Consider the following 70,939-nt stretch of genomic DNA (forward strand, 5'->3'; position numbering starts at 1 on the left):
GTAGTATTACTAGTTTTCAATAGTTTGACAGTGAAGGCTTCAGTATGCTTTAAAAGAAGCGATCAAGCAGCATTTACAGTACAGCCTTCATCAGAGTCTTTATAAAACACATTACAAGCAGTATTTAAATATAGTAGAAGTTTAACTAGACCTGGGCAATTAATTGAAAAATAATTGAAGCCGACATTTAGAAACTCTAATCGACTTAATCTTGCTCATGTCAGTTAATGGTGGTGTTCATTGTTGCCATGACAACAAAGTTTGCTTTGCCATCTTTAAGGAATATGAAAACTTGTCTCCAGTGATGATTTTAACCCCAAACCATGATCTTTACATAGTTCTAATCAAGTCAACTAGACATTAGCCACAGCGTCACACCTTAAATCATCTTTACTTTCACTCCCTAAAGATACTGATGTGTGAGGGCAGCAGAGTAAAATACTAAACTAAAGATACTGAAAATACATAATTGTTCATCAAGGGTGGAGATAATCGTTCATTAATCGTAACCCAGGTTAAAAGTTCAATTAATCAGCCAGCTCTAAGTTTAAGTAAAGTAGACACACATTTAAAAAGGTAAAAATATACAAAAAATAACCAATTCTACCAAAGTAGGTTGGGTCATATGGTCATGTGACTTCAGGCCAATCAAAGGGGCAAATGGACACAGTTTAGATTTTAGGCTTTAAGGACCAAATATAGTGTCTAATAATCTATTGGCTGATAAATATCTGATGCACATAATAGTTTTTAAATATTGCTTGTAATGTGTTTTTATGATGATACTAATGAAGGTTGCAAGCTGAAATGAGTTGGTCTAACAATATACTGCAAGTGTTGCTGCAGATTTGACTTTTTTTTTGGGGACTTTTGGACCTTGGATGTAGGTGAAGTTGAGCCAGAAACTCAAACAGCGCCTGAATCCTCTTTTTGGACATCGGAGGGGGCAACATCTGACACTTTCTGTAACTTTCTGAAACAGATAATCCCACATTTACACTCAGCGATTGGTCAGAAATGCAGATTTGATAAAGTAAGTTGACTTTTTTTCATTTTCCACACAACTACAAATGTCATTTTGCTCGTGTAAAACATTTTAAATGCCAAAAAAGACTTTGATTATTCCTGTTTGCTGTCTCTATAACAAAGATTTTCCACCTCGCTTTTATAAACTGATGAACTGTAAACATTTTTATCTTTTTACCCGTCATGAGAACTACTTTAAAAGCATACTGAAGCCTTTAAAAGGGGTTGATACACTGGAAGAAAGTTACTGGCAGTATCACTCGGATTGGTTTGTAGCTTTAACAGGAATGTAGAGTCGGACAAGATGCTTCATTTTTTTCCCTTCAGTTTCAAATGTGCTTTAAATAAGTTTGTTCGTTGTTGTGCTAATTATCTAATAAAGCCTCCTCCTGAAAAACAACGCGTGTGAAAACATCGCTTATTTTTAAAAGATACAAACAAATACGTTAAAAAAAATTTAAAAACGAGTGCAGAGAGGACGGATTTCCTGTTGGGGTTTTTTTTTTTTTTTTTTTTTTTCTTGTGTGTTATAAACATCGATATTGCACCAAAGCAGCATATTTGGACGAGCCGAGCATTCTGCATTTACAGAACAGTTTATCTTCAGAGGATTTTTTTTAGATCAGGACAGTTACCAGCTACCAGTGATATGCATAAATACAGTATAAAAATACATTATGGAAAAATCTGCAAGAGAGAAGAGGAAGGGGAGGGGGGAGGAGGGGGGAGGATTTTTAGTCAGGCATGGCGGAGCTGGACAGGAGGAGGAAATGTGAAATGTGGTAGAAGAAGAGAAAAAAAGGAGTGCAGCAGGAGGAAAAGAGGATTTTGGATTAGATTAGAAGGTCTGGTCGTCGTTGCAGGATTCGGTGGCGTGTCCGAAAGCCTCGCAGATGTCGCAGTACGGGCGCTCGTCGGCCGGGTTACCGTGGTAAGTGGTGTGAGGTACGGAGTCGGGGCTCTGGGCCTGAGTGGGACAATCCTCCGTGTCGTGGAGGTCGAAGCAGTCGCAGATGTCGCAGAAGAGACGAGGGGTCGCCTTCTTTTCCCGCTTCGAGGTGCTTTTGTTGAAACTGAAAAGATATGAGAAGAAGAGAAGAGAAGAATAATGAGTAATAGTTGATTTAAAACTCCTCCTCCACCCACTCTGAGATAAATTAAACTGTCATCATTTGGGTTTTTGTGTGTTTGTTCACTGGTTTTTAGCACAGGAGCAAATATCTGCTTATAAATGAATAAAATAGACTGTCAGAGTTTTCATTATAACCTTATTAAAATATTCATATCATCTTTTTTTAAATATTTTTTAGATACTGTAGGAGACTTTTTCTGACACTGTGAGTATTTTATTATCATTTATTACCTATATTTGTTTTATTAGTACAACCTTTGGAGTGTTTTTAGTCATTAATTTTCTGTTTTTACCATTGGATAGTTAGAGATGTGTTTTTATGTGACGTTATGTGTGGCTGTTTTAATGTGAATTGAGTTTAATTGAACTTTGTGATGTAAAAAGATAGAAAAACCTAAACTATATTGGCTTCTATATTAAGTTTAGGTGAGATTTAAAGGAATAATTCGCTTTTTTTCAAGTTTCAACCTTCACATTAGACAATTAAAAATGATGCATAATAACATAACACACTATAACATAAACTAAAAAAGCAATATTATATATATAGAGACATTTTTTAGGATGTAATGTATGTCTGAGTTTTGAATAAAATTACATTTGCTGCTTTTTAAAATCAGAACTTCTTTTTTTCTTTTTGGTGTTTTAGAAACTTTGGTCTTGACAGCCGAGTAATTGGTACATTTATTCAATCCGGCGTAGGATGAGAGAGAGAGAGAGAGAGAGGGAGAGAGAGAGAGGGAGAGAGAGAGAGAGAGAGAGAGAGAGAGAGAGAGAGAGAGAGAGAGAGAGAGAGAGCTGGAGAGACAGAGAGAGAGAGACATAGAGGGAGAGAGAGAAAGAGAGAGAGACGTCAATCATCTGTTGTTAAATCTTCTTGAAGTTGATGTGGAAAGTTAAATAATTTGAAAGTGTGGGCTGATGTTGTGAGGAGAGCTGTAAGTAACAATTATTATTATTGTTCATCATTTGGTGAATAATGTGTCAAAAATGTGAGAAAAATGCATCAAGATGACAAATTTAGTCCAAATCTTTTGCTTTAAATGATTAATAAATTATATAAAACAGCTGATGATGAATCTTCCTCTCATCAAGCTGCTTTATATATTCTTATTAGGGCTGTCAGCGTTAACGCGTTAATCGCGATTAGATTAATGCAATCCATAACGCGTTCATTTTTTTTAATCGCATTTTATTTTTGCAAGCCTTTTTGTCCCTTCTACTCCCCCGTAGACGGCTCCTCTAGCTGTAGCGCTATGCTTTGAAGTGGCCTCCTGCAGTAAACCTACCGCGCTGATGGAAAGTAAGAGAGCTACTGGACTTTTGAACGGCTTGTTTAACTTTAAAACACTTCCAGACGGTTCAGTTGACAAGTCAAAAGTAAAGTGCAACCTGTGTCAAACGGAGTTTAACTACCACCGGGGTACATCGAGTTTGAGTTAGCACCTCCACGCTAAACACCCAGGTGCAGCCAAGCGAGCCTCAGCTCCACCAAAGGACCATTTTGGAGTGTGGGAGTCGCAGCAGAGCCGTGATTGATTCCCAGTTAAGACACTCTGGTAAGAAATGCTTTACATTATGGGCTTAAAACTGCCTTCAAATGTAAAATAACAGGACTTTAAACATGCAATTCAAAACGCGATTAATCGTGATTAACTATGAAAATTCTGCGATTAATCTCGATTAAAAAATGTTATCGTTTGACAGCCCTAATATGTATATATTATTTATTTCTTACTCGTCTGTGCCGTCGTTGCCGTTGAACTCGGCCAGAGCGAGTTTCTTCAGTTTGATCTTCAGCTCCTCGTTCTTCCGCTGCAGGTCCACGATCACGCTGTTCAGGAAGTTGATCTGAGGAAGAGGATCAGACGACATCATCATCATCATCATCATCATCATCATCACCACTGACAGCTGCACACTTTAACCCTTTCATACTGTTTGGGTTCCTGTCGTCCTCTCGGGTCAAATTGACCCCGTCTGTTTTGACTGTTCCTTCCTTCCTTCCTCACTCCTTCTCTTTTTCCTCCCTTCCTTCTTTCCTTCCTCCAACCCCCTTTCTTCCTTCTTTCCTCCTTCCTTGTCTCTTTCTTTCCTCCCCATTACCTTTCTTCTTTCCTGTTCTTCTTTCCTTCCTTCCTCTTTTCCTTTCTCTCTCCCTCCCTCCTAGCTTCCTTCTGTCCTTTCCTCCCTTCCTTCCTTCCTCCCTCCCCCCTTTCCTTCCTTCCTCCCTCCTTTCCTTCCTTCCTCCCTTCCTCTTTTCCTTTCTCTCTCCCTCCCTCCTTCCTTCTTTCTTCCCTCCCTCCTAGCTTCCTCCTGTCCTTTCCTCCCTCCTTTCCTTCCTCCCTCCTCCATCCCTTGCTTCCTTGACTCGAGGACAACAGGAGGGTTAACAGCTGTAAAAAAAAAATTAAAAAACCCCATAAATGTTGTTTTCCTCGTTTATTTGTGCTAAAATATTAATAGTTTTAATAAGATAGTAGTGATGAGGATTTCTTTTTTAGACTGACGGCTCTAACGGTTATACAATAAACCTCACAGATGACTGAGCTCTTTTTAAAAGCACTTTAAATTTTAATCTTTCATTTGCACTCTACGTCGTTTTTAATGCACTCTCATATTTTATGCTCTATTTTTAGTTTCTGTTTTCTTTCTCTCTTCGATGATGGTGATGGTGATGATGATGTTTCTCTCTTTCTTTTTTTCTGTACTTTGTTTTTTTTTCAATTGTATGTTTCAATGTTTCCAATTTTTACTGTTAAATCATCTGATATTTTGTTTTTATGCCGTGGGCCAGAACCGACCCGTCGAGGAATCCAATCCGGCCCACTCTCCTTCCATCTTTCCTACCTTAGTTTCCTTTTTTCCTTCCCACATTCTATCTATCTGTCTTCCCCTTCTTTCCTCTTTCCTTCCTTCCTTTCTTTCTTCCTTCCTTCCCTCCTTCTTTCCTTACATCTTTCCTTCTCGTCTTCTTCTCCTCCATTCCATCTTTCCAACCTTCTTTTCCTTCCTTCCTTCCTCCCTTTCTTCCCTATTTCCTTCCCTCCATCTTTCCATCCTTCTGTCCTTCCCTCCTTTCCCCCCTTTCCTTACATATTTCCTTCCTGTCTTCTTCTCCTTGATTCCATCTGTCCTTCCTTCCTTCCTTCCTGTTTTCTTTTCCTTCCTTCCTTCCTTCCTTCCATCTTTTTAATGATCTAGCCCTCATCATATTTCCTTTGATTGAAGATGAGTTTGACTCTCCTGCAGTAGAATATAAACCGTATGTGAGAGTTAAAGATAATAAATCCTCCTCTCAGTCTCACCTGTCCTTCTGCGAACTCCTTCTCTTCCCTCAGCTGCTCCAGAGCTGCGTCGCCTGCAGGAGCCAAAGAACAAACAAACATCCAATCAGAAAACAGCTCGACAGGAAACTAAATAAGGAAGCTCGACTATCCGCCTCCGCCTCACCTGAGCGTGGAGCTTCCCTGTCTCCTCCCTCCGTCGTCTCTGTTCCCATGAGGCTTTGCTCCAGGCTGTGAACTCGACTCTGCAGCTGAGCTTTGTCTCTTTCCAGCGTCTCCACGGCCGTCTGCAGCGTCTTGGCCATGGCGTTCTCTCCTCGCAGCACCGCGATCTGCAGCCACGGGAGACAAAACAAATAAATCCCTCGCAGCGGCTCGCAGCAGCTCAGATTACTACTCCGATAAAAAAGGAAAAACAAAGACAGGATGACAGCCGAGTGTCGGTACCTCATTCCTCAGAGTCTCCAGTTCCCGATCTTTGTCTGAGATTAAGGCTGCAGTGGATTTCTGGAAGTCTGATTCCTGATTAGAGACGATTTCTCTGTGAGAGAAAAAGAGAAAAGTGAATATTAAACTCAAAGATGCTGTGAAGATGAAGAATTCATTTTATCTTTTATCTTTGACATAAAGATCTCAACATCTTCAATCATTCTCCTACTCAAAGGATCAAATTTCCATCGAGGGGGCTTCAGGAAGGAAGGAAGGAAGGGAGGAAGGGAGGAAGGAAGGAAGGAAAGAAAGAAAGAAGGGCTTATTCCTTCCTCCCTCCTTTCCTTCCTTCTTCCTTTCCTTCCTTCTTCCTTCCTCCCTCATTTCCTCCCTTCGTCCCTCCCTCCTTCCGTCCTCCCTCCTTTCCTCTCTTCCTTCCTTCCTCCCTTCCCCTCTCCCTCCTTTCCTTCCTTCCTCCTTTCCTTCCTTCCTCCCTCCCTCCCTCCCTCCCTTCCTTCCTTCCTTCCTCCCTCCCTCCCTCCTTCCCTCCCTTCCTTGCTATCTCTGAAATCCATCATGAATAAATGTCGGTAAATCCACTTAGAAATAATATAATAATAATAAGAAAACAGACGCCACATAACTCAAGAACTCAGGGTATTAAGGTAATTTACATTTTTAATCCTTTTTTTAAATAACCAGAATCTTTTAAGGTTTTTTTTTTAAAAAACATATAAACATATTATAAAACATAACAGGAAGTGGGAAGGTAAGTTACAATAATTCCCATAGTGTAGAATTGATATGTTTAAATATTTATGTTCAGTATAGTAAAGATGCAAAGGAGTGTAAACTATAATTTGTTATATGATTAAATTAAAGCTAAAGTTGATCATCAGATGTTAAAAAGAGAATCTAAAGAGTTTCTTACCTGGTCTTCATGTCCGTCTGTTGACTGTTCGAGTCGTCATGGTGCTGAGAGGCAAACACACACACAGATATAGAGGCATTTAAATAGAAGCTAAACCCGTCTGAGCTTTAAGACTTCACTCACAGCAGGAAGTCAATCCCCCAACGATGCCAAAACCCATTAATCAAATCTCCGTTTCTGGCCCCTCCGAACAAAACCCTCTGATCTATAACAGGATGAAAGCAATCAGTTTACATAATATGAAAAGTTTTTGGTCGGTACCTCCTCGAGATGCTGAGACTTCTGGGAGGCCAGTTTCAGCTCCTCACTGAAAGGCAAGAAAAAGAAGAGAGAGAGAAAGAAGAGAGAGAGAGAAAAGAAGAGAGAGAGATATCACGATCAGCTTCTACATACTTAAATCTGGTGTGATGCCAGATGTTAACTGTTCAGTAAAGTATCACGCACATTTCCAGCTCTATGTCTATATTCTGGAGCAGGATTTCACAGTTAACCTGGAGGGAGAGAGGAAAGGAGGGAGAGAGGAAGGAAGGAAGGAAGGAAGGAGGGAGGGTGGGAGGGAGGGAGGGAGGAAGGAAAAGAGGAAGGAAGGAAAGGAGGGAGAGAGAGAGGAAGGAAGGAAGGAAGGAAGGAAAGGAGGGAGGAAGGAAGAGAGGAAAGGAGGGAGGACGGAAGGAAGAAGGAAGGAAAGGAGGGAGGAAGGAATAAGGAAGGAATAAGGAAGGAAGGAAGGAAGGGAGGAAGGAAGGAAGGGAGGTAGGAAGGAGGGAAGAAAGGAAGGAAGGGAGGAAGGAAGAAGAAAAGGAGGGAGGAAGGAAGGAGGGAGGGAGGGAGGGGAAGGTGGGAGAGAGGGAGGGAGGGAGGGAGAAAGGACAAGAGGAAGGAAGGAAAGAAGGACAGAGGAAAGATAGAAGGAGGAAGGGAGGAAGGAAGAAGGAAGGAAAGGAGAGAGGAAGGAAGGAGGGAAGAAAGGAAGGAAGGGAGGAAGGAAGAAGGAAGGAAATGAGGGAGGAAGGAAGGAGGGAGGGAGGGAGGGAGGGAGGAAGGAAGAAGGAAGGAAAGGAAGGAAGGAAGGAAGGAAGAAGGAAGGAAGGGGGTGGAGGGTCTTAAAGAGACAGGAGCTAAAACGGCTTGTTTCAGACAGAGGCTGAACTGAGCGGCTGCATAAAGAGACAGGGGTCAGTAAGATAAATAAGGAGCTTTTTTTTTAAACTGGAAATCATGCAACTATACTCCAGTAGAGCCGTAGAATATAAATATAGAGCTGGTGATGTGCAGAAGAGTAAGTCCCCTAAAAAGACAGAGTTGATCCAACGTTAACGACAAATTCATCTCCAGCAGTGAAATGTGAGGATTGCTAATCTACAGCGTAATTCTCATCATTCAAAAAGCCCATCTGTTGGTCCATTCCTGCAGATTACTCTCCTCTTTTAAAAAGGATTTAAATGACTGTAAAACCCTAAAGTGTGGTGGTCTGTAATATAAAGTATGTCTACATCAGGGGGGTCAAACATGCGGCCTGTGGGCCAGAACCGGCCCCCCGAGGGGTGCAATCCGGCCCACTTTCCATCATGTGTTCTTTTCCTTCCTTCAATCTGTCCTTCCTACCTTTCTTCCTTCCTTCTTTCCTTCCATCTGTCCTTCCTCCCTTTCTTCCTTCTGTCCTTCCTTCCTTCCTTCCTTCCATCTATCCTTACTGTCTTCTCTCCTCTTCCTTCCATCTTTCTTCCCTCCCTTCGATCCTCCCTCCTTCCTTCCTTCCTGTCTTCCATCTTTCCTTACCGTTTTCTCTCCTCTTCCTTCCATCCTTCCTACCTTCCTTCGATCCTCCCTTTCTTCCTTCCTTCGATCCTCCCTTTCTTCCTTTCATCTTTTCTTCCTGTCTTCTCTTCCTTCCTTCCTTCCATCTTCTCTTCCTTTCTTCCTTCGATCTCTTTCCTTCCTTCCTTCCAGTCTTCCATCTATCCTTACTGTCTTCTCTCTTCTTCCTTCCATCCTTCCATCTTTCTTCCCTCCCTTTGATCCTCCCTCCTTCCTTCCTTCCTTTTAATGATCCAGCCCACATAAGATCACATTGGGCTGTATGTGGCCCTTGAATGAAGATGAGTTTGACACCTCTGCTCTACATCTACGGATGGGAAATGCCATCAAGATATTCTACAGCTGATACAGTAATCTGTGTATGTGATTCAATTTAAACCCAGAGAGACGGCAGCGGAGACGATCATCGCTGTCTGGGAATTTATGGATGTGGATATTTTTGGAAACGCTGGAACCAAAATGATTTGCAGGAGTTTATCTCCATGTGGGTCATTCTTAGGATTTGTGTCAAAAGGAAGAACTCTGAAGCCATGTGTGACTAATAGCTCAGTCTGAGCACCATCTGGGTAAAATATTTAGCCGCCTGCTGTATAATTACATTTAACATGCCTCTGTAGCATCCTGCCCTCCGACACAGGGAGGAGGAGGCTGAGTTAAAGGGGAACTGCACTGTATAAATATGCTTCTGTCATTTTGTTTTTATTGCTTTTCTACCGACTTTTTATTAGGGCTGTCAAACGATTAATTTTTTAAATCGAGATTAATCACAGAATTTCCATAGTTAATCACGATTAATTGCGTTTTGAATTGCATGTTTAAAATCCTGTTATTTTACATTTGAAGGCAGTTTTAAGCCCATAATGTAAAGCATTTCTTACCAGAGTGTCTTAACTGGGAATCAATCACGGCTCTGCTGCGACTCCCACACTCCAAAATGGTCCTTTGGTGGAGCTGAGGCTCGCTTGGCTGCACCTGGGTGTTTAGCGTGGAGGTGCTAACTCAAACTCCACGTACTCCGGTGGTAGTTAAACTCCGTTTGACACAGGTTGCATTTTACTTTTGACTTGTCAACTGAAGCGTCTGGAAGTGTTTTAAAGTTAAACAAGCCGTTCAAAAGTCCAGTAGCTCTCTTACTTTCCATCAGCGCGGTAGGTTTACTGCAGGAGGCCACTTCAAAGCATAGCGCTACAGCTAGAGGAGCTGTCTACGGGGGAGTAGAAGGGACAAAAAGGCTTGCAACATTAAAATGCGATTAAAAAAAATTAACGTGTTATGGATTGCATTAATCTAATCGCGATTAACGGGTTAACGCTGACAGCCCTCATTTTTACTTATGGTTATCATACCGACAGAATCTCATACCGGCCCATGCCTACTCTGCTGTCTCTTTATTGTACAGTAATAAGTGTTTTGTGTATTATTTCATATTCCTGTTTAGTGTTGTGACAGTTTCCATGACAAAAGCTTGTTGTTGTTCTAATCCATTATTTATACATTATTTAGTTCTTGTGAATGTCGGCATGCAGCGAATATTCGGCACCTTTAAAAAAAACAAACAAGGATTTGACAAACAGTAAAAACAACAAATACAAGAAACACACATCTGAGCTGCTGCGGTGGTGAGAACAGCTGTTTCTTTCAGACGCCACAAAGCCGCATTGATTCCACACAAACGCACACACACACACACAGTTTAACACACACACACACACACACACACACACACACACACACACACATGATGATGTCATAGCCAGGCGGTCCTAGGAGGAGAGCGATTACATAACAGCGGCACACTGAGGAAGGACGCGCCTCGGAAAGGATGGAGGAACACATTGTTGTTATGAGACAGGATGGAGGAGGGAGGTGTGTGTGTGTGTGTGTGTGTGTGTGTGTGTGTGTGTGTGTGTGTGTGTGTAATTATTAGTGGTATTTAACATGACCCCCTTCTATGTAGAAACAGAGAGATTTTTAGGTTTAAAACTGTCATTTCCGTCTCCATCTGCTGGTCCGTCTACAGGAAGCTAAACATTGATGATTGTAATTCAGCCAATTAAATCCATCTGGAGCTCTGACATCACAGCTTGGGGCTCTGATGACTCAGTAAGGGAGGGGGGAGGAGAGGTGGTGGTGGTGGTGGTGGTGGGGGGGGGGGGCAGGATGATGTAAAGACTCGAAAACACACGTGCATACTTACACACACACACACACACACACACACACACACACACACACACACACACACACACACACACACACACACACACACACACACACACACACACACACACACACACAAAGGGTCTATAAATAACCCACAAACACAACAACAGAGCGAGATGAAAACACGCTGTGAGAAAAAAGATGGAATATTTTTACCTCACATCGGAAAAAACTGTTTCAGACTAACAATCAATAACAGACCTGCCGCCAAAATATAGTTTTATGGGAGCTGGAGAAGTGATCGATAATTCAACTTCAACAACCTTTATCATGATTATTCTTCTTGATCCACGTTATTGTTAAAGTATCAGATTTTTTTCATGTCTTTTTTGGCATATATATATATATATATTTTTTTTTAAACATGTCTTTATTAGAGTTTTGCATTAAGACACATCATTATAACAACCATGTAGACATATAGCAACATCCACTCAACAAAACATATGAACTTCCCCATACAAACAGGCAGCATAACTCATTGGACATTTACTTTTATCCCCATATTGTATCAAACTAACACATCACTCCACCTCACATATACACTCTCATTTACAAAGCATCATCAATATCTCCATGTTTGACAAAATTCAAAAATCTTTCCCAAATGACATTAAATGCAGATGTCTTCCTCCTGATAATATAGGTGAGTCTTTCCAGAGCCAGACTTGATGTTAGATTTGATGTTAGGGTTTTTTGGCATATTTAATACTTTAATCATCTTGCAAAACAACACTGATGTTTTATAAAAGTAGAGTTTTATTCTACCAGTTTATTCATCCATATATTTCAAAATTGATTTTATGCTGCAAATTATTATAGATGGATTATTATTATTATTATTATATGTTGTGGATTATTATCTTTTAATTAATGTTGTATTGAAGTAAGGAGGTGAGATTCATTCTATAAACCCCGCCAGGTTTTCTGATCTCGCCTGCACAATCTGCTTCTTCTGGATGTTGTTAATTTTATAGTGCAAATAAATAAATAAAAATATAGTATAAAAATAAAGTGTTTAATCTGCAGTGTGAACAGTAAGTGCCTCTCTCACATGCTCTCTTTAAATTTTAAAGATCACCGTCTGCAGCTTTGATGAAGACGAGAACAATAAAAAAAACACAAGCAGGGAAACACGTGCTTTAAAACTTTTAACTAAGAGCTAAGAGAGCTGTCACATTCATCACATTCATTCCTACTTTCTTCTTCTGCATCACGTTCCTGTGCTCGGCTCGCTGTTCGTTCCAGCAGCTTGAGCCACGATGCTAACGGACGCTAATTGTGTTGCCTGCAAACACACTCCAGCTGAGACTCTGAGACTTTTAATCTTAATTCATTCATTACTGTTAAAAGTTAGATTATATATTATAAAGTCGAGCCTGGTTCTGCCTGAGGTTTCTTCTGGTTAACCCTCCTGTTGTCCTCAAGGGAAGGAAGGAAGGGAGGAAGGGACGAAGGGACGAAGGGAGGAAGAAAGGAAGGAAGGAGGGAGGGAGGGAGAAAGGAGAAGAGGAAGGTGGAAGGAAAGGAGGGAGGAGGAAGGAAGGGAGGAAAGGAAATAAGGAAGGGAGGAAGGAAGGAATGAAGGACAGGAAAAAAGGGAGGATGGTAGGGGGGAGGAAAGAAAGAGAGAAGGAGGGAGGGAGGAAGGGAAGGAAGGAAGGAACGAAACAGGGAGGGAGGAAAGAAGCACAGAAGGAAGGAAGAAAGGGGGGTGGAGGAAGGAAAGAAGGAAGGAGGGAGCGAGGGAGAAAGGAAAAGAGGAAGGGAGGAAGGAAGGACAGAGGAAAGAAGGAAGGGAGGAAGGTAGGGGGGAGGAAGGAAAGGAAGGAAAGGAAGGAAGGAGGGAAGAAAAGAAGGAAGGGAGGAAGGTAGGGGGGAGGAAGGAGAGGAAGGAAAGGAAAGAAGGAGGGAAGGATGGAAGGAAGGGAGAAAAGAAGGAACAGTCAAAACAGACAGGGGTCAATTTGACCCGTGAGGACGACAGGAAGGTTAAAGCTTTAAATTGTGTGGTGAGTAAATATTCACATGGAGGGTTTCTGTTGTTCTCCTCTCCATCATCATCATCATCACATCCATAATCACTCTCAGTCTCATCCTCCGGCTAATTATGTCCTTCACACCACACTTAGTAACGTGGAGCCGGATCCGCCTTCATCACATACTCGACATTTCTGTGTTACACCAATAAAGACTTTACATGTTTTATATTGTTTAAAGTCAATTAAATCCACCCACATCCTCCCATTGGTGTCAAATTAGGACTCTCGATAATACAGACAGGCTTTTAACTCATCAATACCCCCCCCCGCTTCCCCCCCAGGACAGGCTCATGAACTCACTGCGAGAGAAGAGGGAAGGAAAAGAAGGAGGGAGGACAGAAGGAAGGAAGGGAGGAAGGAAAGAAAGGAAGGAAGGACAGAAGGAAGGAAGGAAGGAAGGAATGAAGGAATGAAGGATGGAAGGTAGGAAGGAAGGAAGGAAGGAAGGGAAGTAGGAAAGGAAGGAAGGAAGGAAGGAGGGAAGGAAGGAAAGGAAGGAAGGAAGGAAAGGAAGGAAGGAAGGACAGACGGAAGGAAGGAAGGACAGAATGAAGGAAAGAATGAAGGAATGAAGGAATGAAGGATGGAAGGTAGGAAGGAAGGAAGGAAGGGAAGTAGGAAAGGAAGGAAGGAAGGAGGGAAGGAAAGAAGGAGGGAGGGAGGAAGGACAGAAGGACAGACGGAAGGAAGGACAGAAGGAAGGAAGGAAGGACAGAAGGAAGGACAGAAGGAAGGAAGGAAGGAAGGATCCATCCACATCCTCCCATTTGTGTCGAATTAGGACTCTCGATAATACAGACAGGCTTTTAACTCATCAATACACCCCCCCCCCCCTTCCCCCCCTACCCCCCTCCTCTTTACCCCCCTCCCCCCACCCCCCCCCCCCCCACGACAGGCTCATGAACTCACCGGGGGTCACCATAAGAGGAAAAAACAACACTCACATTTCCTTGCAGAGGACTCCGATGCGCTGGTTCTCTGAGCTGCTGCGCTCCTTCGTCAGGCTGAGCTCCTCCTGGTATTTAGAGTTCTGTTGTTTCAAAGCCTCGAGCTGGACGGAGAAAAGAAACGACAGATACGACAAAAGGAGGAAAAAGAAAGAGGGAGTCAGAAATAAGAGCTGAGACAATGCAAACTCATTTTTAAGGGATCTCAAATGTGAAAATCAGCAGTTTTATCTTGTCTTGATTTAGTAAATTAAATATTTTGAGGGTTTTTTAAGAGTGATGGTGATGGAAGGAAGGAAGTTAGGGAGGGAGAAAGGAAAAGAGGAAGGGAGGAAGGAAAGAAAGAAGGACAGAGGAAAGAAGGAAGGGAGGAAGGTTGGGGGGAGGAAAGAAAGAGAGAAGGAGGGAGGGAGGAAAGAGGGAAGGGAGGGAGGAAGGACAGAAGGATGGAAGGAAGGAAGGAATGAATGAAGGAAGGAAGGAAGGACAGAATGAAGGAAAGAAAGAAGGAAGGAAGGAAAGAAGGACAGAAAGAAGGAAGAAATGAAGGAAGGAAGGAAGGAAGGAAGGAAGGTAGGAAGGAAGGAAGGAAGGAAGGTAGGAAGGAAGGAAGGAAGGAAGGAAGGACAGGATGAAGGAAAGAAAGAAGGATGGAAGGAAGGACAGAAAGAAGGAAGAAAGGAAGGAAGGAAGGAAGGAAGGAAGGAAGGAAGGAAGGAAGGAACAGTCAAAACAGACGGGGTCAATTTGACCCAGGAGGACGACAGAGGGTCAGAAATCTGCAGTTTTTTCTCGTCTTGATGTAGTAAACTGAATATTTGGGGTTTTTAGAGTGATGGTTGGACAAAACATGATATCTGATGACTCATTTTGGGCTCTAGGAAACTGTAAGAGGCTTTTTATAAACTGTTTTTGATGTTATAAAAAGCCGAATGATTCATTGAGAGAACAATCAGCAGACTAATCGATAAAGAATATTTAAACTGTGGTGACGTACAGTAGAGAAACGGAGGTGGAAGCTTTCTGAAGGCTGTGAACTGAAAACACTGATTGAAACTCACATCAATATAAACATTTTATGGCTTGTTTTCTGTTCCACACACAATAAACTAGAGCTGCAACTAATTAATATCATCATTATCAATAATAATAAATAATAAAACCATTAATCATTTCATTTGCTGAATACTGGCATTTAAAATACAGTTTATCAGGACACACACTGATATTCTTTAATATTTTGTTATATCTATGATTTCATTATATTCGTATTTAATTATTTATTTTATATACATATTTTATTAATTAATTAATTAATTTTAAATTCTATTTTTTTTTATAATTATTTATGTATTTATTTAAAATTCTATTTAATTTAATTTATTTATTTTTATAATTATTTATTTATTTATTTTATAATTATTTATTTATTTATTTTAAATTCTATTTAATTTTATTTATTTATTTTTATAATTATTTATGTATTTATTTATTTATTTTATAATTATTTATGTTTTTATTTTAAATTCTATTTAATTTTATTTATTTATTTTTATAATTATTTATGTATTTATTTATTTATTTTATAATTATTTATGTTTTTATTTTCTATTATTTTGTTTGTTTATATATGTACGTATGGTGAAACTACAGGTAACACTTGATATCTGTCATGACTCAGCACACTCAGCAGTTTGAGGTTAAAACAATGTGAAACTAAAAATAACCCCTCCCTCCCCTCCAGGAGACTCATCAGTCACCTCAGGCTAACTTTCTCTTCTCATTCAACTCAGATGAGGTTTTAAGAAAAAGAAAAAGAAATGTGCAGGAATCACTTCTGACAGTTCAAACTACTTTAAAAAAAACACACACACGCACGTGCAGCAGCGTGACCGTGATATCAGCAGATTTTTAAAATAGCAATAATCAATAATTAATTAGGACGGAGAAGAATGACTTTAAAAATCAATGCTTCTGCTGAAAATGGCTTTAACCCTCCTGTTGTCCTCGAACCAAGGAAGGAAGGGAGGAAGGGAGGGAGGAAGGAAGGGAGGAAGGAAGGGAGGGAGGAAGGAAAGGAAGGAAAGGAAGGAAGGAGGAAATAAGGAAGGAAGGAAGGAAGGGAGGAAAGGAAAGAAGAAAGGGAGGAAGGAAAGGAAGAAGGACAGAGGAAAGAAGGAAGGGAGGAAGGTTGGGGGAAGGAATGAAAGAGAAGGAGGGAGGGAGGAAAGACAGACAGACGGACAGACGGAAGGAAGGAAAAGAGGAAGAGAGGAAGGAAAGAAAGAAAGGAAGGAAGGAGGGAAGGAACAGTCAAAACAGACGGGGTCAATTTGACCTGGGAGGACGACAGGAAGGTTAAATATGAATAAAAAAAGACTGTTACTATTTGCACTTTAACACATTTTTAAGTATTAGCTGTGTTTTTGCTCCATTTTTGCACCTCTGACACACACACACACACACACACACACACACACACACACACACACACACACACACACACACACACACACACACACACAATAACATACAAGACACACATGCATAGCAGATTATAAAATAACAATAATGTATAATTAATTAATTAAATAGGACCGACAAGAATTACTTAAAACAGAAATCACATTTAAATTTAAAAAAAGTGTTATTAACTGCTCCATTTCTGCTGCATGTGAGTTGTCAGTACCCATTTACACCTCTGAGACACACACACACACACATAATAACACACACACACGTGCACATGCATACATGCAAAACATCCAGCACACGAGTTCCTGCAGGACTCAAACCTAAAACATGACATCTGACATGAACACAGAGAGAAGCAGCTAATTAGAGCTACAGTAAGTGGAGCATGAGAGAGAGAGAAAAGCCTCGTTAAGAGAATATAATCAAAGTCTTTCTGCCTACTGAGACTTTTTAAATGCTTTTTATTATTATTATTATTATACTGGCTGCACTACAACAGAGATGATCCTACCTGGTAGTGAGGAGAGTAGATGGTGCTGGAGTAACCCTGATGCAGAGCAGCTATGTCCATACCTCCACACAGCTGACTGACTGTCTGTCGGATATATAAACTAACCTGCTGCTAAACCAGAGCAGTGTTGTAGCTGTTTCTGTTTCTGTCTCTGTTGCCAGCTCTGCTCCCTCTATCTATAACATGCACACAGACCCAATACAAGCTGGGCATCAATAAACCATCAGCTCTCTCTCTCTCTCTCTCTCGCTCTGTCCCGCTCGCTCTCTGATCCCCCGCTGTGCACAAGCAGCGAGAGGGAAATGGGGAGCGTGTCGCCTGAGCAGCTTCCCTCGCTCTCTCTTCCTCTCTCTCTGTCTGTCTCTCTCTCTCTCTCCCTCTCTCTCTCTCTCTCTCTCTCATAGTCGGGTTAAAGAAGCAGAGCACTTGTATTATGTAAGTCAGATTCAGCTCCTCCCTCCTCACAAATCCTGCTTCCCGGCTCTCTCCCAACGCTCCTCTAACAGCTTTTCATTCACAATGTTTGACATCAATGACAACTGCTTTTTTAATGTTATACTGATAATAAAAAATAAAAAAACAGCTATATATAGAAGTTATATGTTTTTATATTATTGATTAATATGTCAATAATGTAATAAATCAATTAGTCGTTTGGTGAAAGGTCAGAAAGTAGTGGAAAAACTATTAAGAACAAGGCCATGGCAACATAAAACATGGATTTTTTTTCTCTCATTGACCCTAAATGTGATGTTTTACAGACGTCTACAGACCTCACTTGTTCTAAACTTTTATTAAAACATGTCAGAGACTCATTCTGGTCATGTTCAAGATGAAAACATATGAAACTCAACTTCAAAAATGCCTCTTATGTCAGCAGTGACTTGTGTTATTCTTCATTTATACACTAAACCACACCTGTATCTATAGCAACCATAGAACACAACCCGTATCTATAGCAACCATAGAACCCAACCTGTATCTATAGCAACCATAGAACACTCTGATGGTCTGTCTGTGCATTACATACTTCATACAAGTGGTAAAGATTGACCCAAAAAGTGAAATGGGTTTAATAGATTTAGTTTTTGAGCAGATATCATGACACAAAGTGACTTCTAGCAGACCTACCAAGGGTTAATATTCAAACTGTGTCTTCTGGCTGATTGTTAATTCCAAATATAGTTTCTATATATTTTTTCATTATCAATGAATCCATCAGTTGTTTTCTCAATGAATCCATCAGCTTACTAACAGTGTTGAGTGTGTTAGTGGACTTATATCAAATAAGATATATGTTGGGGGTGGTAGTGGGACTCCTCTTCTTTTTTTTCTTCTGCTGCCTTTTTCACTTTTTGGGGTGAGGATAGTCATGAACTACCTGAAGTCATTTTGGTTTGGATGGTGGTCTATTTTCCTTCCTGTTGTGACATGTTTGTGATACAGAGAGCACTTGTATGTTGTTTATGTTTTGTTTTGATAAAAAAAAATCAATACAATCTATTAAAAAAATAAAAATAAAATAAGATGTATGCTGGGTGGCTCTCTTAATACATTTTATAATATTATTTGAGCCATTTCTGACTTATATGGAAACACTAAACACTGTGAGCTCTCCTATAATTGAACTCAAATCACGACATAGAGGGCTCTGATCTACCTTACCATGTATTTTAGGTATTAAATGTGTATTTTTATTAATTACTGCTTGTTTGTTTATGTCATTTTGTTTAGTTTCCTAGTCATTTGCTTATATGATATAATTTTACATTAGCACTATTCATGTATGGCTCAGTGGGAAGATATGATGGATGAACAACATGCAGTCATCTGTGTTGTGGTATTTCCTATTGACTGTATTACAAAGCTGTTATGTTGTTGAAAAATGGTAAATAAATAAAAAAGATGCTTATCAGTTGACTGTCATAAAAGACAAGAAAAAAGAAAAGAAAATATTCACATCTGAGAAGCTGGAGTCAGAATTTGGGTCTTTTTTTTGCTTCACTATTAGAAACTGTTTAAGATCAAATTTGACATATTTTTACATTTTATAAAGAGAAGTTAAACACGTCTTTTAACTTCTGACCACTTTTCATACAGTGATCCAGAATAATATGAATTGGAAATATTTCAGCATTCTCTATTAGCTTACTGGCCCGTCTCTCTCTCTCTCTCTCTCTTCCCTTGCTTCCTATCATCCTGCAAATGTCACTGCATAATAAAAGCATCAAATACCCCACAGGAGCGCATCTCTCTCTCTCTCTCCCTTCCTCTCTCTCTCTCTCTCTCTCTCTTCTCTCTCTCTCTCTCTCTCTCTCTCTCTCTTTCTTTCTTTCTCTCTCTCTCTCTCCCTTCCTCTCTCTCTCTCTCTCTCGCTCTCCCTCTCTCTCTTTCTCTCGCTCCCTCTCTCCTCCTCTCTCTCTCTCTCTCTCTCTCGCTCTCCCTCTCTCTCTCTCTCTTTCTCTCGCTCCCTCTCTCCTCCTCTCCTCTCCTCCCTCCTTCCTCTCCTCCTCTCTTGCTCTCTCTCTCTATCCCCCCCACCCCCCCCCCTCTCTCTCTCTCTCTCTCTCTCTCTCTCTATCCCCCCCCTCTCAACTTTTTTTAATACTCACATTTAATAAAATCATGATATTTCTTATATTAAAATAAGAATATGATCAGTGGGCCTATCTGAGAGTAAAAATAATTTAAACTGTTAATTAACTATCAAAATAATCGCTGACTCATCAACTGATCGATGGTTTTGATCTTTTCAGCTTCAGATGTTGAAAAGGCCGATCTCTAGTCAGCCGTCTGTTAATTGAAGCGATGTTCTGTCCAGCCAGGCGTCATCACACACTCTCTCTCACACACACACACACACACACACACACACACACACACACACACAGCTCGCTCTGACATGTGCAGGATTACATCACGACTTACAGTAACACGGCCGAGCGGAGACGAGAAGCAGATGTCAGAGTGTCGCTACTGTGAATGAAGGTTTTTCCTCCACAGAGAACAAACTGCTGCTCTCTCTCTCTGTGTGTGTGTCTCTCTCTCTCTCTCTCTCTCTGTGTGTGTGTGTGTGTGTGTGTGTCTCTCTCTGTGTGTGTGTGTGTGTGTGTGTGTGTGTGTGTCTTTCTCTCTCTCTGTGTGTGTGTGTGTGTGTGTGTGTGTGTCTCTCTCTCTCTCTCTCTCTGTCTCTCTTCCTCGCTCTCTCTCTGTAGTTATAAAAACATTAATTCAAACATTTCTGCTTTTCTTTCTTTGCATGTGCATTTAAAATAAGATGAATAACCATTAACCCTTTACATATTGTTCATATTCTGACTCATAATTAGTCTTTACACCAATTCACATTCATAAATCCCCCATTAGTTATTAATAAATGTTTGATTATTCCTTAATGAAGCTGTCAGAGAGCAAATACACTGAGTTTATCTATGAAAAAAAGGCATTCACAATCACAGAAATGTGTATCAACTGAACAAAAATGAAAATATGATACCTTTTTTTTGGTATATTAAGGGTCACTTACGAAAAAGTCCACTAAAGAAATGTTTATAAGGTGTTTTTACAGCTCTCAAATGTCAAAAAAATAGGTCAAATGTGACCCTGAACAGTATGTAAGGGGTTAAATACTGTGAGCTGGAGTTCATACATGTGACTCATTCTGCCCCAAACACATTATTACATATTATTATGTATTTATTTATACCAGACGCAGCAGGCTGGAGTCACAGTGCACGTCTTGCATTGTTGGTTTCATATTTAAAGGGCAAAGTCACAATACTTTAACCCTCTTGTTGTCCTCGAGTTAAGGAAGGAAGGGAGGGAGAAAAGAAAAGAGGAAGGGAGGAAGAAGGAAGGAAGAGAGGAAGGAAGAAGGAAGGACAGGAGGGAGGAAGGAATGGAGTTAAGGAAAGAAGTAAGGGAGGAAGGGAGAAAGGTAGGAGGGAGGAAGGGAGAAAAGAAAAGAGGAAGGGATGGAAAGAGGAAGGGAGGAAGAAGGAAGGAAGAAGGAAGGAAAGGAGGGAGGAAGAAATGGAGGAAAGGAAAGAAGTAAGGGAGGAAGGAAAGGAAGGAAGGGAGGGAGGAAGGAAAATAGGAAGGGAGGTAGGAAGAAAAGAAGGACAGAGGAAGGAAGGAAGGAAGGAAGGAAGGAAGGAAGGAAGGAAGGAAGGTAGGAGGGAGGGAGAGAGGGAGAAAAGAAAAGAGGAAGGGAGGAAGGAAGAAGGAAGGACAGGAGGGAGGAAGGAATGGAGTTAAGGAAAGAAGTAAGGGAGGAAGGAAAGGAAGGAAGGCACCCTTGATTTTCTTTCTTTTAACCTTTTCATGCATAGTGGGCAGCGATTCAAATGCTGTTTCCTTATATATATGCATTATGATGGATATTAATGGTTATAGTTGCACTTCAGTGAATTTGGACGCTGAAGCTTCATATTAGCTTTCAGATCAACTATTAAATACTTTTTTTGAACAGGAGGAGGACTGTGGATTTAGTCCTCCATCACTTCCATTGTAAGTGCATTATGAAGGATTTTCTAATAGTCAGTATGAACAGGAGGAATCATTACAACAAGAATAAACATGTTACTTTGGGCTCCTGACTGAAACTGTGCACCTGCCATGAGTCACGTTAACAGAGGCTGATAATAAAGGTCACACATAACAAATGCTTCGCTCTTTTGTTAAAACTTAACAGTCAATTATGTTCATGATCAAAACTCACAAACAAGCACCGACTTACTCATCAGCTGTCATCATGTGTGTCATCAAATCTGACTCACTTACAATATAATAACAAATATGCTATCAATCAATCATCAATCAATCATTCATTAACTGTTTATATGCTACTAATGGATACTGCATGATAGAAGTTAACCCATTTAGGCCTAAGTTCTTCTGGAAATTCAACAGAAGTGTCAGCACCTACTAAATAACTGATTTCTCAGGCTCTGTAGCAGATAGAAATGAAATTCAAAAAGTATTTGAGAGCTTATACCTGTCATGGCTTTCATGAGAAGTTGAGTTTATTTGTCCAAACCTTCAATAAAGTTTAAAAAAAATTCAACAAACTCATTGCAACACTCCCACGTGTATATTCTGATGCATTTCATCGGCCAAGAGACCGGAAATAGGTGGAAAAAACTACAGAATGACGTATCTGCTTTCCCGGTTTTAATGGTAGAAATGCGGTGATGCTTTCCCGGCTTAAATTGGTTAAAGGATTTAAAGGAAATTTATTCTCTCAATGTTTCCAAAAGTAAAAGAAATGTAAGAAATTCCTCTTTAAATCAGGACTAAAAGCTACTGCTGCAGAAAGCTGAACTCACACATTAAAAAGCTTTCTGGAATAACAGAAAGCAAGTTTTATGCTCAGTCTGTATCTCCCGCGTTAATCTCCTACTCCTCCTCTCTCTCTCTCCCTCTCTCTCTCTCTCTCTCCCTCTCTCTCTCTCTCTCTCTCTCTCCCTCTCTCTCTCTCTCTCTCTCTGTCATCACGCCGACCATCTGGAGCAGGCAGGAAAACAGAGTGATGTCACCGAGAGGATGAAAGTAAAGCGAGTGAGCGAGAGGGCACCAGAGAGCTGCAGCCGGACTACGGTTAGAGGAACGACACGGGAGTACGAGGAGTATGAAACGATAAAATATCCAGTTACAGATGGTGGCGAGAGACGGGGAGGATCAGAGAGAGAGAGAGAGAGAGAGAGAGAGAGAGAGAGAGAGAGAGAGAGAGAGAGAGAGTTAGGGTTAGAGAGAGGGCTCGCTGTATTTCACGGTTGACTGATTTTTAATGCGATGACAGCGGGGACTCGCACCGTCACAGACATTCAGCGTGGGAATCCTGTGATATGAATATGCAATAAAAACCCTGCAGGCAACAAATGCTAAAAACTTCTGTGCAAGCATGTGCAAGTCCCACACACACAGAGTCTCTCACACACAGAGTCTCTCACACACACACACACACACACACACACACACACACACACACACACACACACACACACACTTACAAGCATGCATGTGTACACAAAGCTGTGGATTAGCTGCGATAAAAGCAAAACTCTTCATTTAAAGAGTTTAGAGTGACTGATCCTGACATGCGATCAACTGCTTCTGCTTTTATTGTGATTTTAACCTTTTTTTTATTATATTCCTCAATCTCTCTCAGTTCATAACATTTCATTGTTTGACTTATTTATTTATTAACTTATTATATCTTATTGTGTTTATATGTTTCTCTCGGAACAATCTGCAAAAGGCCTTAAAAATAGTTTCTTTACCTCCACTATAGCTTGTTTAAATCATAGACTATAAAAGAAATGGACGTAACATCCGCGACGTCACCCATTGGTTTTCTTCGGACTGCTGCTCGGAAGCCAATAGTTTTGAATCTAGGCAGCGCCATCTTGAAAATTTCAGGTGCATGTTGGGAAAAATAAAAACACGGATTCTACTTATATGGGCATGAGGGGGAGCGGGGAGGTTGCTATGGTTGCGAGGGCTGGATCTCGAGGACATTGGTCAATCAACCTGTCAATCAGGATGTAGCCACGCCCTAATGCATACCCTGCTTTATCGTCAAATATAAAATCAGGGAGGCCAAAATGTCCCAAATGAACATCATACTGCATTGAAGAAGGCTTTAAACTAGCGATTGAGACCATGAACACATTTTGAAAACGTTTACTGAGGTTAGAAATCAAGTGAGAAGTTGGTGAATTCTCCATTGACTTGTATAGAGACGGTCGCCCCCTGGTGGCCTTTTGATAGAATGCAGTTCTAAGTTACTTCTATGTTGGCTTCATTTCAGAGGACCAGAACTCCCCGCCTGGTTAAAAGGCCTTATGTCAGACCTTGTTTTAATTGATTGCAAATGTATTTAACTCCACTGAGGTAAAATAAACAATATGTTCTTTATTTTATTCTATTTAATAATTGTATTTTTATGATTAGCAGGACCTGAGTACTGTATTTTGTCCTCTTTTATACATCTACATGGCTGGAATGACAATAAGGATCCTTGAAAACCAAAAAAATACACGTGCAAAAGAGCCTCGACTGGATTAAAGACATAACTGCTAACTACATTTAGCTCGTAGGTTTACAGGTTACAAGTATTAAACTGTAGCTTAATGTGTGTAACCATAACTTCCTGCTCACCTGTGTCTCCAGTGCTTTATTCTCATTGGTCAGCTGCTCCAGTGACAGCGCCGTCCTCTCCGACTCTTCTGCTTTCTGTAAAAACATCAACAGACCAAACACATTAATAACTTTTAGCTTCATGTTGTCTGCTATTTATACACACTGGAGTACACTAATATGATTAAATGCAGCTTTTTCCCTCCTGAGAACCAAAAACAGCTGTTCAGTTATCAAAACACGCTGTCCAAATTATTCATTTTCAGCTTTAACCCTCCTCTTGTCCTCAGGTCAAGGAAGGAAGGAAGGAAGGAAGGAAAGGAGGAAGAAGGGAGGGAGGGAGGGAGGGAGGGAGGGAGGGAGGAAGGAAGGAAGGAAAGGAGTAAGGAGGGAGGGAGGGAGGAAGGAAGGAAGGAAAGGAGTAAGGAGGGAGGGAGGAAGGAAGGAAGGAAGGAAAGGAGGAAGAAGGGAGGGAGGGAGGGAGGGAGGGAGGAAGGAAGGAAGGAAAGGAGTAAGGAGGGAGGGAGGGAGGAAGGAAGGAAGGAAAGGAGTAAGGAGGGAGGGAGGAAGGAAGGAAGGAAGGAAGGAAAGCAGTAAGGAGGGAGGGAGGGAGGGAGGAAAGGAGGACCTCCTTCTCTCTTTCTTTCCTTCCCTCTTTCTTTCCTTCCTTCCTCCCTTCCTACCTTCTTTCCTCTGTCCTTCTTACCTTCCTTCCTCCCTACCTCTTTTCCTTTCTCCCTCCCTCCATCCTCCCTTCTTTCCTTCCTTCCTCCCCTCCTTCCTTCCTTCCTCCCCTCCTTCCTTCCTTCCTTCCTTCCTTCCTCCTTTCTTTCCTTCTTCCTCCTTTCCTTCCTTCTTACACCTTTCTTTCCTCCCTCCTTTCCTTCCTTCCTTCCTCCCTCCCTTCCTTCCTTCTTCCCTCCCTCCTTCTCTCTCTCTTTCCTTCCCTCTTTCTTTCTTTCCTTCCTCCCTCCCTTCCTCCCTTCTTTCCTCTCTCCTTCTTACCTTCCTTCCTCCCTACCTCTTTTCCTTTCTCCCTCCCTCCTTCCATCCTCCCTTCTTTCCTTCCTTTTCTAAAACAAAGCATGAGTAATAATTCATGTGTTGCTCTTTGGTCTTGTGTGTTTTGTGTGTTTTGTGTGTTTTGTCTCGTGTCTTCAGGCTTTTTTGTTCTTTTGCTGTCACAAATAAAAAAAAAACCCCCTCTCTGGAGTTTCATCATATTTCAGTGTGTTGTCTAACTGCAGCAATACGGCGGTTTATTGTGAGTAGGTCACGAGCATTTAGGTCAACATTGTCACACACACAAAAAAAAAACCCTAAAACAAACCCCCAGTGTTTGTTTGAACACCGAACTTAACATCCAGCCTGAAAACAACTTCATTAGCCTGTTTAACGTTTACTGTTGTCCTCGAGTCAAGGAAGGAAGGATGGGAGGGAGGATGGAAGGGAGGAAAGGAAGGAAAGGAGGGAGGAAGGAAGGAAGGAAGGAGGGAAGGAAGGGAGGGAGGGAGGAAGGGAGGAAAGAAGGAAGGAGGGAGGGAGGGAGAAAGGAAAAAAGGAAGGAAGGAAGGAAGGACGGAAAGAAGGACTGAGGAAAGAAGGAAGGTAGGGGGTAGGAAAGAAAGAGAGAAGGAGGGAGGGAGGACGGGAGGATGAAAAGGAAGGAAGGAAGGAAAGGAAGGAAGGAATGTAGGAGGGAGGGAGGAAGGAAGGAGGAAGGAAAGGAGGAAAGAAAAGAAGGAAGGGAGGAAGGAAAGGAAGGAAGGATTGAGGAAAGAAGGAGGGTAGGAGGGAGGGAGGAAATAAGGAAGGAGGGAAGGACGGAGAAAGGAAAAGAGGAAGGGAGGAAAGAAGGAGGGAAGGAAAGGAGGGAGGGAGGACAGAAGGAAGGAAGGAAGGAAGGAGGGAGGAAGGAAGGACAGGAGGAAGGAAGAAAGGGGGATGGAGGAAGGAAAGAAGGAAGGGAGGAAAGAGAGAGGAAGGACAGACGGAAGGAAAGAAATCCTAAATGTCAGAATACCGTTCTTCTCCTTCTGCAATACGTCTTATTTCATTTATCTTTAAGCCTAAATTGTACATTTAAAGTCATATTTATTTTACTCTCCTCACGACAGGAAGTTGTAGGGGTTTGAATCCACCGACAGGCAGAATGGATGGATGAGTGGGGGGGTTAATGTGGTTAATGTTTGGACAGTGAGCTGAAGTCTTAGGGGGATGAACTGGGGATAAACCAGCTGGGAACCACTGATCTACTAAGACCGGTCTCATCCAGTGTGTCAGTTCTAGTTTAGCCGCAAATAAACATGACATCTGGCTCCTGAATCATCTTTTAACGGCCAATTCTACACAATTTAATTATTATTTCAGTGTAAAAGCGGTAAAAATGTATGTAGCAGTCATTTAAAACCTGTATTATATAATTTTTTTGGCCACTAGGGGGCAGCAGAAACAAGATATATCATCATTAACCCTACTGTTGTCCTCGAGTCAAGGAAGGAAGGATGGGAGGGAGGGAGGAAGGAAGGGAGGAAGGAAGAAGGAAGGAAGGAAGGAAGGGAGGAAGGGAGAAGGAAGGATGGGAGGGAGGAAGGAAGGAAGGAAGGAAGGAAGGAAGGAAGAAGGGAGGGAGGGAGGGAGGAAGAAGGAAGGAAGGAAGGTAGGAGGGAGGGAGGGAGGGAGGGAGGAAGGGAGCAAGGAAGAAGGAAGGAAGGAAGGAAGGGAGGAAGGGAGAGGGAGGGAGGGAGGGAGGGAGGGAGGGAGGAGGGAAGGAAGGAAGGAAGGAAGGAAGGAAAGGAAGGAAGGAAGGAAGGAGGGGAGGGAGGGAGGGAGGAAGGAAGGAAGGACGGGAGGGAGGAAGGAAGGAGCTAAACTCCTGAGCTAAATATCTGGCTCTTTAGCTGCTAAAAGCTCCACTATGTTCACCAGCTTCCTCTAAAAACGACGCTATGAGAGCGCTGAGAGTGAACCAAAGCAGTAAAGTTGCAGCCGGACAGCTAAACAACGAGCTGAAACTTACTAAAACTGCAAAATCAAGTCATAAGTTTGCAGATTTGTCACTAAGAGCAACTACTTTTACATCCTACATACGTATTTCACCCATTATTAATATAAAACTATTGATTAGAGCAGCTTTAAATCGGATATTTAATGTGAATAGTGTAAGACCCAAACCAGAAAGGAAAACAGTAACACTAAAACAAGAAACAGTATTCCATAAATAGACCGAAAAGATATAAGAGGTCATTATTTTAAATCTTGGCTAAAAAAAAAAAAGAAAAAAAAAAGCAAAGGCAGCTCTTTACTGACTCATCCTCATGACTCTTCAGCTGTTTCATTTTTACATCCATTTATAATGAGTTCAATGAAGCGAGAGTGAAAGTATGAGAGCGCTGGCTTTAGGGGGAAAAGAGGACAAAACGTTCGCTTATAACTGCAAACTGTTCAATTCCCCCCTAAGTCTTTTTCTTTTTTTTCTTTTTTTAGAAATATAAAAGCAGTTAAAAAGAGTGGACTCCGTGCTTTCACTGCTGTTCTCTCTCTCTCTGTTCTTGTTTACCGCTCCACTTAGACGACATGTGCAAAAAACAGTCGGCTGGAAATATAAGAGCATAAATACTAAATGAGCAGAGCAGCAGCGTTCGTGTAGCTTCAAAAAAAACACACTTAAACAGCACACACACACAGGACACACACACATAAGAGTTAATAGGCAAGCTAAAAGGATTAATTATTATGAATGACCAATTGTTTTGATTATGTAGGATACAGTTTATAGATTGGCTTGCAAAAAAAGAAAAAAGAAAAGCTCGACAATATTTATCATTATTTGATTTGCATTATAGGTCTGCTCAACTGTCATCTGGTCAAAAACTAAATCTATTGAACCCATTTAACTTTTTTGGGTCAATCTTTACCACTTGTATGAGGAATGCACAGACAGACTATTAGATTGTGTTATGGTTGCTATAGATACAGGTTGTTCTATGGTTGCTATAGATACAGGTTGTTCTATGGTTGCTATAGATGCAGGTTGTTGTATGGTTGCTATAGATACAGGTTGTTGTATGGTTGCTATAGATACAGGTTGTTGTATGGTTGCTATAGATACAGGTTGTTCTATGGTTGCTATAGATACAGGTTGTTCTATGGTTGCTATAGATGCAGGCTGTTCTATGGTTGCTATAGATACAGGTTGTTCTATGGTTGCTATAGATGCAAGTTGTTCTATGGTTGCTATAGATGCAGGTAATTTTATGGTCGCTATAGATGCAAGTTGTTCTATGGTTGCTATAGATGCAAGTTGTTCTATGGTCGCTATGGATGCAAGTTGTTCTATGGTCGCTATAGATACAGATTGTTCTATGGTTGCTATAGATGCAGGTTGTTCTATGGTTGCTATAGATACAGGTTGTGCTGTCGTGTATAAGTGAAGAGTAACTAATTTTAAACATCCTACATGTTATTACACACTTAACATAAAGAGGACAAAGATAATATAATTTTTAATGTGTTATATTATACTTGTAATTATCCACTAAAAAGTCTTAAAAATAAATAAATGTTAAATAAATAAAATAATTCTAATAAGCAGTATTTAAAAAGGTAACTACATCTTCTATTCACTGCAAACAAAATAAAGCCCGATAGATAAATCAGGCCGGCTGACGTTTCTCCTCTCGGTGCAGCTCATCAGCTCATTGTAGATATTTTGGATATTTCTGTGTCAGCTGATAAATGACAAGAAACTGAAGTACAGAAAAGGCCAAAGATACATTTAGAAACTGTGTCACTTAGTTTTTCTCTCTACTACTGTAACACATCCTAGTTTTTAAAAGCTCTCAAATAATGAAGTGTAATGCGCAACAGTTCATGTCATTAGAGAGTCGTCTAATTGGTCCCAGATTGATCCTGCAGCCTGACAATGACTGTAAACATCCATTCAGAGTCATAAAGAAGTATCTGAGTCAACAAGACAAATACTGATATCATTTAAGGTTCTGCTGTTTACTCGACTTTTTATTAATTTAACTACATCCTCACTTTACTTTTATTACCTTAAACTTCTGCACAGTTCTGTATGTGTGTGTGTTTATATGGGAAATGTGTGAATTGTTCTATTTATGGAAGGAGGAGGGAGTAAAGAAAGAAGGATGGAGGGGAAGAAGGAAGGAAAAATTAAAGAAAGAGGGAAGAAAGAAGGAACAGTCAAAAGAGAGATGGGGTCAATTTGACCTGGGAGGACGACAGGAGGGTTAACAACACTAATACATCTTGTTTACAGATTATTATTTATGCCATTGAACTCACCGCTGGCCCTTTCTGCTGCAGCCATTCACCATCTGATTTTACACACTTCTATATAACGCTTAATAACTTCTCATATAAGCTTTGCAGAACTATGGTTAATAGCTTATAATAAAGAGGACCCTTACATTGTTAAATATAAAAGCATAAATTACTGAATTTATAACTCTCCATAAAATTACAGGACATTAAATTCACTATTCTCTTTCCACGCACTTACATTTTAATATTCTTTTACAGTGAACTTAGTGAAATATAATAAACTTCTACTAGAGCTATAAAACTATTAAATTCTCATCTTTATATTTCCTGATTCCCACACTTCTTATCCACTTATGTGCTAAATTTCAGGTTGATATGTAAAAGTATTAAAGTTTTACGAGGTAATTATTAAGCAGTATACCCAGGCGTACTGTTTCCTGTCATTTCACTACTATAAACTCTATAATTAACCATAAAATGCCAATAAATCAAGGTTATAATGTTGCTTTAAACCTTTAAACACACCACATAACTCTATTTTTCCATATGTTCTTTATATTACTCTTCTTCTATTACTACTACTACCAACTCTTTTTTTTTTTTTTTTTAAATGTAGTGCTCTCTGATAGTGACCAGCAGCAACAGAAGATCGACTATTTCAAAACTGTTAAGCTTGAATGAAAATAAAGGAGACGAGCTCTCTCTGAATAGACGTATTGAACCCCTGCGGGAGCGAGCATTGTGTGTGCATGTGTGTGTTAGTAATGTTTTAACAACATCACATCAGCCTGAAGGCACAGCTGCACTGGGAGAGCTTCTGTAAGAATGAATGAAAGCACACTAGGGGAAAAAAAAAAGATTAAAAATAAAGGCAGGTTTATAAAAAGGAAAGGCGATTTAAAGGCCACATTATTTAGTTATGACATTTTAAACATTTTAGATAACTATTTTTTCCCCCTATTTCCTTTTCTAGAATACCACTAATCATTTTGTTGGAAAGTGTTGACAGTCAGAAGCAGATTTGAGCTATCTTATTGAGAATCAGCAAATGCCAACACAGCGATTTATCATCCGCATCTGGTGTTATATTAGACTGTTAGCTGCAAACCGAGGCACAAGACTGAGAAACATCAGCTCTATGGCTTCATTATAGTGGGAGGAAAACAGTATGGAGCCTGTTTACAGGAAGGTGATGACATGTGAGTTAACGCTGCTGTCGTCTGTTTGGTTGTAGATGTGCAGAAGTGAAGAAATACTGAAGTAATGTAACAATAAAACAATGTAAATATCCACAAATACAAGTAAAAGTCCTGTATTTGGAATAAAAGCAAAGAAATACATCAGTAACATGTACTTAAAATGTAAAATGTAGTTAAAGTATTACAGTAAAAGTACTGCAGTATTATGAGTGATGTAGTATGCAGTATTACAGTAAAAGTACTGCAGTATTATGAGTGATGTAGTATGCAGTATTACAGTAAAAGTAGTGATATATTATTATATATGACATCATTAGATTATTAATAGTGAAGCATCAGTGTTAGAGCAGCATGTTACTGTTGTAGCTGCTGGAGGTGGAGTTAGTTTATACTACTTTATATACAGTTAGCTAGTTTATACTACTTTACATACAGTTAGCTAGTTTATACTACTTTATATACAGTTAGCTAGTTTATACTACTTTATATACGGTTAGCTAGTTTACACTACTTTATATACGGTTAGCTAGTTTATACTACTTTATATACAGTTAGCTAGTTTACACTACTTTATATACAGTTAGCTAGTTTACACTACTTTATATACAGTTAGCTAGTTTACATTACTTTATATACAGTTAGCTAGTTTACACTACTTTATATACAGTTAGCTAGTTTACACTACTTTATATACAGTTAGCTAGTTTACACTACTTTATATACAGTTAGCTAGTTTATACTACTTTATATACAGTTAGCTAGTTTACACTACTTTATATACAGTTAGCTAGTTTACACTACTTTATATACAGTTAGCTAGTTTATACTACTTTATATACAGTTAGCTAGTTTATACTACTTTATACAGTTAGCTAGTTTATACTACTTTATATACAGTTAGCTAGTTTATACTACTTTATATACAGTTAGCTAGTTTATACTACTTTATATACAGTTAGCTAGTTTATACTACTTTATATACAGTTAGCTAGTTTAGTCCAGTGGTTCCCAACCTAGGGGTGGGGCCCCTCCAAAGGGTCAGCAGATAAATGTGAGGGCTGCTGAGATGATTAATGGGAGAAGAAAGAAGTTCTGATACACAAATGTATATTCTTTGGTCTGATGTTTGCTTTTTGAGAAGTTTTATCTCACACATTATGAAGTAAGAAAATGTTTGGGAACTACAGGTTTAATCTTTTATAATGAATCAGAATTTATAATCATCATATCAAACATGTGCAAAAATGTAATATTGTCAAATCAAATCGATATCTTACAAAGTTAAAGTCTTTTTAATACCAAATTCCCGCTTTTTGCTGCTGCACTTCCACCTCAGCTCAACAGGGAAACTTAAAGTCTGTAACTCTTCTTGTTTTTTCATCACTTTCACTAAAAACACACTAGAAGATTATATTTTAATATTCAGTATGAACAGAAGGGAAGGATTACAGCAAGGAAAACCTCTTTTATTGTTCATATGAGTGAACTTACCCAGAGCTCCAAACACCGCTGCAGCACTTTGCAAAACTTTATCTGACTCTAGCGGGGCGAAGAAAATAACTCGAGTCTATTTCTGTTTCATTTCTGAAGCTCCGACAGAGAAGATGGAGCAACACAGACGCTCCTCTACACTGCTGGAGACACAACAGTAAAAAAAACACAGCTGACTACTCTTCTTCTTTATTTTATGTCCTCACTCCAGAAAACAAACACCAACATCTGCTTTTTTTTTTTTTTTTTTTTTTTTTCACAAAGAAACATTTAAACTGTTTAATTAGTTGGTAAATGACACTTTGATTTCATTAATCTCATGCAGGGAAAAGACTCTAAGATGCTTCCAGATGAGAGCAGTTCACTTTTTTATTTATCCCTCCTGTTGTCCTTGAGTCAAGGAAGGAAGGGAGGGAGGAAGAAGGAAGGAAGGAAAGGAGGGAGGGAGGAAAGGAGGGAGGAAAGAAGGAAAGGAGGGAGGGAGGAAGGAAGGAGGGAGGGAGGAAGGAAAGGAGGGAGGAAGGAAAGAAGGAAGAACGACAGGAGGGAGGAAGGAAAGGAGGAAGAAAGGAAGTAGGGAGGAAAGAAAGGAGGGATGAAAGAAGGAGGAAGGGAAGAAGGAAGAAGGAAGGAAAGGAGGGAGGGAGGAAGGAAGAAGGAAGGAAAGGAGGGAGGAAAGAAGGAGGAAGGGAAGAAGGAAGAAGGAAGGAAAGGAGGGAGGGAGGAAGGAAGAAAGAAGGAAGGAAAGGAGGGACGGATGAAAGAAGGAAAGAGGGAGGAAAGAAGGAGGAAGGGAAGAAGGAAAGAAGGAGGAAGGGAAGAAGGAAGAAAGAAGGAAAGGAGGGAGGAAGGAAGGAAGGAAGGAAGGAAGGAAGGAAGGAAGGAAGGAACAGTCAAAACGGACGGGGTCAATTTGACCCGGGAGGACGAGAGGAAGGTTAAGTGATCCTACCTGTGTTAACTTTGCGTTGAGCTCCGTCTCTCTCCTCTGACTCTCCTCTTTCAGGGTTTGATGCTCTTTCTTCGACTGCTCCACGTTCTGATCCAGTTCTGAGAGGAGAAAAAAAAAAACATCAATTATGACTCTCTCATCCTTGACACAGAGAAGCAGAGACTTAAGAGCTGAGATGCATGTGTTATATTTACCTTGCATGGTCTTCATCGTCTTCCTGTTCTCCTCTTCGGCCTCATCGAGCTTTTGTCTCTGAAATAAAAAAGGAGAGAAAACGTCGGCTTGACTCGGCGCTAATCATTCGAATAGTAACATTCCTTCACTTTGAGCTAACTGGGCAGAGTAATGACTAGCTCCAGAAAATATGTGAGATTTTTTGGGGGATAAAATACCTCTGTTAATGAGGCTACTTACACAATGCCCACGAGCTAAAACACCTCACATTAAGAAAAAAAAGAAGAAGAAAAAAAAACAAAATCTACAGTTACAGTTTCTACAGTGGAGATTTAACAAGGTGGGAATTTAAGGTTGTCAAATTTATAAAGTAGGGGAAATATTAAAGATATTAACCCTCCTGTTGTCAAGTCAAGTCAAGTCAAGTCAAGTTTATTTATAAAGCACATTTAAAAACAACCTCAGTTGAACCAAAGTGCTGTACAGATATTAAAATACAATATAATCACACACAATATAATAATAAATAAAAACAATAAATGAATAGTAAGAGCTCAGTTTAAAAAACTAAAATTTGTCCTCAGGTCAAGGAAGGACAGAAGGAAGGACAGGAGGAAGGAAGGAAGGAGAGAAGGAAGGGAGGAAGGAAGGAAGGAAAGGAGTTAGGAGGAAGGAAGGAAGGAAGGAAGGAAAGGAGTAAGGACGAAAGGAGAAGGGAATGTAGGAGAGGAGGAAGGAAAGGAGTAAGGAGGGGGGACGGAAGGAAAGAAGGAAGGAAAGAAAGGAGTAAGGAGGGAGGGAAGGAAGGAAGGAAGGAAAGGAGGAAGGAAGGAAGGATGGAAGGAGGAGGGAGCAAAGAAAGAGGGGAGCAGGGGAAGAAGGAAGGAAAAATTAAAGAAAGGAGGAGAGAGGAAGGAAGGAAGGAAGGAAAGAAAGAGGAATGAATGTAGGAGAGAAGGAAGGAAAGGAGTAAGGAGGGAGGACGGAAGGAAAGAAAGGAGTAAGGAGGGAGGGAAGGAAGGAAGGAAGGAAGGAAGGAAGGAAAGAAGGAAGGAAGGAAGGATGGAAGGAAGGAAGGAAGCAAGGAAGGATGGAAGTAGGAGGGAGCAAAGAAAAAGGGGAGCAGGGGAAGAAGGAAGGAAAAATTAAAGAAAGAAGAAGGAAGGAAGGAAGAAAGGAAGGAAGGAAGGAAGGAAGGAAGGAAGGAAGGAAGGAAGAGTCAAAACTATCTATCCATCTACTATTTCAGGCAATTTGGGGAAAAGTGTCCGGGGGCCTTTAAGCAGAAAGAAGCCCTCAATGATGAGAGGAAAGAAATAAGTGCACTTCTTCTTCTTCTTCTTTTTTTTTTTAAGGCTCCACAGAAATATACGAAACAAGGCTCGACCCGATGTTGATGATTATATGATCGCTGTCCAAAATAGCATCTCCACCCCACTTTTCCCAGGAAAGCTTTTTCTAAGTTTTTAAATAGCTTCACCAGATTATATTATAAATTCCACCAGGCTCCAAGATCATTTAGGAAATGAACCAAACTCTCAAATCATACTCCACGCATCAAACTCTTCTTTCTGGATCAATTAAGTAAAGCAGCATCATAATCGCTCTCGGTAAATAGTCACCTTAGTTTTTTTAATGTTTTTGTTGAGCTTTTGTGTGTATTTGTCTTTATTTCTTTACTCTTTAAGTTTTTATATTGTATGTGTTACGATTAGGCATGGGCCGGTATGAGAATCTGGCGGTATGATAACCATAAGTAAAAATATCACAGTTTCATGGTATGGCTCTAAAATGTTCCCAAAAGGTAGAAAAATAAAGACAGACATGTTAATTGAACCTGAATATACACTGTAATGACAGTGTGAGGGGTCGTGATACTCTACGCTGCAGCTGCACCACCTGAGGGATTTCTGACCTTTCCACTTCCTGTCTCTGACCAGACCAAAAACAGCTCATACCTTAGGAACGGTATGACAGTAAATTTGGCGGTTTCGGTTATCGTGGCTTTTTCAAATCGCGGTATACCTTGAACACGGTTATCATCCCATGCCTAGTTACGATAAGAGGACCATCCAACGAGCCCTTATAAGTTTTATTAGCTCCTTCTGCACATTTCTCTTTTGTTCATTATTGTTCTCTTTTCCTAATCTCGAAAAATTCTGCGTCTATTATTCTTTTTTTTCTTTTCTCTTTTCTGTGTGATAAATTAAATTAATTAAATTAACAATTAAAAGTATGGAGTTACAAGGTTTCCACCTGACGGCAGCTTCAATTCAATCAATTCGATCAATTAAGTCTCATGATCGACTATTTTATTTGTTAACCCTCCTGTTGTGTTCGAGTCAAGGAAGGAAGGGAGGAAGAAGGACGGAAAGGAGGGAGGGAGGGAGGAAGGAGGGAAGGAAGGGAGTAAAGGAAAGAAGGAAGGAAGGAAGGGAATAAATGAAAGAGGGAACGAAGGGAGTAAAGGAAAGAAGGCAGGGAGGAAGGAAGGAAGGAGAGAGAGAGGAAGGAACGACAGAAGGAAGAAAGGGGGATGAGGAAGCAAGGAAGGGAGGAAAGGAAATAACGAAGGGTGGAAGGAAGGATGGAGGAAAGAGGTAAGTAAGGAAAGAAGGTAGGAGGGAGGGAGGAAAGAAGGAAAGAAGGACAGAGAAAGAAGGAAGGGAGGAAAGAAGTAAGGAAGGAAAGAAGGTAGGAGGGAGGGAGGAAAAAGAGAAGAAGAAAAGAAAAAGAGAAGGAGAGAGGAAGGACAGATGGAAGGAAGGAAGGAAGGAAGGAAAGAAGGAACAGTCAAAACAGACGGGTTAATTTGACGCGGGAGGACGACAGGAAGGTTAATTTGACGGCTGTGTGATCAATGAGCAGAAGATGGAGAGCGCCATTTATGGAGACCAAGAGTCAAAAAAGAAAAGAAGAAGAAAAAAACTAAAAGAGAAGGAAGAGAAAGAAGCAGATGCAAAAAAAAAAAAAATGAGTAAGCTTTCTCAAAAAGGCTAAAAATGTAGAGGAGGAGGAAGTTGAAAATGGTTTCACACACTGACTCTATATAAATAAACAATATGACACCTCCCCAAAAGTGAAGCCAAATAGCTCCATCGCCCCCTGGTGGCTGGCTGCAGTATAGCTCATAAGTCCCGCCCCCTCCATGTTAGCAGATGGGACATGAACCCAAAATAAAAAAAATCAAAGTTCACCTCAAATACATTTCACTCAAAGATGATTTCTGTCATTTTAAGTCGTTCTTATCATGCTGATGTTTGTCCATGTGCTCATTTTTCTATCTGCTGATATGAAAAGGGGGTATGATGTCATATTTTTTATGAAACCAAGTGAATATTTTGGTTGTAAATAAATTTGGGATAGTTGTTTATAAATTTTACATGAGTTAATAGAAGAGTAGTGACAACAGGAGAGAGTAGGGATTTATAAGTATATACTTCTTCCGGCTCCTTTTTTAACACTGTTAGTCTTGTTTTGTTTTCATTTTTAATCTTTATCTGTTTTTATTCTCATGTTCTAAATAATAAATAATGATTGACGGCTGTGAAAGTAAAGCTCCTTTAGGTGGCGCCACTGTATTGTTCAGACTCTGGCTCCAAATGAGGTCACACAAGCAAGATGGTGGCTCCAAATAAGGAGATATTTTGGCTTCACTTTTGCATAGCGTCCATATTTATATACAGTCAATATTTTTTACATGACAGAAACAAAAATCTATAATTTTAACATATAGATGAAGCCAGAAAAGTTGCAGTCTCCATGTCTGAAAGTTGGCAACATCGCCCACTTTCTGAGTGTCATAAAACTGCATCTCTCAGCTTTATTTATTTTTATAACTAGTGCAGTGGCCATGCTAAATCTGTTTTTGCGTGTGTTTTTCCTACAAAGTCAGAGCGTGAAAGCAAGAGCGAGCGCTAGAGAGTGACTTACCGGGTCTGTTCTAAACCGCATACTTTCCTACTACTCGTACTAACTCTGAGGTCATTTGAAGTATGTAGTGTGTTTCAACTGTAGTAGTATGTGATTTAGAGTATGTGAGAAGTTCCTGGATGGTTTACTAGATTCTCCAGAAATGCAGAGTATGCATCAAGAGCTGACTACTCACACTCACATTACCCAAGATGCAATGTAACTTCTGAAAAAAACCCAAAATACAAACGTCACAGATCACCACCTCGGTGGTTTCAAGTTAGCTACAGCGAGGGTATGTTCGCTTCCTGTTTTCAAATTAAAAGCACCAATTCTATTGTTATGGTTTTCTTAATGTAGTATAGAAGTATGTAGTATGCGCTTTCGAACACAGCCCGTGTGTGTGTGTGTGTGGGTGTGTGTGTGTGTGACTATTAATGCAGCATGTAGAGAGCAAAGCTTCCTGATAGCTCTGCGTTGCTTCTTTTACCGATATATTTATCTCTATCTTTTACATTTCTTATCCAAACAACGTCAAACTTGGCACTGCTCTTACTCGCGCCTGTAGCAAGACACCTGTCACGTTTGAAATCAATCGGATGGACGGTTCGAGAGATATGCGATATAATAACAGACAGACGGACGTTCCTGTCATTTATAGATTATATTACCCCTTCACCCCTTCTCTAACTTTCCTCCATGCTTACCAGGCTGGTCAGCTGCTGCTCCAGACAGCTCTTATCTTCCTGCACAGACTGAAACTCCTTCTGTTTGCTCTCCAGGTCGACGCTCAGCTCGCTGACCTGCGGCGGCGGACACACAGCATATAGAGCATATGGTACAGAATGCAACAGGAGAAGAGCCATAAATTATTCATTATCACGACAGCTTAAACAAACCCACACTAAACAAGAACATATGCCTATTTACATTAGTGGTTAACAGGAAGTGGCTGTAAATAGAAAGTACAGCCAGTTCATGCCATAAATCAGGGGCGTCAAACATGCGGCCCGTGGGCCAGATCCGGCCCACTGAGGGGTCCAGTCCGGCCCACTTTCCTTATTCCTTATTCCCTTCCTTCCATCTTCCCTTCCTTCCTTTCTTCCTGCCTTCTGTCCTTCCTTCCTTCCTTTCTTTTTTTCTTCCTTCCTTCCTTCCTTTCTTTTTTTTCTTCCTTCCTTCTTTACGGTCTTCTTTTTTCTTCCTTCTCCTCCTTCCTTCCTTCCAACTTTCTTTCTTTCCTTCCTTCCTTCTATCTGTCCTTCCTTCCTTCCTTCTATCTGTCCTTCCTCCCTTTCTTCTTTCCTTCCTTCCTTCTATCTGTCCTTCCTCCCTTTCTTCTTTCCTTCCTTCCATCTTTTTCTTTCCTTCTTTCCTTCCTTCCTTCCATCTCTTTCTTTCCTTCCTTCCTTCTATCTGTCCTTCCTCCCTTTCTTCCTTCCATCTTTCCTTCCTTCCTTCCTTCCTTCCTTCCATCTTTTTAAGGATCCGGCCCACATGAGATTAAATTGGGCTTTATGTGGCCCTTGAATGAAAATCTTGCCACCGCTGCCATAAATGATGTGGGTTAGGGTTAGGGTTATGTAGTTGTTCGATTAAAGGAGAACAAAACATCACCTCTGGGAGTTTCTTCTAACGCTTTTATAACCAACCTTTTTCTCCTGAGACTGAACCTGAGCCTTGAGGTTGCTCATCTGTTGCTGGGACAGAGACACAGCATCCTCTTTCTGCTGGGAGGCTCGGAGCCTGAGCTGCAGGTCCGTCACTTCCCTCTCCAGCTCCATGATCCTGGAGCGCTCAGACACCGTGGCCACCTACAGCAAAACAAACGTTTAAAAAAAAGAGAGAGAGAGGGAGGGAGAGTGAAGGCGAAGAGGAAAGAACCTGGGTTATACACTTATTTCACAGTTAATTGGCTTCACTGAGATAAAACGTTAATTTTAACATCATGGAAGCTTTTAGAGTTCAGATTTTATCTAATATGTTGATTTATTTTATGTTGTTAGTTTAACCCTCCTGTTGTCCTCGAGTCAAGGAAGGGAGGGAGGAAGGAAGGAAAGAAGGAAGTAAGAAGGAAGGAAAGGAGGGAGGAAGGAAGGAGGAAGGAGGGTAAGAGGGAAGGAAGGAAAGGAGGGAGGAAGGGAGGAAAGAAGTAAGGGAGGAAGAAGGAAGGAAAGGACAAAGGAAGGAAAGAAGAAAGGAAGGAAGGAAGGAAGGACGGAAGGAAGGAAGGAAGGAAAGGAGGGAGGAAGGAAAGGAGGGAGGAAGGAAGAAGGGAGGAAGGAAGGAAGGAAGGAAGGAAGGAAGGAAGGAAGGAAGGAAAGGACAAAGGAAGGAAAGAAGAAAGGAAATTAAGAAGGAAGGAAGGAAAGAAGAAAGGAAGGAAAGAAGAAAGGAGGGTAAGAGGGAAGGAAGGAAGGGAGGAAGGGAGGAAGGAAGGAAGGAAGGAAGGAAGGAAGGAAGGAAGGAAAGGACAAAGGAAGGAAAGAAGAAAGGAAGGAGGGTAAGAGGGAAGGAAGGAAAGGAGGAAGGAAGGAAGGAAGGAAGGAAGGAAGGACGGAGGGAGGAAGGAAGGAAGGAGGGAGGAAGGAGGGAGGAAGGAAAGGACAAAGGAAGGAAAGAAGAAAGGAAATAAAGGAGGGAGGAAGAACAGATGGAAGGAAGGAAAGGAGGAAAGAAGGAACAGTCAAAACAGACAGGGTCAAATTGACCCGGGAGAACGACAGGAAGGTTAAACTGAGGAGTCTGTTTGTTACTTTATTCTACTTCAGTTCATATAAATGTGACGAGACTATTAAAAACACATCAGTGAGTCACACCGTCACCATAGAAACACACATAATGTCGCTTATTTTATGACTCAATCCCAAACAGCTGCAAGAAATACTCACAAGAGCGGCAAATGTGGATTCATCCGCCGCTGAAAGTAGTCCCAAACAAACCTAAACCTAACTCTAAAGAGACTTTTGCCAAAACCTACTAGCAGATTAAGGTAATTACTGAAAATCATATATTTTTGACATGTTTTTTAAAGATTTACGTCTTCAGTAGGAACCAATGAGAGCTAAGAGACGGACTAACACAGGAGCTGCATTTCCATCCTCCTGTTTTAATTCACATTTTCATTTTTGAGCGTAATAAAATACTGAATGGCATTTCAGATATTTTGAAAAAAACCTATATAATATTGCAAAATTGGTTTTAAATTAGGCTGAGGGGGAAAAGCTGGTGTATTGATGAAAGTGTCAAATGTTGTCAAAGTTGAATGAAAACAGACTTTCAAACTGTTGAAAAGCTGTTTTACTTATTGCTGCTCTTCTATTTTAATGTCTACTTGCTGCTGTAATAATGCAAATTTCCTCATTGTGGGTCTAATGAAGGAATATTTTATCTGATCTTATAACAGCAGTGGATGGAAATGTGCATTCATTTTAAAATTTCTACAGATAATTTAATGAAAATTGGGTAAAACTTTATACCACAATCACATATCATTGTACAATTACAGCTTATTTTGCTCTGTGTATTTCCACTGTTTGTCACTTTGTTGGAAAATCCACATAAAAAGAGTTTAAGAAGAAAAACTGTGCTACATTTGTTGGTTTTGTTGTCTTTTTTTCATTGGACTTATTGACAATAAAAGCAATGCCAGCCTTGTTGTTTAAGTCCAGCATTTAAAAAAAAAAAAAAGCACAGGCCTTCCCAAACAATATCTTTCAATTAGCTCTCATGCACACATGCATATTGTTCAGTATGATAGACCTGGGTGATTAGAAAAGCTCCAAAAAAGACCAATAATGAGTTTGAGTTGTATAGTCAGATTGTGATTGTGCAGCAAAGCCAAGAGGGAAGCGACTCCTGATAAATCTAATAATTCAGTTACATACAGTAGGGCTTTGATTCCTTTAATATAAGCTGTGTATCATTATTAAACCTTGTGTAAGGAGAGGAGGAGGAGGAGGGGAGGGGGGCGGGGGGGAGTAGATCGCTCAGTCCTGCTATGGGACTGGGACTGCCAAGCATTACCCTAGTGTCCTCTAAATCCCTCTGGAGTTTTTCAGCTTTGGTCTTTTCAAAGAGCAGGCTCTGCTCAAGCTCCTTTATGTGGGCATGCTCCAGTCTGGTCTGCGTCTGTTAGTAAGAGAGAGAGAGCAGGAAAAAGGAGAAAGGAGAAACAAACACCAATGCAACACTGACATGCCAGCTTTTTGTGCGCGCCACACACACAAAGAAAGAAAGAAGACTTTAAAGTGGGGCTGTCAGCGTTAACACGTTAATCGCGATTAGATTAATGCAATCCATAATAATTTTTTTTAATCGCATTTTAATGTTGCAAGCCTTTTTGTCCCTTCTACTCACCCGTAGACGCTCCTCTAGCTGTAGCGCTATGCTTTGAAGTGGCCTCCTGCAGTAAACCTACCGCGCTGATGGAAAGTAAGAGAGCTACTGGACTTTTGAACGGCTTGTTTAACTTTAAAACACTTCCAGACGCTTCAGTTGACAAGTCAAAAGTAAAATGCAACCTGTGTCAAACGGAGTTTAACTACCACCGGAGTACGTCGAGTTTGAGTTAGCACCTCCACGCTAAACACCCAGGTGCAGCCAAGCGAGCCTCAGCTCCACCAAAGGACCATTTTGGAGTGTCGGAGTCGCAGCAGAGCCGTGATTGATTCCCAGTTAAGACACTCCGGTAAGAAATGCTTTACATTATGGGCTTAAAACTGCCTTGAAATGTAAAATAACAGGATTTTAAACATGCAATTCAAAACGCGATTAATCTCGATTAACGATGGGAATTCTGCTATTAATCTCGATTAAAAAAATTAATCGTTTGACAGCCCTACTTTAAAGAGAAGATCAGTGAGTAAGAAAAGCACTGATGGGTTTTTTTCTCTTCAGCATTTCAATTATAACACAAACAAAAAGGAAAAAGATTGTTAATTTCTGAGGAATCTCGAGAGTTTATCAGTTAAATCAGAGGAGTCTCATTTTCATTCAAGGGCCACATAAAGCCCAATTTAATCTCATGTAGGAAGGAAGGAAGGAAGGAAGGAAGGAAGGAAGGAAGGAAGGAAGGAAAGATAGGAAGGAAAGATAGGAAGGACAAATGGAAGGAAGGAAGGAAGGAAGGAAGGAAGGAAAAGAAGACAGAAAGAAAAGATGGAAGGAAGGAAGGAAGGAATTAAGTAACAAAGAATGAAAAGAAGGAAGGAAAAGAAGACAGGAAGTGGGCCAGGGTCGACCCCTCGGCAGGCCGGTTCTGGGCCCACGGGCCGCATGTTTGACACCCCTGAGTTAAATCATCTTATTCTGACTCTCAGGATTCCTCAGATTCCTTCGAGCGTTGGCAGGAGATGGCAAACAACGACACCGCGCTAGTATCGGCACGTGTTTGCTTGTGTTTCCAGCATTTTAAAGCAGCGACTAAATCAGGCACTAATTCCTCTGAAGAGATGGAGAGAGGAGATGCAGACGACAAGACGAGACGGGCAAGTGAGCAAGATATATATATATAAAAAAAAAGAAGCATGTAAGGAAAATAAATAAAGACTGAGAGAGAAAGAAAGCGAGGCACGTGGATGAAAAGATGATGAGAGGATGGCGATGGTGCTGCAGAAAGGGGGAGTGTAGAAAAATCTGAGAGGAAGGGAAACTGAATTAAGCATCAATGAATAAATAAAGGAAGCAGGAAGACAGACGTGTCTGAACAAGAAAGTGAATGAATGATTCAGAGAGTGCAGGAAAAGGAAAAAAACCTTAAAAAGAATGATTAATTTCATCATCTTTTCTTTTTCTTCTTTTTCTTTTTTTTTTTTTAAAGAGGAAAATGTGAAGCAGTAACAAGTTATTGGCGTTTTGAAGTCATTTTATGTACTTAATAAAATGTTAAAAGAGCCAAATCAGCTGGAAATTAAATAAATAAAACAAGGAAGTCATGCACAAGACAGATTGGAGTTGATTTATTGGTTTGGTTGGTTTTGTAAAGACGTGTACGAGTGTGGTGACATCACATAAGTTCATAAGTAAATCCATCATCAGCCTGATAAAAGTGAGAGAAAGCGAGAGTGAGTAAGAGATTATGATTAATTGAGAATCTGATTATATAACCACAAGTTACCTCAAGGTCTCCTTTGGTGATGCACGCCTCTTCCACACGAAACTGCAGATCTTCCACTTTCCTGTTAAGCAACCAGAGACATTAACCTCAGACTTGTAGCTCTCACTCCTCACTTTAACCCTCCTGTCATCCTCTGTTTTGACTGTTCCTTCTTTCCTCCCTTACTCCCTTCCTTTCTTCCTTCCTTCTTTCCTCCCTTCCTTACTTCCATCTGTCCTTCCTCCCTCCTTCGTTACTCCTTTCCTTCCTTCCTTCCTTCCTTCCTTCATTCCTCCCTCCCTCCCTCCCTCCTTACTCCTTCCTTCCTTCCTTCTTTCCTTCCTCCATCCCCCTTCCTTCCTTCCTTCCTTCCTTCCATCTGTCCTTCCTTACTCCTTTCCTTCCTTTCTTCCTTCCTTCCTTCCTCCCTCCCTTTCTTCCTTCCTTCCTTCCTTCCTTCCTCCATCCCCCTTCCTTCCTTCCATCTGTCCTTCCATCCCTCCTTCTCTCTGTCCTGCCTTCCGACTTTCCTCTGTCCTTCTTTCCTCTGCCCTTCTTTCCTCTGTCCTTCTTTCCTCTGTCCTTCTCTCCTTCCTTCCTCTTTTCCTTTCTCCCTCCCTCCCTCCTACCTTCCTTCTTTCCTCCATCCTTCCTTCCTTCCTTTTCTTCCACCCTTCCTTCCTCCCTACTTTCCTTCCTTCCCTCTTTCCTTCCTCCCTTCCTTCCTTCTTCCTTCCTCCCATCCATCCATCCATCCATCCATCCTTCCATCCTTCCTTCCTTCCTTGACTCGAGGACAACAGGAGGGTTAATATTATCTTCCTGAGGGTCTCTGTCAGGGCTGACGGGGGGGTAAAGTGAGAAACATCGCCAGCAGCAGGTTACATCAACTGCCAATAATCACTGTTAATCCTGTGAGTAACTTGATGAGAGGCCAAAATTAAACTTGGCACTTGTCGGGTTTGTGTGCAGCTGGTTTCAGCCAAAGATCATTTGAGACGGAGGAAACTAAAAATCTGGTTCACCACGAGTCGTTTTTTCATGGTTTCCCACAATTCCTACAGAGTGATACTCTGTACCGTACTGGGACACTCCTGATATTCAGAATAATCTGGAGGCTTCAGGTAAAGTCAGACCACACACCTCTTCTCTTCCTCCAGCTGGTTGAGCAGCTCCACTTTGTCTCGATCTGCTGCTTCCACCAGCGAACGTAACTGATCCAACTTTCCCTCCATCTCCACGGCATACTGACACACACACACACACACACACACACACACACACACACACACACACACACACACACACACACACACACACACACACACACACACACACACACACACACACACACACACACAATCATTTAAAAAACAAATCTATCAATAATAAACAATGATACAGTTGATCTTACGCCAATATAACTTCTAATATGTAAGTGCAGAAGTCTGGTATTCACATTTATCCGATTCTCATATTTGAATAAAACTTAAAAAGGAATTGGTAAAATAACTCTACATATAACATGAATGTGTGCATGTATCAGACCTGATCGCGGCCTTTCCTTAGCAGAGCCATCTCCTGCTGCACCTCTCCTGCGTGACTGGTTGCCTTGGCGATCTCGCATCGCTCCAGGTCCCTCTCCACCAGCAGCTGTTCGATGTGCTGCTGCTTCTCCTTCAGAGCTTCCTGCAGCGCCGTGGTGCCAGAAATCTTACGAGCGTACCGAGCGGACGTCTCCGTCAGCTGGAAGAGAAAGTTTCAGTGAAGTTGCATTGGATTAAAGGAGCAGTATACGACATTTATGGGGCTTTTCCACTATACAGTTCTAGCATTTCCTTCCTTCCTTCCTTCCTTCTCTCCTAATGTCCTTCCTCTTTTCCTCCCTCCCTCCTTACTCCTTTCCTTCCTTCCTTTCTTCCTTGCTTTTTTTTTACCCATAGTGTATTTTATGTGTCTCATCACACAATTTCATTGTACTGCTCTGCAATGACAATAAAGGAATTCAATTGAACCGAATTGATTTGAGGGTCAGAAGATGTGGACTGTTCCTTCATTTGTGCTCTTGTTGGAAAAAGGAAATGCATTGACTGGATGCACTGACTGGAGAGCACTTTTAATTTCGTTGTACCTGGTGACAATGACAATAAAGATCTATTCTATATTCAAAAACAAAACTCAAAAGGTGCATTTTTTTAGCCTGTTGCATGACCAGTAAACATAGAGCCCTGTGCCGATCTTACCAGTCCTGCTCTGCTGGGTTTGCCGCTGATGGAGGAGGTGGCGGAGCTGAGCGAGCTGATGGAGGAGGCGCTGGGACTCCTCTTGAGCAGGGATCTCCTCTGCGCTGCCTTGGCCTTGGAGGGTGTCGTGCAGGGGAAACCGATCCGCGTCACCTTGTGGACGGGAGCGAACAGGCCGTACCTCGGCATGCACTGGAAGTATCTGGAGGAGAAGAAGAAGAAGAGGAGGACAGCTGCAGGTTTAGGAGCATTTTGTCTGTGTTGAAAGAGATTTTATATGTTTGTTCCTTTTCGTACCGGCTTCCTGCGACTGCGCCGTCATTCTTGCCCAGAGGTTCGTCTAACTCCACTCCGCACCAGTCTCCCTTCGCGAATTCTGTCTCCCCCAGAAACCGAACCACGCCTGCCTTCGAACCTCCGACCTGCAAACAAGAACCAGAGTCAGACGTATGAATAGATCTAAACTTAAGCGACAAGTGATTTTAAATAAACCTGCATTCACCAATTTCCACCAATTTATCAAGAATTTACTCTTTGATATGAAAAGAAATAGGGCTGCAAATCACTCATCAATCTGCTCATTGTTTTCTCGATGAATCATTTAGTCCAGAGGTGTCAAACTTATTTCATTCAAGGGCCACATATAGCCCAATTTGATCTCATGTGGGCCGGATCATTAAAAAAGGAAAAGAAGGAAGGAAGGAAGGAAGGAAGGAAGGAAAATAAGACAGGAAGGAAGGAAAGAAGGAAGGGAGAAAAAGAAGACATGAAGGAAGGAAGGAAGGAAGGAAGGAAGGAAAAGAAGACAGAAAGGAAGGAAGGAAGAAAAAGAAGACATGAAGGAAGGAAGGAAGGAAGGAAGGAAGGAAAAGAAGACAGAAAGGAAGGAAGGAAGAAAAAGAAGACATGAAGGAAGGAAGGAAGGAAGGAAGGAAGGAAAAGAAGACAGAAAGGAAGGAAGGGAGGTATAAGGAAAGTGGGACAGATTAGACACCTCGGCAGGCCGGATCTGGCCCACAGGTCGCATGTTTGACATTCCTGATTTAGTCTATATAAAAACTAAAATATCCTAAAAAGTGTAAAAAGATATTTCATTTACAGTCATATATGACAATGTTAGACAGGAAATCATCACATTTGAGAAGCTGAAACCATCAAATGCTTTATAAAAAGACTGATTTGATTATTCAATAATCATAATAGCTGTTATTTAATTTTCCGCCAGTTGACTAAATTGATTAATTCACTTTTCATTGGAGTCCAGACAGTCTGCCTTTCTCCACATTTGGACTTAAGAATTATTAAATCTTAATCTTAATGGATTGGGAGTTTAAATATACAATCTAAATAAATTAAGACAGAAATAAGAAACAATAATAAAACATAATGAGTAATGAGGATTTTATCTACTTTCTTATCTACTGTTAAGAAAACTGTCGCACAGCTTTTCTGTCTTTCTTTTCTGTATTTTTTGGAGAGATAACAAACATCAATCAACGTCACTGTAGGTTTTAGCTGGAAGGTTAATTAAACAAGTCACTGTCCAGATGAATATCCTCCATTATAACATCTGACATGTCTATGAATGTCACGTCTCCTCTCATTTACTTTGATTCAGTAGGATGATTTTTGGCTTCATATCAAAGTCTTAACTTATTAACGTTACAGGTTCACTTCCACATTTCTTTAATTTCTGTCTGCAGAGTGAAATTTGTGTTTTCACAGTTTTTCTTTTGACAATTTTATGAATAAAACTTGTCCATAAATGAAGTTGAACAGGTGGCCAAATAAAGCAAACTGTGTGTACTGATAATGCTAATGATCAAAGAAAGAAAAAAAGAAAGGGAGGAAGGGAGGAAGGGAGGAAGAAAGGAAGGAAGGAAAGAAGGAAGGAAGGAAGGAAAAGAAGACAGGAAGAAAAGATGGAAGGAAGGAAAAAAGGGAGGGAGGAAGGAAGGACAGATGAAGGAAGGAAGGAAGGACAGAAGGAAGAAAGGGATGGATGAAGGAAGGAAAAGAAGACAGGAAGGAAAGATGGAAGGAAAGGTAGAAAGGAAATAAGACAAGGAAGGAAGAAAGGGAGAGAGGAAGGAAGAAAGAAAGAAAGAAAGGGAGGGAGGGAGGGAGGGAGGAAGGAAGGAAGGAAGGAAGGAAGGAAGAAAGGAAGGAAAATTTAAAATCAAGTTTGTAAAGAAAGTTTTTAATTAATCCAACTTCTGGAGAACAAAAGTTTACAATAAAAGAGAAGAGAGATACATCACTGTGTTTCTGTTTCTTACCAGCACTCGATCTCCAAGCCTCAGCTCCCTTTTATTCTTCTTCATGGATTCTGTGTCCGAGAGGTTCGATACCGACTCGCTGGACATCCGGTTGAGCGCTGCACTCAGCTTTATGGCCGAGCCCGGAGCTAAACATTAAACATTAGGGTTACACATAAGAAGACAGATCCTTAACCCTCCTGTTGTCCTCAGGTCAAGGACGGACAGGAGGACGGAGGAAGGGAGGAAGGAAGTAAAGGAGGAAGGAAGGAAGGAAGGGAGGGAGGAAGGAAGGAAGTAAAGGAGGAAGGAAGGAAGGAAGGAAGGAAGGAAGGAAGGAAGGAAGGAATGGAGTAAGGAAGGAGGAAAGGAGGATGGAAGGAAGGGAGGAAAGCAGGAAAGACATAAAAAGGAAGGATTTAAGGAGAGGAGGAAGGAAGGAAGGAAGGAAGGAAGGAAGGAAGGAAGGAAGGAAGGGAGGGAGGAAGGAAGAAAAGAAGGAAAGGAGTAAGGAGTAAGGAAGGAAGGAAGGAAGGAAAGGAGTAAGGAGGGATGGAGGGAGGGAAAGAGGAAGGAAGTAAGGAGAGAAGGAAGGGAGGAAGGAAGGAAGCAAGCAAGGAAGGATGGAAGGAAGTGAGGAAAGAAAGAGAGAAGGAGGGGAAGAACGAAGGAAAAATTAAAGAAAGAGGAAGGAAGGAAGGAAAGAAGGAACAGTCAAAAGAGAGACGGGGTCAATTTGACCCGGAGGACGACACAAGGGTTAATACAAAAAAAAAAAAAAAAAAAAGCCTCTACTTCACTAAATTACATAATTACTACCTGTTGAGGTAGTGACAGCAGGTGTGGGCTCGCTCGGTGCCGGGGTTGCCGTGGTTACCGGAGTCGCCGGGGTTGCCAGGGTTACCGGTGCCACCTGTGCCGGACTGGCCCGCCCTCCATTCGCCTCCTTCTCTGGCAGCGGCGTCTTTGACAGCTTCGACGGCCGTGTGAAAATCCCCCTCCCGTCCTCACACTGGAAGTACCGGACCCCCGCCACCGAGCCGTCGTTCTTCCCGATCGGCTCGTCCAGCACGATGCCCGCCCATTGCCCCGGGGCAAACTGCGTGCCCCCGATGAACTGCACATAGCCGGGCTTGTTGCCGTTGACCCAGACTCTCTCTCCGGTCTGGAAGTCCGAGCTTCCGTCGGCGGTCGGAGAGGTCGCGCTGCCGGGGGGCTTCTCTGGAGGAACTGGCTTTGGAGCACCTGCAGACACAAATATGTTAAATTAACCTCAATTAACTGCTTTTAAATGTCACTTTTAACAAATATCGTGCAATTAAGTTACCATTACATACTGTTAAGGGTTAAATTTGACCTATTTTTACATTTTAAAAGGTGGATTTTTCCTAATATGAAACAAAGCTGTAAACTCATTTTCATTCAAGACCCACATACAGCCCAATTTGATCTCATGTGGACCGAACCATTAAAAAGATGGAAGGAACGAGGGAGGAAGAAAGGACAGAAGTAAGGAAAGAAGGGAGGGAGGGAGGGAGGGAGGAAGGAAAAGAAGACAGGAAGGAAAGATGAAAGTACCAAAGGAAGGAAAGAAGGAAAAAAGAAAGAAAGAAAGGGAAGAAGAAAGTACAGAAGGAAGGAAGGACAGATGGAAGGAAGGAAGAAAGGGAGGGAGGAAGGAAGGAAGGAAGGAAAAGAAGACAGCAAGGAAAGATGGAAGGAAGGAAGGAAAGAAGGGAGGAAGGAAGGACAGAAGGAAGGGAAGAAAGATGGAAAGAAGGGAAGAAGGATAAAAGAAAGAAAGGGAGGAAGGAAGGAAGTACAGAAGGAAAGAAGGACAGATGGAAGGATGGAAGGAAGAAAGGGAGGGAGGAAGGATGGAAGGAAGGAAGGAAAAGAAGACAGGAAGGAAAGATGGAAGGAAGGAAGAAAGGGAGGGAGGAAGGAAGTACAGAAGGAAGGAAGGACAGATGAAGGAAGGAAGGAAGGAAGGAAGGAAGGGAGGGAGGGTGGGAGGAAGGAAAAGAAGACAGGAAGGAAAGATGAAAGGACCAAAGGAAGGAAAGAAGGAAAAAAGAAAGAAAGAAAGGGAAGAAGAAAGTACAGAAGGAAGGAAGGAAGAAAGGGAGGGAGGGAGGAAGGAAGGAAGGAAAAGAAGACAGGAAGGAAAGATGGAAGGAAGGAAGGAAAGAAGGGAGGAAGGAAGGACAGAAGGAAGGAAAGAAAGATGGAAGGAAGGGAAGAAGGATAAAAGAAAGAAAGGGAGGAAGGAAGGAAGTACAGAAGGAAAGAAGGACAGATGGAAGGATGGAAGGAAGAAAGGGAGGGAGGAAGGATGGAAGGAAGGAAGGAAAAGAAGACAGGAAGGAAAGATGGAAGGAAGGAAGGAAGGAAAGATGGATGGAAGGAAGGAAGAAGGGGAGGGAGGAAGGAAGTACAGAAGGAAGGAAGGACAGATGAAGGAAGGAAGGAAGGAAGGAAGGAAGGAAGGAAGGAAGGAAGGAAAGAAGGAAGGAAAGTGGGCTGGACTGGATCCCTCGGCGGGCCGGTTCTGGCCCACGGGCCTCATGTTACAAGACGTATTTATTGCATCATTAAAAACTAAAATCCTCTTTGTTTCATTTCCTCCACTCCAAACACATTAAACAGAAAACTACTTCCTGGTTCTTACCAGAGGATGGAGACGTCCTCACCGCCGGCGCCCCGGCTGGACGGACTATTTTACTCGGGGGTTTGAGCCCGCTGACTTTGCCTGAACTGCCTGTACTCATGGCTCCTGGTTAGTCGGAGGGAGTGGGGGGAGGGGACCTGTGGGGGACGAGGCCTTCCCCACAACCCCACTAAGTCCCAATGTGATGGAAGGAAGCTGGAAAACCAAAGGAAACAACAAAGTCCAATGAATCACATGACACATGAAACAATATTTTAGAGGAATAATAGAAATATCACAGCTGTAAGTGAAGTGGAGCCGTATCAGGACTATTTCATGTTTTATTCTGTTAAATGGCACCATTAAAGACCGTGTAAAGTGAATTCAGACATTTTCTTCTAAACACATTAAATAGGTCATAAATGTATTTCTAAAAAAGGTGTAAAAAGCATTTCAACCATTTAGATTTGAATTGTGGAGCTAGGCTTCACAAACTGTGTTTCAAGATTTCTGTGTTCAGGATTTAGTGATTAGCATAAACCCGCCCCTGCTGCTGTAGAGGTATAAATACATTCAGCACACACTACTACTACTACAGTCTACAGTTAGCCAGTTAGCTGAGCTAGCCGCCGAGCTAGCAGCTGAGTTAGCAGCCAAGTTAGCTGGCGAGCGAGCAGCCGAGTTAGCTGCCGAGCTAGCAGCCGAGTTAGCCGCTGAGCTAGCAGCCGAGTTAGCCACCGAGCTAGCAGCCGAGTTAGCTGCCGGGCTAGCAGCTGAGTTAGTAGCAGAAAGCTCTCAGACGTAGCGTTCATGTTTCTGGTGGAGGTGGTGACTTTGATTGACAGGTGACACTTGGTAGGGGACGGGGTTTCAGCGTTTGGGTAACCCTAACCCTGATTTTTACACAACTTTGAAGCCTAATTTCATATATTTGGCGATTTTTTTTAATCATTCAAATTTGGCAGGGTGGTTAACAACACACTTTTCTGTGGTATGTTAAACTCAGAACACATATTTATTCTTACTTTAACACAAGTTGAAGTTGAGTTAAACCTACTTTAATTCAATGTTGTAAAACTTAAGAACATCCAACAGAGGAGGGGTGAACACTTACTTATAGATACTTTACTCTATTAATAAAGACTTAAACCGTCTGACTGTATGTAACCGAGCCTCCAATCTATTTATTATCACTGCGTAATAAAAGTGATACCCAGCTGACCTCACGTCTCTAAATCTTGCACTTGTCTGACAAAGTGAAGCTGATTTTCCACCTCAGACATTCCTCTCTCTCTCTCTCTCTCTCTCTCTCTCTCTCTCTCTCTCTCTCTCTCTCTCTCTCTCTCTCTCTCTCTCTCTCTCTCTCTCTCTCTCTCTCTCTCTCTCTCTCTCTCTCTCTCTCTCTCTCTCTCTCTCTCCGACAAAATCCAAATGAATAACTTCAGGGTTTTTTTTTTTCCTGGACGTCTCGTAGGTGGCGGACATCTGACAGCTTTTTGGGCCGAGCTCTGCCATTTGAACCACAAAGCAGATGATTCATTGTAGGCTGGATCTGGGTCAAGACAGTAAACCGCTGTGTTTTCAATACGTCACGCTCCGCACTGAAAGGCTACTGCACGGATGTCTGATTATGTCCAAAGCCGAGCCGATTATTATATGTCAACCGTCACATAATGATGAGAAACTGCAGGGAAAAATAAGTAAGATGTGTTTGAGATACATGAGAAAACTGAGTCTCCGTTAAATATTGTAGTTTGTCCACCAGAAAGCATTAAAAAGTTGAATTTTAAGAGTAAAACATCACATATGTTCATGTTTGTCTTTTATCTCTACTCACATTTCTGGTTTTACCCACTTTATTTTATTATTTTAGGTTATTATATTTTGATTAATCTTTTATTAAATGTAATTTTTTGTTAGTATTCTTATTTTTTTACATTTTTAATCCAACCTCTGGTGTTTCCTCACTGCAGATTCATGAGAGTTATGACAGCGTTTCCTCAATGCCTGTTTTTATTGAGTCTTTTATTGAGTTTTTTGATTATATAAAGCACTTTATGTTATATTACCATGAATGAAAAGTGCTACAGAAATTAACTTTGACTGGTTGATTGAAGGAAGGAAGGAATTAAAGGAGGAAGGAAGGAAGGAAGGGAGGGAGGAAGGAAGGAAGGAAGGAAGGAAGGAATGGAGTAAGGAAGGAGGAAAGGAGGAAGAAAGGAAGGGAGGAAAGGAGGAAGGACATAAAAAGGAAGGATTTAAGGAGAGGAGGAAGGAAGGAAGGAAGGAAGGAAGGAAGGAAGAGAGGGAGGAAGGAAGAAAAGAAGGAAAGGAGGAAGGAAGGAAGGAAGGAAGGAAGGAAGGAAGGAAGGAAGGAAGGAAGGAAGGAAAGGAGTAAGGAGGGATGGTTGATTGATTGAATACTTAAAAAACACATAAAGCAACCCTTATGGAAACTGTTTTTAGGTGTTTATGTTTAAAATAAAATTAGCTTTATTTGACTTTTATTAAACTTTCAATACAATATCAGTATCAGCTTCAAAAATCTACACAGACAGGATTTAATTATAACACGTTTGTCTGAAATATATATATTTAGTATATTTAAAACTATTAGAGGTTTAATTAAAGCACATTTACAACAGAAATTATAAGTCTTATCTTCCTGTCGTCCTCCCGGGTCAAATTGACCCCGTCTGTTTTGACTGTTCCTTCTTTCCTTCCTTCCTACCTCCCTCATTCTTTCCTTCCTCTCTTCCTTCCTTCTTTCCTCCCTCCCTCCCTCCCTCCTTCTTTCCTTCCTTCCTCCACCCTTACGTCCTTCCTTCGATCTGTCCCTTCTCCCTCCTTCTTTCTTTCCTTCCTCTCTTCCTTCCCTTCCACCCTTCCCTCTGTCCTTCCTTCCTTCCTCATTTCCTTTCTCCCTCCCTCCCTTTCTTCCTCCGTCCTTCCTTCCTGCCCTTCCTTCCTCCCTACTTTCCTTCCTTCCATCCTTCCTCCCTTCTTCCTTCCCTCCATCCTTCCATCCTTCTTCCTTCCTTTCTTGACTCGAGGACAACAGGAGGGTTAAAGCAAATAAATGTGTGTTAAATTAATCTGAAACAAACAATAGAGACTCAACATCTCAGTTTTTGCTTCTCATTAATATTTAATTCAATATCTTAATTCATTCTTGGACATATTGTTATATATTTTTACTAGTATTGTCTTTTTATTGATTGTGTACTTATTATTTATTGTTCTTTATTCTTTTTCTTATTGCTGCTCTTCCTAGTTTTCACTATCCAGTTGCTGCTGCAATAATGCAAATTTCCCCACTGTGGGACTAATAAAGGAATATCTTATCTTATCTTATAAAGTCAAGATAAGATAAAGACGCCCTATGATCTTAAAAAAGTGTTTCCCAAATCCTCAAACCCTCCTGTTGTGTTCGAGTCAAGGAAGGAAGGGAGGAAGGGAGTAAAGGAAAGAAGGCAGGGAGGGAGGAAGGAAGGAAGGAAGGAGAGAGAAAGGAAGGAACGACAGACGGAAGAAAGGGGGATGGAGGACGGAAGGAAGGAAGGGAGGAAGGAAGGATGGAGGAAAGAAGTAAGGAAGGAAGGAAGGTAGGAGGGAGGGAGGAAAGAAGGTAGGAGGGAGGAAGGAAGGAAGGAAAGAAGGACAGAGGAAAGAAGGAAGGAAGGAAGGACAGAGGAAAAAAGGAAGGAAGGAAAGAAGGTAGGAGGGAGGGAGGAAAGAAGGAGAGAAGAAGAAAGAGAGGAAGGCAGGGGGGAGGAAGGACAGAAGGAAGGAAGAAAGGGAGATGGAGGAAGGAAAGAAAGAGAGAAGAAGGAAAGAAAGAAAGAAGGAGAGAGGAAGCACAGATGGAAGGAAGGAAGGAAGGAAGGAAGGAAGGAAGGAAGGAAGGAGGAAGAAGGAAGGAAGGAAGGAAAGGAGGGAGGGAGAAGGAAGGAATGGAGGGAGAAGGAAGGAAGGAAGGAAGGAAGGAAGGAAGGAAGGAAGGAAGGAAGGAAGGAACAGTCAAAACAGACGGGTCAATTTGACCCGGGAGCACGACAGGAAGTTAAAGACCATCAGGATAAAAAATAAATAAATCTGCAAGCACCAAAGTTTCCTAACTTTCGACTCCGAGTCACTTTGCTCATTTTTATAAAGAAAATTGTTTTTATTGTTGAAATTATGATAAAATGTTAAGTTCAAGTCATACCAGTTGAGCACAGGCCGAGCACTATGTTTATTTCCAACATGCATTTTTGCTTTGATGGAGCTTTTTATTTATTTATTTATCCAGATGTTTAAAAGCTGCATCAATAATTCATTAATTGATTAATAGACCGTTGCTCTGGGATTAGCTCACAGCTCTGCTCCTGCACACTTGTCTAAATTGCATAATGGACCAGATTTGCTTTCCAAAGTAATTGTTATGTCACAAATTATTCTGTTAAGTTCGGGCCCCATAAAATCAGATTTCTAATGACTTTTGTGATGAATTATAAATGAATAATAACTTTCAACATATAAATATGAAAACAAACTTTGCATACACATCATTTTTACACAGGAAAAAAAAAGGCTCAAACATTAAACTGCAGCAACAAGAAGAGAAACACACATTTTAAACTTCATCAGCTTATATACGATCATACATGTGAATCTAGACCAGGGGGGGGTCAACCATGAGGGCTGCGGGCCAGAACCGGACCGCCAAGGAGTCTGATCTGGCCCACTTTCCTTCCTGTCTTCTTTTCTTTCTTTCTTGTCTTCTCTTCCTTCCTTCCTTGCTTCCTTTCATCTGTCCTTCCTTCCTTCCCTCCTTCCTTCTCTTCCTTCCATCCTACCTACCTTCCTTCCATCCTTCTTTCCTTTTCTTCCTTCCTGCCCTTTTCTTCCTTCCTTCCTTCTCTTCCTTCCATCCTACCTTCCATCCTACCATCCTTCCTTCTTTTCTTCCTACCATCCTTCCTTCCATCCTACCATCCTTCCTTCCATCTTTCCTTCCTACCATCCTTCCTTCCATCCTCCCTTCCTATCATCCTTCCTTCTTTCCTTCCATCCTACCATCCTTCCTTCCTTCCATCCTACCATCCTTCCTTCCATCCTTCCATCTTTCTTTCCTTCCTTCCTTCCTTCCTTCCAGATGAGTTTGACCCTCCTGCTTTTAGACTAAATCAAATCAATGATGAGGTAACTATAGAAATCAGCTCCTCCTCTTCCTCCCACCTAAAAACCAAAACAACAACATGCGCACCTACAGCTGTCAAACCTTCATCATGAGGCCTTCCCTAAACCTAAACACATCTCATACAACCATTAATTCATCTCCAGCTTTTGCTCAGACACCAAACACAGATATATATAAATCATTTGCTTCATAAACAAATAATGAGTGTGGCCCTTTTTTCCCCTATACAAGATAATATAACTCACTATAACACTTTTTCCCAACATGCTACACATTAAATAACACAATGATATGTTACCTTGATCGGGTATGATATTTTTAAGGCAGGTCCTGTAATTTCACGACTAATTAAACATATTATTTCTTTCCATATTTTGAGCTTTGGTCCCTACAGGAATGCAAGAAGCTAGCTAGTAGCTGCACAGATTAGCAAGAGAAAAGCGTTACAAACAAAAACAACTGAGGATAACGTAAAGACAAGTGACGCTGCACAGGTGTGATAAACTAGGAGAGTAAAAGCAGACAGGTGTGAAAAGCTTACTTGGTCTCTTTTTGTTGGTGAAAGGATGCAGAGAGCAGCGTTACATGTTTTTCCAGCCCAGCCCAGACTCACAGTCTGACGTCACCTCGAGAACTAGTGCTGCCTTCAGGGACCGAGGGGTGAGCTCGGACATGTGAGCGCCGCAATGGAGACGAGCACAAAGAGAAAGAGGCCCGGTACATTTACTCGATAACAGTTTTGAAATATGTATGCTTTACTTGAGTATTTCCACTTTCTGCCTCTTTATACTTCCACTACACTACATTTCAGAGGGAAATATTGTACTTTCTACTCCACTACTCCTCTACTTTAGTTACTTTTTAAGATGAAGATTTGACACAATGGATAATAGGCTATAACAAGCTTTTAATATACAACATGAAACTAAAAGCAGTGTAGTCGGGCTCACATTTCAGATGTCTATGAGTTGTTAACAGCTCCACCAAATAGCGATTTTCCCTCTAAACTTCTCACATGGTTTCATTTCAATAAATGTTCAAATGATCCAACATTTCAGCAAAAATCAAAGATTAGAGAAAAAGTCCAAAAACTTAAAACATATTTGTTTTGTCTTCTTTCCTCTCCCATTAATCATTTCAGCAGCCCTCACATTTATCTGCTGACCCTTTGGAGGGACCCCACCCCTAGGTTGGGAACCATTGGACTAAACTAGCTAACTGTATATAAAGTAGTGTAAACTAGCTAACTGTATATAAAGTAGTATAAACTAGCTAACTGTATATAAAGTAGTATACACTAGCTAACTGTATATAAAGTAGTATAAACTAGCTAACTGTATATAAAGTAGTGTAAACTAGCTAACTGTATATAAAGTAATATAAACTAGCTAACTGTACATAAAGTAGTGTAAACTATCTAACTGTATATAAAGTAGTATAAACTAGCTCCACCTCCAGCAGCTACAACAGTAACATGTTGCTCTAACACTGATGCTTCACTATTAATAATCTAATGATGTCATATATAATAATATATCACTACTTTTACTGTAATACTGCATACTACATCACTCATAATATTGCATACTACATCACAGGATTTTCCATTCAGGACTTTTAATTGTAGTGGAGTATATTTTTATTTGTTCTTTGCTTCAGTAAAGGATCTGAATACTTCTTCTATCACTGATGGTACAATAGTAATGGTAATTTGTTGGTTATTTGAATCTTTAATTGATTCATTGACAACAAAGGAACACAGAATGACAAAAGTCAGAAAATTATAATGTACATTTATTTTAATGCCTAATTGTAATTTCATGACACTACTGACACACCCATCATGTACCCGTTACACTTTATCACATACATTTAAGAGTATATGAACATTTCACACAGATTACTATGTTGTACTAGTTGTACATTTATTGACATTTCCTCAAAGTGCTGACGTCTCCTCTACCTCCCTCTGGTTGTTCATCTGAGTTATACTGTAAATATTTTTCTGCTGGGTGGCAGAAATTCAGAGTTTGCAGTTTGTATTTGATGTGATTAACCATTGACATGATTAAATTTTCTACTTTTCCAAGAACAGTGTATATACTGCATACATAACATCATTTATTTGACAGACATAAGCTGCTCTTCCACTACGGGAACTTTAACCTGTAACCTTCCTCAAACCCTCAACTTATTGCTTTTCCATTATATTTTACACACAGCAAAGGATCAAATGTCTAAGTTAGACATTGTAAACTTAAATTACAATCAAGTCTTGAGAAAAAAAAATAGATAGAACAAGGACAATAATAAGACAGTAAAAAAAATTAAGTTCTTTGCATTTAAAATATTTTTTAACATATTAAAATATATTTATGTTGGAAATTGCAATTGATTAATTTTCTTCACACACTCACAGTGGTTTATACTGTACCAACACGTGCACAGCTCTAAACCATGAATTATTTTACATTAGTCATTTAATGGTTCACAATCACAGCAAAATATCTTCTACATTTTATCATAGTATCTTATAAAGTTGGATTATACATTATAGCAACAGCGAGGCCTTTGTTTTAACGTGACATCAGGAACTATCAGGCAGCTGGTTTGAACTCTTTCTACCATCAACGGTGGAAATTTCATTCTTCGTTTCTGACGGCTCTTTGTCGTCTTTCCTCCTCAGCACCTTATTAATGAGCTTCTGGAAAGTGCCGCTGAAGACGGGGCTCGAGAAATAATACACAACGGGGTTGAGGACGCTGTTGAAGTACGTGAAACACACGGACGTGTAAAACGCCAGGTTGGCCTCCTCGAAGTATTTGCATTCGTTGTACCATACCTTGAGGATCCACACAGCAATACGTGATATGGTGCTGGGGAAGAAACACGTGATAAAGATCAGAGCGACGGCCAAGACGAACTGAACAGCCCGTTTAATTTTCCCCTTTTTGTCCACAGTCCTGATCCTCAGCTGCCATGTGATCCTGAACGTGCAGAAGGCCACGATCGCAGTGGGCAGGAAAAACTGCATGACATAAAAAGTGTTGTGCCAGGTTGAGAGGGGGGTGAAGCCCATGCAAATGTTGAAACTCTCACACTGTGTACGATTGTTCTGCTCATAGAAGTGTTCGTCGGCAAGGAGGTAACCAGTGGCGACAAAAATGAGCCCCCATAGACCGAGGGAGACCAAGAGAGCGTAGCCTAGGCCCATTCGGTTGATCCGATTGAGCGGGTGGACGATCTTGAAGTATCGGTCGACAGCCACCGCTGTGAGGAAGAAGATCCCCGCCGCACGGTTGGCCGCCAATAAAAAGAGCAGGATCCGACAGAGGGCATCGCCGTGGATCCAATCCTTCCCTCGCCTGTAGTAGTCGGCTCTGAAAGGAAGGCAGAACAGCACGATGGAGTCGGCGACGGCCAGGTGAGTCAGGTACACGGCGTTGGGCTTCCACTCGTCCATATGGAAGATGAACATCCACAGAGCGACGATGTTCCCGATCAGTCCGAACATGAACTCCAGGATTAGAATCGGAGGCAGGAGCTGGTCCAAGATTGGAGCCTCGAAAGCGCAGCAGTTGACCGAGAGATTCATCCTTTTGGACAGTCAGCGAAGCACAATGAACTCACACACTCCCACTGCTCTATATAGTGTCAACACAGATATGCTGCATCAGGTGACATCTTTTAGTAGGGATTCATGTTTGCGCTCATGCAAACGATTCTCAGACAAACACACTAATTCCTAAGTGGAGCTAACATCTGTGCACTATCTGCTGGGAGGTGGTATTGACCCAGAGGAGCGTGGAAACAACTGTAAATGTTATCCATCTGGGGAGTGTGGCTTCATTATAAAACTATTATTCAGTGGGAACAAGGCTCACTCGGGGGTATTAAAAGAAGGATGCTTGGAAAAACAACTAACCTGCGGCCATTTATGTGATAAAGATAAAACGGGTAACTCCAACGCAAATCATATAAATCTGAAAATGTTTAGTGGTTTTTTGAGAAATAGGGACACACACAGTGGGCCAATTGAAGGGGGCCCAACTTCTTTATCCCCGTAGTAGAAGAGAGCGTTCAGGGGCAAAGAGGTTAAGTTAAATATGTGAGTCTTGTCTCATGTCTTTAGACTCATTGATCCTTTATCTCATTGAGGTTTGTACAAGTTATGATCTGCTGGGGCTTTTTCATTACTACTTGGCTCGACTTCACTCAGTTTTTTTTTTTGCTTTTCCATCAAGGATAGGAGCTGGTACCTGGTACTTTTTTACTATCTGCTCTGCTGAGGTTCCAAGCGAGCCGAGCCGATACTAAATGTGACGTCATCAGACTGCCGGCCACTAATTGGTCAGAAAGTGTCGTCACTGGAAGAGTCATGAGCCGTCCTACACAAGAATCAAAACCCAGCATTACGGCAATTTGGCTCCCTTCTTTTGCTTTGTGTGTGACAGAAAGCCACATACAGCAGCAAGTACACCAGCACCTCCATGTCCTTTTAGATTAAACAAAAAAAATGGAGGATAACTTGTGCAATATTACTGTGACTATGAAATATGTTGGCACTTTTGTATGACTGAGTATGTATGTGTATGATTGCGTGTGTAGTAGCTATGTATTTTATCTCGCCCTATTACTTTTTAACCCTCCTGTTGTCCTCAGGTCAAGGAAGGACAGAAGGAAAGGAGGAAGGAGGAAGGACGGAAAGGAGTAAGGAGGAAAAGAGGAAGGAAGTAAGGAAAGAGAAGGAAGGAAGGAAGGAAGGAAAGGAGTAAGGAGGGAGGGAGGAAGGGAGGAAGGAAAGGAGGAAGGAAGGAAGGATGGAAGGAGGAGGGAGCAAAGAAAGAAGGGTGGAGGGGAAGAAGGAAGGAAAAATTAAAGAAAGAGGGAAGAAGGAAGGAAAGAAGGAACAGTCAAAAGAGAGATGGGGTCAATTTGACCCGGGAGGACGACACGAGGGTTAATCGAGCTCCGTTCTCTGCCTTGGGTTTTGAATTTCGTTGTATTTGATACAATGACAATAAAAGGAATCTATCTATCATTGTTTATGTGCTTGTGTCGAGTATAAAACAAAGTCACAGCAGTTTCTTGCAGCCGTGCTATGACGACCCCGCCCACGTTGAGGAGGTACAATGAAGTAAGGTGAAAATAACACGCCTGGTACCAACACCGAGTAGAGTCGGGTCAAGCCGAGTAGTGTAAGAACTGTATAATGGAAAAGTCCCATGTGGCTCCGACTATGGCTCTGAAATATCAGCAGCCTAACTGAGCTGTGTAATGATAAATCCACGGTGCTGTCCGAGGTGCTGAAGTAGGAGATGGATTTTGCAATTGCCTGGTTTTCTCTCAATCTGTTAGTTTCATTTTGGACCTGTAATATCCTCTAAACTATATACTATAAATACTCAATTTTATATCATATACTGTATAGCAGGGGTGTCAAATTCATTTTAGTTCAGGGGCCGCATATTGCCCAATTTCACTGGTCCAGCCCAATCTAAAGTGGGTCCGACCAGTAAAACCATTGCATAATAACCTACAAATAGTATATATTATAATTTTACTGTCATAAACTATCTAGGGTTACCCTGGTAAGAGACGCTGATAAAATGTGTCCAAGCCCACTGAGGCAAATGTGTCCTTTAAATCTGAATCACTTTGCAAGTCAGTTATCTCAAGTTGGATGTCTTCAGGCTGATCAGAAGCCTTTACTGTGCATGTCCAGTGAGAATAAGATAAAAAAGCATTTTATTGAAAAACTGGAGTTACTTTTCTGCAATTTCTGCAACGTTATCCAGTGGGCCTGTTCTGGTTTTACGCCCTGTGCTCTATAGAGTAGTCTCACCTTTATGATTATGTAGTTATTATGCCTGCCACAATAATTATCGACTTATCGTACAATAACGTAATTATCAGCATCATCATGTCTATATATGGACTTATCATATGATACATGGTCATGACCTTTGACCTTAGTATTGCCACACTAGCATCACATTAGCAGCTAAGAGGCTATTCATGTCACATTGGCTAAGTGAGTAGTGTCCTCCATTCCTCACTGTGTTTGTCCTGAGTGGAGACTGCAGAAGAATTTAAAGGTAAATAACCCTAACCCCAAACATAATGACAGTAGTAGCACCCACTCTCCAATCCCACCTCCTTTACATTATTATACTATTATAATATCATTATATCAGTGGTATAAAATTATCTTTAAATGACAATATCATCGTTTTTTGCGATTATTTCAGCAGTAGTAATCGTGACCGGTCTAAGTAGTTACAGCCTACAGTATTTATATGATGATTCATTAGTGTCTGTGCACTAACAGTGTCTTGTTAACCTTTGTGTCGTCCTCCCGGGTCAAATTGACCCCACCTGTTTTGACTCTTCCTTCTTTCCTTCCTTCGTCCATCCCCCTTTCTTCCTTCCTCCTTTCCTTCCTCTTTTCCTTCCCTCCTTCTCTTTCTTTCCTTCCTTCTTCCACCCCCCTTCCTTCGATCTGTCCCTTCTCCCTGCTCTCTTTCCTCGCCCCCTTCCCTCTGTCCTTCTTTCCTTCCTTCCTTCCTCCTCTTTTCCTTTCTCACTCCCTCCCTCCCTCCTTCTTTCTTTCCTCCGCCCTTCGTTCCTTCCTCCCTTCCTTCTTCCTCCTTTCCAACCTTCCTTTCTTTCTTGACTCGAGGACAACAGGAGGGTTAAGGAAATATATTGTCTATTGTAACATCCAGAATTAAGCTTGGCCTGTATGATAATCCTGCAGTCTTCCTATTAGACCACCACCCCTGTTAAAAAATGAACTAATCACTTCTTGAGAAAGAATAAAGAAAAAACAAACTTGGAAAGTAGACGTTGAGTTTCTTTCCTTCCTTCTGTGCTACCTTCCTACCTCCTTTCCTTCTACTGTTCCTTCCTTCCTTCCTCCCTCATTCTTTCTTTCCTCTCTTCCTTCTTTCCTCCCTCCTTTCTTCTCTTTTTCTTTCCTTCCTTCCTTCGATCTGTCCCTTCTCCCTCCTTCTCCTTCTTTCCTTCCTCCCTCCCTCCCTTCCTTCCTCCATCCTTCCTTCCTTTCTCCCTACTTTGCTTCCTTCCCTCTTTCCTTCCTCCTTCATTCCTTCTTCCTTTCCTCTAGCCTTCCTTCTTCCTCCTTTCCATCCCTCCATCCATCCTCCCTTCCTTTCTTGACTCGAGGACAACAAGAGAGTTACGGAAAAAAAGGCCAGCACTCCATACTTTTAGTTATTTAGTTCATTGATAATCCTGCAGTCCTCCTATTAGACCACCACCCCTGTTAAAAAATGAACTAATCATCACTTCTTGAGAAAGAATAAAGAAAAAACAAACTTGGAAAGTAGACGTTGAGTGTTTAGGCGAAGGAGACTGAAATTTATTAGCCTACAGTTTGCGTTTGAGTGAACAACATTTTGTGGGAGGGATTCACGTCATACCACACCTTTGGCAAACGAGAGAAAGCAGCTATTAACTAAAAAAAAAAAAAAAAAGAAAAGAAAAAAAAAAGAAAGAAAAGAAAAAGTAAGCCAAGTGAGTGGCCAAGTCCGCAGCTTTTTTTTTTATGTACAGTAAATAAAATAAGTATAAAATGACTTAAATGTGTACATTTGGCCAGGTTGTCGCTGTTACAGGTCACATCCATTTCAGTAAAAGTGCATATTTGGTCTTCACTTCTTGACTTCACCCAGATCATCAATGCTGTCATCGTCCACCTACGAGAGACAGAGAGAGGAAGAGAGGGAGGGAAATCAATATTTGGTGTCGTGTGAATGAATACCAGACTTCTTCCTCTGAGTCTGGCTATATTCTGTACTTTTCTTGTCAACAAATCTCCTAAAAATAAACTCTTAACTCCTGTTTAAGTGCTAAAAACGACAATGATCAGCTGTTTTAGGAAGTTACTGCATTTTACTTGATGTTATATATCGTATTTAGTCTATTTTTGTAGCTACTTTTATTTTGTACTATTTAAAAAATATTGTTATTATTATTTTCCATCTTATATTACATTAGGAAGGAAGGAAGGAAGGAAGGAAGGAAGGAAGGAAGGAAAAGAAGGAGGGGAAGGCAGAGTAGACAGGAATGAAAGACGGAAGGAAGGAAGGAAGGAAAGAAGGAAGGACGGAAGGAAGGAAGGAAGGACGGAAGGAAGGAAGGAAGGACGGAAGGAAGGAAGGAAGGAAGGAAAGAAGGAAGGAAGGAAGGAAGGAAGGAAGGAAGGAAGGAAGGAAAGAAGGAAGGAAGGATGGAAGGAAGGATGGAAGGAAGAAAGGAAGGAAAAGAAGGATGGGAAGGCAGAGTAGACAGGAATGAAAGACGGAAGGAAGGAAGGAAGGAAAGAAGGAAGGACGGAAGGAAGGAAGGACGGAAGGAAGGAAGGAAAGAAGGAAGGAAGGAAAGAAGGAAGGAAGGATGGAAGTAAGGAAGGAAAGAAGGAAGGAAGGATGGAAGGATGGAAGGAAGGATGGAAGGAAGAAAGGAAGGAAAGAAGGAGGAGAAGGCAGAGTAGACAGGAATGAAAGACGGAAGAAAGGAAGGAAGGAAGAAAGGAAGGAAAAGAATTAATTAATTACATTAATGTTCTTTTTTAACACTGCTTTATTCTCCTTTTAAGCCCTTTATAATGTGAGACATTTATTTTGTAGTAATAAACAATTTCTGGTATTAAAAAAGGTGCTATACAAATAGTTACTATGCTTTTAAAATGTATTTTTATTTAATTTACATTGTATATTTATATTTATATTGCCATTATATTGTATTTCATCTATTTTTTTAGCGTACTTTTACTATGTTCTATTTTACTATTTCAAAATAAAACTATTTTGCACCTTATATTACATTAATACATTGCTTTATGCTCCTTTTAGGCCACTTTAATGTAAAGCACTTAGTATATGTAATTTATTTAGTAGTAAAGCACTTCTTGTTTGAAAGATGCTATAAAAATAAAGTTATTATGCTATTAAAATGTTATATTTTATTTTTTATATTGTATATTCATTTTTTATATTTACATTGACATTATACTGTATTCTACTGCACTATTTTTTACTATTTTAAAATGATTGCTATTTTTATTTTCCATCATATATTCCATTATCTTTTTTATTCTTTTATGCTCCTTTAAAGCCTTTTATTAGGTGTCATTTATTTAGTTGTAAATCACTTTGAGCTGCAATTCCTGTATGAAAGCTGCTATGCAAAGAAACTTATGAGTATTATAATTATTATTACTGAGTATTAAAATTAAACTATATATTTGTGATGAGACCACAGACAGGATGAGGAAGTCAGACACTAACATTAAGTTTTTAGTCTTTTCATGAGATTTGCTGACAAGAGCAAAATTATACACCAAAAAAAAGACGGACTTTTCCTTTAAACTCTTGTAGGTGCAAAGGTTAGAAAGAACTAAGAGCTTTTGTTGTGGGGCTAAATGTGACGTTCATAAAAATGCAAATTAACAAACATTGGCGCGCACACACACACACACGCACGCACGCACGCACGCACACACGCACACACACACACACACACACACACACACACACACACACACACCTCTCTCTCATATACCTTAAATTAAAAAACTTTATTACTTTATTTCAGGCTGTTACGTAAGCTGAACATCGTCACGCTTCCTCTAAAGTACATTTTTAGCAGCCGTGGGATTATTTAGCGTCGTCTGTTGGGTTTCTCCCACTCAGCTCGTTTAGATTTAAAAAACTAGCCCTGAGATCTTTGGAAGGATAAAGATAGACCAGAGCTATTTTTAATGTAATTCTTAACATCACAGGAGGAAGGGAGGGAGGGAGGAAGAAGGAAGGTAGGAGGGAGGGAAGGAAGGGAGGGAGGAAGGAGGGAGGAAGGAAGGGGGAAAAGAAGAAGGAAGGAAGGGGGAAAGGAAGAAGGAAAGGAGGAAAGGAAGGAAGGAAGGAGAGAGGGAGGAAAGAAGGAAGGAGGAAAGGAAGGAAGGAAGGAAGGAAGGGAGGAGGGAGGGAGGAAAGAAGGAAGGAGGGAGGGAAGAAAGGTAGGAGGGAGGGAAGAAAGGTAGGAGGGAGGGAAGGAAGGAGGGAGGGAGGGAAGGAAGGAGGGAGGGAGGGAGGGAAGGAAGAAGGGAGGGAGGGAAGGAAGGAAGGAAGGAGGGAGGGAGGGAGGAAAGAAGGAAGGAGGGAGGGAGGGAGGAAAGAAGGAAGGAAGGGGGAAAGGAAGAAGGAGGAGGGAGAGAGGAAAGAAGGAAGGAGGGAGTGAGGGAAGGAAGAAAGGTAGGAGGGAGGGAGGGAAGGCAGAAAGGAAGGAGGGAAGGAAGGAGGGAGGGAGGAAAGAAGGAAGGAAGGGGGAAAGGAGGAAGGAAGAAGGGAAGGAAGAAAGGTAGGAGGGAGGGAGGGAAGGCAGGAAGGAAGGAGGGAGGGAAGGAAGGTAGGAGGGAGGGAGGGAGGAAGGAAAGGAAAAAAGGAAGGAAGGAAAGAAGGACAGAGAAAGAGAGAAGGAGGGAAGGAAGGTTTTGCCTCGTTGAGTAAAGAAGAAGACAAACTCACCTCAGGCCACTTCTCTTGAATGACGTCGATGATGTCGTCTGTAAAATCTCCCTGAATGATGATTTCATCCTCCGCTGTCACTGAGGCACCGCAAGAGAACTTCTGGGCAAAGAACCGCTGAGCCTCCTTAAGTTCGATGTCTGCAGGAGAAAAACAACAAGAAGAATTAAAAGCTTTGACCCTGTCTGTTTTGACTGTTCCTTCTTTCCTCCCTTCCTTCCTTTCCTTCCTTTCTCCCATCCTTCTGTCCATCCCTCATTCCCTCCTTCCTTCCTCTCTTCCTCCATCCTTCTCTCTTTCTTTCCTCTACCCTACCTTCCTCCATCCTACCTACCTACCTACCTACCTTCCTCCCTCCCTCCCTCCTACCTCCCTCCCCTCATTCACTCCCTCCTTCCTTCCTTCCTTCCTTCCTTCCTTCCTTCCTTCCTTTCCTCCCTCCTACCTTCCTCCATCCCTTCCATCCTTCCTCCCTCACTCCTTCCTACCTTCCCTCACTCCTTCCCTCTTTCTTTCCTCCCCCCTACCTTCCTCCATCCCTTCAATCCTTCCTCCCTCCCTCCCTCCTTTCCTTCTGTCTTCCTCCCTCCCTTCCTCCTTTCCTCCTTCTTCCTCACTCCTTTCCTCCTTCCTTCCTCCCTCCTTCCTTCCTTCCCTCACTCCCTCCCTCCCTCCATCCTTCCCTCCCTCCTTTCCCCCTTCCTTCCTTCCTCCCTCCCTCCCTTCCTTCTTCCTCCCTCCTTTCCCCCTTCCTCCTTCCTCCCTCCCTCCCTCCTTCCTCCCTCCCTCCCATTCTTGACTCGAGGACAACAGGAGGGTTAAGAAAAAGAAAGTATAATTAGACACACATAAAAATAAACCCCATTCTTACCAAATGTTGCCAGGCCGCACACCCGTGTGACGTATTTCTTCTTGGCTCTCGGGATTTTTGCTATCGAAACTTTCTGAGGCACAGTCTTCTTTTTCTGTTTGATCTGGCCTCTTCCACCTTAGAAATGAAAAGCAGCAGCATGATTATCTGACTTCTCTTCATTGTATCAGGTTCAAGTCACTTTATTGATACTCGTATAGGTAAACTTGTTTTGCAGTGAAATGAGATGATGTAACACATTTATACAATAGTAGAGACAACAAACTCAACCTAAGAGACATAAAGATGTATCCAAGGCAACAACAATCAGGACACAGAAGAGAAAAGGCCGGAAAACTTTCTCAATAAAATAAATAAAAAATAATTAAGAGCTCTAAAACCGAGGTAAAAGCAAGTTTAAAACTAAATAAATAGACATACTGCCCAATTTAATCTCACGTGGGCCGGATCATTAAAAAGATGGATGGAAGGAAGGAAGGACGGAAGGAAGGAAGGAAGGATGGAAAGATGTAAGGAAGAAAGGAAGAAAAAGGAGGAGAAGGAAGAGTAGACAGGAATGAAAGACGGAAGGAAGGAAGGAAAGATGTAAGGAAGGAAGGAAGGAAAGATGGAAGGAAGAAAGGGAGGAAGGACAGATAGATGGAAGAAAGGAAGGAAAAGAAGGAGGAGAAGGAAGAAAAAGAAGACAGGAAGGAAGGAATAAATAAGGAAAGTGGGCCGGATTGGACCCCTCGACGGGCCGGATCTGGCTCACGGGCCGCATGTTTGACATCCTTGAAATAGATCAATACATGTATAAATTTGGAAAACACACACACACACACACACACACACACACACACACACACACACACACACACACACACACACACACACACACACACACACACACACACCTCTCTTCTGTTTCTTCTTCTCCTCCTCCTCGCCGACAGGGAAAGCTTCTCCAGTTCCGGGTTCCTGTTTGGGAGCCTTTGCTGCCGGGCCAGTTGGACCAAAATAAACACAAAAGCACATTAAAACCAATCCAGGAAACACCAACTATCACTTTTTATTAGATTATAAATTATAAATGATACTTAGTGTGTTAGACCTGGAGGGTTAGACGCAATATTCAGACCTGAATTACAACTTTTCCAAATAGTAAATAGATCTTAGTGCAGCTAAAAAGAGCAACCCACCTTTTAAATTAAGCTGCGCTGCTACTACAGTAACTACGGTAGCCCAATCAAATCTGAACGAGAGCCTTTAGTCTACCGTAATTACTCTAGTAGAAGCTCAACTAAACAGTCTAATTTCGTTAACTTGCTCAAATTTATTTGGTAATTTTCTTTTTTATCAACTAAATTACCATCCTCTTAATTAAATGACAACTTTTCCAAATAGTAAATAATGTCAGTGCTGGAAGGTTTTGTTGACGCTGGCAAATTTTAACCCTTTCTTTACATTTAAGAGCTTTAAAATCATCATATTCACATTTATTTTAGCTGGACTTTTCCTAATGTGACCCCTAATATACAAAAATGGAAATAAAATACATCTGATACACATTTAACACAGCAGGAGGGTTACAGAAGGGGCGAGCGATCCACATTTTAAGATTAAGTTGCCTTGCTACTACAGTAACTACGGCAGCCCAATCAAATCCAAACCAGAGCCTTTAGTCTACCGTAATTACTGTAGTAGAAGCACAACTAAACAGTCAAATTTAGCTTATTTGGTCATTTTCTTTGATATTTGTGCTTCTACTGTCAGTCAATAAGCTATGTAGATAAATGATGTCTTTATTATTATTATTATTTATTATTTGTCTGTTGTATTTGTGTTTGATGCTGAAATACAATCCAGAGTGTTTTCAAAATAAAATCCCTGCAGGCTAGCAATCAATACAAACATCTGAGTATGCTTTCAATATTTCCACATCCAAACCCCACACTGTTTATTCTCATCCAATATATGTTTTATTTATATCTGTTTATTTGTGAACTTACTTTGAGGAAATTAAAAGTATCGGTTACTATGGTTACTAATCTTAAACGATACTCACCTACAGTCATCCTGGCAAACACATCGGGGAAGTTCTTCTCAAGCCACTGCCTGCATTTAGCCGGCTCAGGCATGTACTCACAGTACTACACACACACACACACACACACACACACACACACACACACACACACACACACACACACACAGAGTTATAAGTTAAATATCAGATTCAATATCCTGGTGACTGATTCAGTAAACTGAGTCACGCTGCAGAGTACATATAATTAAACTCACCTCTGTAGGCAGAGAGCACACTGCAGAGAAAGAAAAGAATCGATTAGAAACAGAGAATAATCATTTATATAATCATTCAAATCACATTTCAATGCAATGATTAGACAATTAATCGATCAGACAATGAATTACAAAATGTTTTTGATAATAAATCTATCATTTTGAGTCATTATTTAAAGCAGGAAATATCCAAATTCTCTGATTCCAGCTTCTCAAATGTGTAAATGTTGTTTTTTAGTCATCTTTGGCAGTAAATTGAATAATTTGGGGTTGTGGACTGTTGCTTGGAACATTTTCCATCATTTTATAAACCAAACAACTAACAGATTAATCTCATAAATAATCATAATTTGCAGCCATAGTACTAATATGACTCCTGACTAGGCATGGGATGATAACCGTGTTCAAGGTATACTGCGATATGAAAAGTCATGATAACCAAAACCGCCAAATTTTCTGTCATACCGTTCCTAAGGTATGAGCTGTTTTTAGTCTGGTCAAAGACAGAAAGTGCAGGTCAGAAATCCCTCAGGTGGTGCAGCTGCAGCGTAGAGTATCACGACCCCTCACACTATCATTACAGTATATATTCAGGTTAAATTAACATGTCTGTCTTTATTTTTCTTCCTTTTAGGAACATTTTAGAGCCATACCATGAAACTGTGATATTTTTACTTATGGTTATCATACCGCCAGAATCTCATACCGGCCCATGCCTAGTCCTGAGTGAAAGCTGGTCTATTTTACCTCCACAGTAAAGCACTTTCAGTGGGTACTTTGAATCAGGGTCCGCTCTATCGTGCTCTGATCTGCTCTCAGAAGAACCCGATTCCATCTCAGTAGTAGCCATCACGATTTATCTGGAGGAAAAAGAGGAAGATGCACGGAGAGAAACATTAAAAAGGTGGCTTCCTTCCTTCTGTCCATCCCTCCTTCCTTCCTTCATCCCTTCCTCCCTCCTACCTTGCTCCTACCTTCCTTCCCTCCCTCACTCCCTCCTTCCATTCCTCCCTCCTTCTCTTTCTTTCCTCCCCCTACCTTCCTCCATGCCTTCCATCTTTCCTTCCTTCCTCCCTCCTTCCTACCTTCCTTCTCTCTTTCTTCCCTCCCTCCATCCCTCCCATCCCTTCCTCCCTACCTCCTACCTTCCCTCCCTCCCTCCTACCTTCCATCCCTTCCTCCTTTCTTCCTTCTCTCCATCCCTTCCATCTTTCCTTCCTTCGTACCTTCCTTCCCTCCCTCAGTCAAGTCAAGTGCGTGTCAAGTTTTTACTGTTCACACTGACTAATAAAAAATCCCTTTCAAATGTAAATGATGGGAAGACAGAATCCACAGTGTGTCCACATGATAACTTGATGCAAAACTACTTTTAAGAGTTGATGTAAAGCTTACGTAACAGCGTGCTTTAGTCAAATCAAAATGACATCAGACATATTTACAGTCTTTATAGCATCAGATTCCCTCTTATAGTATAGTATAGTAACAAAAAGACTTTGCTACTAAAAACACTGTAACGTTGAAACATAGAAGATGAAGATTTGACTCATTTGGACGCTGAAGCTTTATATTAGCTTCAAATAAATACATTGACTGTGGATTTTTTCCTCCATGACTTCTGCTTTATTGGCTGTTTTCGTACATATTCATGATATAATTGTATATATTTAACCAATTTTCCATAAAAAGGGGGATAATTTAGGCCTTACATTTCAGTTTTAGAACATTATTTTCAAGTCAGAGAGATAATAATCTGTTTAAATGAAAAATAAAGGCATGATGATGATTTTGAAAAGCCCCAATAGTTCATTTAAAAATACTTGAAATCAT

At 41.0% G+C, this 70,939-nt stretch overlaps 3 protein-coding genes across 4 annotated transcripts in view; all 3 read right to left on the reverse strand.

The window, feature by feature from the left end:
* Positions 1-1,863: 1,863 nt before the first annotated feature.
* Positions 1,864-56,002, reverse strand: clip1b (CAP-GLY domain containing linker protein 1b). The gene is made up of 22 exons (XM_053340613.1): positions 55,950-56,002; positions 50,248-50,442; positions 48,396-48,821; positions 47,598-47,725; positions 45,616-45,740; positions 45,319-45,520; positions 44,624-44,821; positions 44,219-44,322; positions 43,097-43,157; positions 38,631-38,792; positions 37,686-37,781; positions 33,087-33,144; positions 32,893-32,990; positions 23,983-24,057; positions 13,833-13,939; positions 7,067-7,112; positions 6,806-6,849; positions 5,893-5,986; positions 5,612-5,777; positions 5,467-5,519; positions 3,897-4,009; positions 1,864-2,099 (listed from the first exon to the last, which is right to left on the reverse strand). The coding sequence occupies exons 2-22, from the start codon at positions 50,345-50,347 to the stop codon at positions 1,865-1,867; spliced, it is 2,691 nt and encodes an 896-aa protein (XP_053196588.1). The 5' UTR covers positions 50,348-50,442; positions 55,950-56,002; the 3' UTR covers position 1,864.
* Positions 56,003-57,900: 1,898 nt separating this feature from the next.
* LOC128380746 (hydroxycarboxylic acid receptor 2-like) lies at positions 57,901-59,191 on the reverse strand. The gene has a single exon (XM_053340636.1). It carries the CDS (start codon positions 59,001-59,003, stop codon positions 57,996-57,998), a length of 1,008 nt encoding a protein of 335 aa, XP_053196611.1. The 5' UTR covers positions 59,004-59,191; the 3' UTR covers positions 57,901-57,995.
* A 3,577-nt stretch (positions 59,192-62,768) lies between these two features.
* The window catches only part of denr (density-regulated protein), a 9,662-nt gene continuing 1,491 nt past the window's right edge, over positions 62,769-70,939 (reverse strand). The window contains exons 2-8 of one of the 2 annotated variants that reach the window (XM_053340641.1): positions 69,860-69,972; positions 69,113-69,132; positions 68,876-68,961; positions 67,726-67,814; positions 66,830-66,946; positions 65,959-66,098; positions 62,769-63,129 (exon numbers count right to left, since the gene is read on the reverse strand). In XM_053340641.1, coding sequence (XP_053196616.1) covers positions 63,085-63,129; positions 65,959-66,098; positions 66,830-66,946; positions 67,726-67,814; positions 68,876-68,961; positions 69,113-69,132; positions 69,860-69,962 — 600 coding nt within the window. In that variant the 5' untranslated portion in view covers positions 69,963-69,972 and the 3' untranslated portion in view covers positions 62,769-63,084. Of the gene's footprint in view, positions 63,130-65,958; positions 66,099-66,829; positions 66,947-67,725; positions 67,815-68,867; positions 68,962-69,112; positions 69,133-69,859; positions 69,973-70,939 lie in introns of both variants that reach the window. The other variant, XM_053340642.1, reaches the window with a different exon arrangement.

This window comes from Scomber japonicus, chromosome 19, assembly GCF_027409825.1.
Source record: "Scomber japonicus isolate fScoJap1 chromosome 19, fScoJap1.pri, whole genome shotgun sequence".
Taxonomy (NCBI): Eukaryota; Metazoa; Chordata; class Actinopteri; order Scombriformes; family Scombridae; genus Scomber; species Scomber japonicus.

What these genes read in the sequence shown, in the direction of transcription:
- LOC128380746 (XM_053340636.1), bottom strand. Translation starts at nt 59,003, where the DNA reads ATGAATCTCTCGGTCAACTGCTGCGCTTTCGAGGCTCCAATCTTGGAC.
- clip1b (XM_053340613.1), bottom strand. Translation starts at nt 50,347, where the DNA reads ATGAGTACAGGCAGTTCAGGCAAAGTCAGCGGGCTCAAACCCCCGAGT. An exon ending in TGCTGTCACTACCTCAACAG is followed by an intron (nt 47,726 to 48,395) that starts GTAGTAATTATG and finishes TTTAATGTTTAG; the next exon opens with CTCCGGGCTCGGCCATAAAG. An exon ending in TCAACGCAAAGTTAACACAG is followed by an intron (nt 24,058 to 32,892) that starts GTAGGATCACTT and finishes ATGTTTTTACAG; the next exon opens with AAAGCAGAAGAGTCGGAGAG.